The 60,948-nt window shown below is 39.6% G+C and overlaps 7 protein-coding genes and 1 long non-coding RNA gene across 24 annotated transcripts; 3 read left to right on the top strand and 5 right to left on the bottom strand.

Annotated features, from left to right (window-relative positions):
• Nucleotides 1-1,729: 1,729 nt before the first annotated feature.
• LOC107973363 (keratin-associated protein 4-7) lies at nucleotides 1,730-2,494 on the top strand. 2 transcript variants are annotated; one of them, XM_016948103.2, is made up of 2 exons: nucleotides 1,730-2,058; nucleotides 2,179-2,494. In XM_016948103.2, exons 1-2 carry the CDS (start codon nucleotides 1,907-1,909, stop codon nucleotides 2,492-2,494), a joined length of 468 nt encoding a protein of 155 aa, XP_016803592.1. In that variant the 5' UTR covers nucleotides 1,730-1,906. The 2 variants fall into 2 exon arrangements, with proteins under 2 accessions (XP_016803592.1, XP_024206092.1); XM_024350324.1 differs by having other exon boundaries at nucleotides 1,730-2,494.
• Nucleotides 2,495-14,787: 12,293 nt separating this feature from the next.
• Nucleotides 14,788-15,960, bottom strand: LOC744437 (keratin-associated protein 4-8). Of its 3 annotated transcripts, XM_054670492.1 has the most exons (3): nucleotides 15,719-15,921; nucleotides 15,474-15,628; nucleotides 15,334-15,419 (listed from the first exon to the last, which is right to left on the bottom strand). In XM_054670492.1, the coding sequence occupies exons 1-3, from the start codon at nucleotides 15,919-15,921 to the stop codon at nucleotides 15,334-15,336; spliced, it is 444 nt and encodes a 147-aa protein (XP_054526467.1). The 3 variants fall into 3 exon arrangements, with proteins under 3 accessions (XP_001169025.4, XP_054526467.1, XP_054526466.1); XM_054670491.1 differs by having other exon boundaries at nucleotides 15,334-15,583; nucleotides 15,659-15,921; XM_001169025.4 differs by having other exon boundaries at nucleotides 14,788-15,960.
• A 3,374-nt stretch (nucleotides 15,961-19,334) lies between these two features.
• LOC100615515 (putative keratin-associated protein 4-16) lies at nucleotides 19,335-20,052 on the bottom strand. The gene has a single exon (XM_054670642.1). It carries the CDS (start codon nucleotides 20,050-20,052, stop codon nucleotides 19,357-19,359), a length of 696 nt encoding a protein of 231 aa, XP_054526617.1. The 3' UTR covers nucleotides 19,335-19,356.
• Nucleotides 20,053-23,060: 3,008 nt separating this feature from the next.
• Nucleotides 23,061-23,825, top strand: LOC112206034 (keratin-associated protein 4-7). 2 transcript variants are annotated; one of them, XM_054670494.1, is made up of 2 exons: nucleotides 23,061-23,389; nucleotides 23,510-23,825. In XM_054670494.1, the coding sequence occupies exons 1-2, from the start codon at nucleotides 23,238-23,240 to the stop codon at nucleotides 23,823-23,825; spliced, it is 468 nt and encodes a 155-aa protein (XP_054526469.1). In that variant the 5' UTR covers nucleotides 23,061-23,237. The 2 variants fall into 2 exon arrangements, with proteins under 2 accessions (XP_054526469.1, XP_054526468.1); XM_054670493.1 differs by having other exon boundaries at nucleotides 23,061-23,825.
• A 2,272-nt stretch (nucleotides 23,826-26,097) lies between these two features.
• On the top strand, nucleotides 26,098-33,897 carry LOC129137658 (uncharacterized). Its single transcript, XR_008540385.1, has 3 exons — nucleotides 26,098-26,171; nucleotides 27,791-30,186; nucleotides 30,925-33,897. It is a non-coding gene; the product is annotated as an uncharacterized LOC129137658 (long non-coding RNA).
• A 1,602-nt stretch (nucleotides 33,898-35,499) lies between these two features.
• LOC100613382 (keratin-associated protein 4-11) lies at nucleotides 35,500-36,249 on the bottom strand. 10 transcript variants are annotated; one of them, XM_054670487.1, is made up of 3 exons: nucleotides 35,994-36,249; nucleotides 35,784-35,903; nucleotides 35,500-35,633 (listed from the first exon to the last, which is right to left on the bottom strand). In XM_054670487.1, the coding sequence occupies exons 1-3, from the start codon at nucleotides 36,205-36,207 to the stop codon at nucleotides 35,500-35,502; spliced, it is 468 nt and encodes a 155-aa protein (XP_054526462.1). In that variant the 5' UTR covers nucleotides 36,208-36,249. The 10 variants fall into 10 exon arrangements, with proteins under 10 accessions (XP_054526462.1, XP_009430479.4, XP_003315491.5 ...); XM_009432204.4 differs by having other exon boundaries at nucleotides 35,500-35,629; nucleotides 35,720-36,249; XM_003315443.5 differs by having other exon boundaries at nucleotides 35,500-35,749; nucleotides 35,825-36,249.
• Nucleotides 36,250-41,013: 4,764 nt separating this feature from the next.
• Nucleotides 41,014-42,105, bottom strand: LOC129135263 (keratin-associated protein 4-12). 3 transcript variants are annotated; one of them, XM_009432208.2, is made up of 2 exons: nucleotides 41,780-42,045; nucleotides 41,440-41,689 (listed from the first exon to the last, which is right to left on the bottom strand). In XM_009432208.2, exons 1-2 carry the CDS (start codon nucleotides 42,043-42,045, stop codon nucleotides 41,440-41,442), a joined length of 516 nt encoding a protein of 171 aa, XP_009430483.2. The 3 variants fall into 3 exon arrangements, with proteins under 3 accessions (XP_054526464.1, XP_009430483.2, XP_016786563.2); XM_016931074.2 differs by having other exon boundaries at nucleotides 41,440-41,854; nucleotides 41,900-42,045; XM_054670489.1 differs by having other exon boundaries at nucleotides 41,014-42,105.
• A 15,291-nt stretch (nucleotides 42,106-57,396) lies between these two features.
• On the bottom strand, nucleotides 57,397-58,481 carry LOC100615402 (keratin-associated protein 4-12). Of its 2 annotated transcripts, XM_024350320.2 has the most exons (2): nucleotides 58,159-58,424; nucleotides 57,834-58,083 (listed from the first exon to the last, which is right to left on the bottom strand). In XM_024350320.2, exons 1-2 carry the CDS (start codon nucleotides 58,422-58,424, stop codon nucleotides 57,834-57,836), a joined length of 516 nt encoding a protein of 171 aa, XP_024206088.2. The 2 variants fall into 2 exon arrangements, with proteins under 2 accessions (XP_016786559.3, XP_024206088.2); XM_016931070.3 differs by having other exon boundaries at nucleotides 57,397-58,481.
• Nucleotides 58,482-60,948: the final 2,467 nt, after the last annotated feature.

The following is a 60,948-nucleotide window of genomic DNA, read 5'->3' as shown; positions in this document are numbered from 1 at the left end:
TGTTGTTATCACAAGAGTGGGTTCCTTATAAAAGGATGAGTTTGACTCCTTCTTTCTCTGTCTCACCCTCTCTCCCTTCCACAATGGGATAACATGGTATTCCTGGTTATCTATAACCAAGTCTCATTCTATAAACGGAATCCTAATTCCACAAGATTCCACATATGCTATTTATCAGGGGACATGTTGCTTACCACATAAATAATTGTAGTTTTCCTGAAATGAAACTCTGATCTCCTTGTTTGGAATGTTTTCCTCTCTTTTATCCAGAAGTCAAATGATATATACATTTTTAAAGGACCTTACATGATTCTATGTCATCAAAAAGCCTTCATTCATTCAACAAACATTTATTTCCGGTGTTCTCTGTGCTGAGTATCATGGTAACAAAAAGAAACATCATAGCCCATGCCTTCAGGCTATTTACATTGCATATGGGGGAATGAAAGAAGTAAACGTCTATGATACAGTAGAATGTATCACATTATGAGCACAAGGCAGGAAATAATGATAAATGAATGGGGTAGTTTATCAGGAAAGATATTGTTGAGGAGGAAATATTTAACTGGGTTTTGACAAATGAGTAGGAGTTTGCAGAGTGGACAAAAAAAGACGACACATTCCAAGAAGATGAAGCAGTTTCAGCAAGCTTAGCAAATTTTATTCTTTACCACTTTCTTGGCTACACTAAGACATATTAGGCTTACTTTCTCTTTAATCTTGGACAAGCATTTTGTTTGTTTGTTTTAGCTTTTTAATGCTTCTTTTGAGTATTCTGCTAAAAGAGCAATAAGAATGTACATTACTTTATAAGGTTGTAATAAAGAGTGAAAATTAAAAAGATATTTAGCACAATGTCTGGTGCATAGTCAATACTTCACAAGTAATATACATACCCTGAGGATGTATGGAACTTATCCACATACTATACATTTTTATTTTAGTTGTTTAATGAACATAATTGTAATTCTTTTCATTTTTGCCAAATTCTGTTTCTTATGCATGTGTCTTATACAAGTACCTGCAGGAAAAAGAGGAGGGTTTATCTGTTCTATACCCAGAGTACCCAATAGAATGTCTTGGATGCGTATTATTGAAGGCTTAATAATTCTAAATATTGTTGACATATAACAAATGCTTTTGTCAATGAAAATCCATCATGCAGTTTTGATGATCAAAGGTAAATCAAAACTTCCTACTCCAAATACCTATACTGTAAGACATACAGAAAAATGTGTTTTTACTCATTAAAGGCAATGAGTCATGGCTAAGTACTTTCACTTGGAGTGGGGGAATAAGATCTGACACAGAGTTTATAACTTCCTTGAGATCTGACCATCTCCCCAACCATTCAAGAAGCACACATAGAATCAGAGCCATCTTCATTATAGATGGGACATCCTTCTCACGAATGAGTCCTTCCTTCTAATTCCTTTCCAACATTTCATCTGACCAGGACATTATTTGACAATAAAAGACACATTCACATTATAAAAATTGTCCCCCATGATTTGCAGAGAGCAATCTACAGGTAGGAGGGAGAATCACATTTAGAAATAAAGTGTCAGAGTCATGTGACCAATGCTTTGTAAAAGACACTGCAGAGACCAGGGACAAAGGTGACCCCCACTAAGGAAGAAATATGACAAGTGTTTCCAATAGAAACACAGGAGCACAGCAGGAAAAGGAAATGGGTTATTTTCTCTCTTTTGGAGTATTTAAGTAGAAACACACAATTATGTAATTACATGATTAAGTTTTCCACGAGGTAAATAATAAGGAAATAATGACGTGGTGGCAATGGGCCTTCAGCAGGGTATAAAGGAGGCTATGGACCCAGAAGACTTCCAAACCCAAGAACTTCACTCTCTTGGAAACCCACCCAGATCCTCCCCGTTCTGACACCATGGTCAGCTCCTGTTGTGGCTCCGTGTGCTCTGACCAGGGCTGCGGCCAAGACCTCTGTCAGGAGACCTGCTGCCGCCCCAGCTGCTGTGAGACCACCTGCTGCAGGACCACCTGCTGCCGCCCCAGCTGCTGTGTGTCCAGCTGCTGCAGGCCCCAGTGCTGCCAGTCTGTGTGCTGCCAACCCACTTGTTCCCGCCCCAGCTGCTGTCAGACCACCTGTTGCAGGACCACCTGCTACCGCCCCAGCTGTTGTGTGTCCAGCTGCTGCAGGCCCCAGTGCTGCCAGTCTGTGTGCTGCCAACCCACCTGCTGTCGCCCCAGCTGCTGTGAGACGACCTGCTGCCACCCTAGGTGCTGCATCTCCAGCTGCTGCCGCCCCAGCTGCTGTGTGTCCAGCTGCTGCAAGCCCCAGTGCTGCCAGTCTGTGTGCTGCCAGCCCACCTGCTGCCGCCCCAGCTGCTGCCGCCCCTGCTGCTGCCTGCGTCCAGTCTGTGGCCGAGTCTCCTGCCACACCACTTGCTATCGCCCAACCTGTGTCATCTCCACCTGTCCCCGCCCCTTGTGCTGTGCCTCCTCTTGCTGCTGAGCCCACTGCCCTGGCTCACGTCCCCCTTCACCACTGGCCCACAGATGTAGACCCTTCTACTGTGCTGACCATTAGGATACATGAAGTGGGGTTGATGTCATTCAATAGGATGGACCTTATGCTTCCAAAGAGCCCACCACCATTTCAATGACTCTTTGAGAACATTCTGGTTCATTTTAAACTCCCTCCCTTGCTTTCTTTTTCTTCCGGTGGTGGCACCAAATGTGAATTAATTTGTAATACACTAGCTAAGAAATTATTCCAATCTTCTGATTTCCTTATTTTCTTTATCAGTTTAAGGTACAGATTCTCCTTCTCAGTGAGGTAGATATTATCTGCAGGACCAGTTTTGTCACTGATGTTGCACCCTCAGATCCAGCCACCCAATTATATTCTGTGTTTCTCCTAGGGTGAATTTCTTATGCTTTGTTGCATCTCTGCTTTCTAATAAACTTTTCTGCACTTAAGAATTCATTGGTATCATTCTCTATTGCTTTCATAATTATTTTACTGATTCCCTGGCAATTATATTTTACACAAAGACACAGGAGGAGCAACCCGTGTTGAAATCATTTTGAAGATACATTCTATATCAAATATAGATAATTTAAGGTATTGGAATAAAAGTGCTGTGTGTATATGTGTGTGTATGTGCACATGTGTCTTAATATTCTAAATTAAGACAGATTTAATTCATGCCTTAGCTCTTGAAACACATTTTATCATGAACACATTATATCTCACAATACTATTGTCCCTATTTTGACAAAAAACATAAAACCAAATTTCAGAAAAGTAGACACCAATGAAATAAGGGAAATCTTCTATAAAGAATTTAATGTACTCGAGTCATTTCACTCAATAAACAACATTTTGGAATTTATAACCAAAAAGCGGGCTTTATTTCCCAGTGAGTTCTGCTGAGAAAAAAAAGCATGTTGAGCTGTATTTTATCTGGATAGCATGGTATATTTCTGACAGTGGTCTCTATGGGTTTACGTTATAATTTAAACATCTCCACACTTAACATTTTAATATATATAAACCCAGAAAGGCTGAAAATTTCAAGGCTCACTTTTCTTTTTAAGAATTATTTTCTTGTAGATTTGTTTGAGTTCATTGTAGATTCTCGATATTAGCCCTTTGTCAGATGAGTAGATTGCAAAAATTTTCTCCCATTCTGTAGGTTGCCTGTTCACCCTGATGGTAGTTTCTTTTGCTGTGCAGAAGCTCTTTAGTTTAATTAGATCCCATTTGTCAATTTTGGCTTTTGTTGCCATTGCTTTTGGTGTTTTAGACATGAAGTCCATGCCCATGCCTATGTCCTGAATGGTATTGCCTAGGTTTTCTTCTAGGGTTTTTATGGTTTTAGGTCTAATATGTAAGTCTTTAATCCATCCTGAATTAATTTTTGTATAAAGTGTAAGGAAGGGATCCAGTTTCAGCTTTCTACATATGACTAGCCAGTTTTCACAGCACCATTTATTAAATAGGGGATCCTTTCTCCATTTCTTGTTTTTGTCAGGTTTGTCAAAGACCAAAAAACAAACAGCCCCATCAAAAAGTGGGCAAAGGATATGAACAGACACTTCTCAAAAGAAGATATTTATGCAGCCAAAAGACACATGACAAAATGCTCATCATCACTGGCCATCAGAGAAATGCAAATCAAAACCACAATGAGATACCATCTCACACCAGTTAGAAGGGCAATCATTAAAAAGTCAGGAAACAACAGGTGCTGGAGAGGATGTGGAGAAATAGGAACACTTTTACACTGTTGGTGGGACTGTAAACTAGTTCAACCATTGTGGAAGACAGTGTGGCGATTCCTCAGGGATCTTGAACTAGAAATACCATTTGACCCAGCAATCCATTACTGGGTATATACCCAAAGGATTATAAACCATGCTGCTGTAAAGACACATGCACATGTATGTTTATTGCAGCACTATTCACAATAGCAAAGACTTGGAACCAAGCCAAATGTCCAACAATCATAGACTGGATTAAGAAAATGTGGCACATATACACCATGGAATACTATGCAGCCATATAAAATGATGAGTTCATGTCCTTTGTAGGGACATGGATGAAGCTGGAAACCATCATTCTCAGCAAACTATCGCAAGGACAAAAAACCAAACACGGCATGTTCTCACTCATAGGTGGGAATTGAACAATGAGAACACATGGACACAGGAAGGGAAACATCACACACCGGGGCCTGTTGTGGGGGGAGGGGGAGGGGGGAAGGATACCATTAGGAGATATACCTAATGTTAAATGACAAGTTGATGGGTGCAGCACACCAACATGGCACATGTATATATGTAACTAACCTGCATGTTGTGCACATGTACCCTAAAACTTGAAGTATAATATAAATAAATAAATAAATAAATAAATAAATAGAGAAGAAAAAATTTTTTTTTTGAAATTAGTTCATAGCCTTGAGTAGGTCGCAGCTGGGGTGCATATCCTAATTAGAATCTCCAAGAGTAGTGCCTTCATTTGAATCTGAAAGAATATGGTAAGTGATTATAACTTGGCATTCTAGTAGGAGCACCTGCTCTTGATGTTTTTACTTTTACTTGACAATTATCAGCTCTGAAGTGCCCTAAGGTATTGAGCCAATCAAGTTTAAGATGATTTGTTCAGATATCATTGATAAGCTTCACATTTTTTCAGATGCCTTAAGAAAATTGTTGCCCAGATCTTAATCATAGAGTTATGATGCCTTCTTAAACATGAGGCAGGATAAATAAGGTTAGAAGGCTGTGAAAGTAAAATAAATATTGAGGCCCCCAAATCACTAAGCTAAAGGGAAAAGGCAAACTCAGAACTGCTTAGGGAAAATCTGCCTCTCATTCTATTCAAAGTCACCCCTCTGCTCACTGAGATAAATGCATATCTGATTGCCTCCTTGGGAAAGACTAATCAGAAACTCAAAAGAATGCAACCATTTGTCTCTTATATACCTATGATCTGGAAGCCCCCTCCCAGCTTTGAGTTGTCCCGCCTTTGCTTCGAGTTGTCCTGCCTTTTCTGAACCAAATCCGTGTTTATCTTACATATGTTGATTGATGTCTCATATCTCCCTAAAATGTATAAAACAAAAGTGTTATCTGACCACCTTACACACATGTTGTCAGGACTTCCTGAAGCTGTGTCACTGGAGCAGCCTGAAGCTGTGTCGCTGAAGCATCCTCAACCTTGGCAAAATAAACTTTCTAAATTAACTGAAGCCTGTCTCAGATATTCAGGGTTCACATTTTGGTAATTCTGAAGGGATTCTGAGTGGAGATGCACCTGACCTTTGACAAATATCCAGTTGGTACCTGGTAATAGCATGAGCTAACCTTATGGCTCAAACCAAGAGGACAATTTACTGAGTTCTGGAAGCACCCTCCCCAAAGAATCTATGATCTCCCAAAATTTGGTGAAGATCTAAAGTGTATTTTGCTGTACAACCTCCCCATCTATTTTTTTTTTTTGGGAGTTTTACTGGCTTACTTGCCTTCCTTTACAAGGAAGGCAAGATTTATTTTACTTCCTTTACAAGGAAGGCAAGATTTCCTGCTTCCATGGTGATGAAATGCATGTAGAGTTTGAGCTCACTCCCAGCAGGGAACACCAGTTTGAGTTTTTTTCCTGCTTCCAGGATGGTAGAAAGCAGCCTTCAGCCTGAGACCCATCCCTAGGTAAGTAGCTGAACTGGGGCTTTGTCTTGGCTAAAGTTTAACAACCAGCTGGTCTTAATTTCTCCTTATCATTAGAATGCTTGGTAATCATATTGTTGGAGATTTTGTTGTTTGTTTTGGTCTTTCTCCCATCAGACTTGACCAACTCTACCTGACTTGGTCAAATCCAAGTGAGAATTCAAAATTATGGGTAACAAAGCCTCTTTAATTTGGCTAAAATTCATTGCAGCTGCAAAAGAAGAAAACAAACAAAAAGAACCAAAAATCCATGCACTTGGTTTCTGTGTTTGCTTCCTGCCTTAGAAAACAAATTTTCTTTCATTTACTTTTCTTCCACCATATACCTCTTTCCCCCTTTGCCGTCCGCAGTACCAAAAAATCTAGAGAGGGCTTCTAATGACTTGAACCCCCTTAAAGAATCAGAACAAAGGTCGCCACTCACCCCTTTTGGGGTGTTTTGTTTTCTTTGTGGAGTTTCAAGAGTCATGGGTAGATTCTTCTTAACTCTAAACCTCTATTTTCCTGTATTGCAAGACCTGACCTCTTTGGCTTTGACCTTGCTGGGTATAATGGTAGATGACAGCTACAGAGTTAAGGGGTGTCTGAGCACAGTTTACAAAAAGTAGTCTTGGCTGTTGTTTTGTTTTCCTTCCAGGAAGTTGTTGTTTAAAGATCCTAATTCTAGTTCAGAGATGCATTCTAAAGGGTCCTCTCTGTTGCTTTTTCTCCACAAATTAAGCTCGATTCGGCTTGTCTGTGTGCATTTGCATGAGGAACTGAACTGTTGTTTTCAGTGGTGACCCACTGTGGAGTCCTGCCCACAAGTGGCACATATTGATCCACCACAGAAAACCTCTAGGCCTCAGCTCAGTTCCTCTTTTTAAGAAGAAAACTGGGAAACAAATAATCTAAGAATGAGGAGAAAGCAAAGAGAATGATCCCCTTTCAAGCACTCCATAGGTTTTATGGCACCTGTACTTGCCAGAGTTTAAGTAAAATGGAAGTAATATGGTCTTTGTGCATATTTACATTAAGAAAGAAAGGGCCCATGTAAATTAGTTCAACCATTGTGGAAGACAGTATGGTGATTCCTCAAGGATCTAGAATCAGAAATACCATTTGATCCAGCAATCCCATTACTTGTTATATACCCAAAGGAATACAAATCATTCTACTGTAAAGACACAGGCACATGTATGTTTATTGCAGCACTATTTACAAGAGCAAAGACATGGAACTAACCCAAACGCCCATCAATTATAGACTTGATAAAGAAAATGTGGTACATATACACCATGGAATACGATGCAGCCATAAAACGGAGTGAGATCATGTCCTTTGTAGGGACATGGATGAAGCTGGAAACCATCATCCTCAGCAAACTAACACAGAAACAGAATACCAAATACAACATGTTCTCACTCACATATGGGAGTTGAACTTTGAGAACACATGGACACAGAGAGGAGAGCAACACATATCAGGGGCTGTTAGGGGGTGGGGAATGAGAGGAGGGAACTTAGAGGATGGGTCAATAGGTGCAGCAAACCACCAAGGCACACATATACCTCTGTAACAAACCTGCACGTTCTCCTGCATGTATATTTCATTTTTTTTTTTAGAAGAGAAAGAAAAGAAGGAAAGAAAGCAAGAAAGCAAGAAAGAGAAAGAAAGAAAGAAAGAAAGAAAGAAAGAAAGAAAGAAAGAAAGAAAGAAAGAAAGAAAGAAGGAAAGAAAGAAAGAAAGAAAAGAAGAGCCTTAAGGTCGACCTACAAACTACAGAGTTCCTAAGTTCTCTTTTTTCTCTATTTTCTTTTCTGCCTGCTTTAAATCTGCTGTTATTTTTCTATTAAGATCAAAACCACTGTTTGGATACAACAGTTTTTTTGCTTGCAAGCTGGTGAATTTGTATTTATCTCATGGCTAAAGTTCTGAAGTAAAAGCTATAGGATGTGTGTGTGTGTGTGTGTGTGTGTATTTAAAAGGCCTTTATAATTTTTATAATTTTATGTTTATTTGGCAATGAAATCCATTTTAATTTCCCTCTAGCACCACCAGACTTTTTCTCTCCGTACCTTAAGATATAAATTTTGCTCTTTGATTTTTGCCTGAGTTGTTTCCTTTAATATGCAAACTTAAAGCCATTTAGCTGACAACTTCCTAGGGGATTAAAACAGGTTACTGAGAATTTGAAAGTCTAAGATAGTGGAAAAATCTTATGAACCTATAAGATGTACTTCTATCAACATGCCTACTAGGTCTATGTATTTATGTGTTGTGTACACAATGTCTCACTACTGAAAATATATAAAAGAGCTCTAATTAATTGGCTTAAGAAAAAAGCACTTAAATCAAATACTTATTAGGAAAGAAGAAAAGACTAGTTGAATGCTTTCTCAAGTTTATGTAACTTAAGTAAAATCTTTAATAAATAAGCTACTTTTAAAATGATTGGTAAAGTAATATTAGACATGTCTTAAGAATTGCCAGCATGCATTTTGATTGCATTTATTAATCAAGCAATTTCATGTTTATCCCTGTCAAATACTATAAGGTGTCAAAATTTGGCATGGGGTTACAAAACTGTGATAGAATGATCTTTGCTTGTGTAATCTTTAATAAATAAGACATTGATACTGGTTTAATAAAAATAGCCACATCTTGAATTTAGTCAGATTACCATAACTTCTAATCTTGTGGCTTTTAGTGGTCTAGTCCACAGGCAGTAATATTTACTTTGGGAATGAAATATTATAATCTTTGTTTCAAAGGTAAACTATAAACTGTTTTCCTCTCAAAGTCTGTTCAGCCTGTGCTGGTAAGAAAGCTTAAAGAGAAATAATTTCATATGAGAAAGAATCTTGTATGGTAAATTTAGACCTAAAATAAAATGACTGATTGTTTAAGAAAGATGGATGTTCAAAACAAACTAGAAAGTCCAAGCATATCATGAACAGTCTCTATAAGTCATAAGAGGATTTATTTTTAAAAAATACCAAAAAACTTTTATATGATTGAGTTGTCTATAATTAAAGGGAAATTATAATGGTCTTCCTGAAGATTGGGCTTCATGCTAAAAAAAACACTTATAGACTAAATAATTAGTTAGAGCGATGAAATTTTCTTAAGGGATTGATTTACTCTTAATAAATTATAAGAGATTTTAATTTTTTAACCCAAAGTTCAACTATTTACTTGCTGTTTTCTCTCCCCTTCAACTTGTTTTCAGCTCATATAAGTTATTTTCCTTAAGTTCTGTTTGTTGCGGCCTGATGCTAACAATGTTTTCTAAAAGTCTAAAGGAAATGTTTTCTTCCAAAGTAATACTCTGTGCAGTGTAGAAGGTCTTTTCTTTTGCCTTTTGATAATTGACCTAACAGATTTTATGGCTTATTGAAACAATTCCTATGCCATTATTATTAAATTTTGGTTTGCTTAGGAAAAAGAAACTGAGATAATTTTTTTAAAAAATTAACGTTATTACATCCATGTATATTTCTGTGTGCACTTTGAAAGTACCTGTGACATTGAGTTACAGGCCTTTAACTCCTGGATCTAAAAAGGAGACCAAGATCTGCTAAATCTTAAGCACTGACAGCAATTAAAACCTCATCTTCAGGCCTGGTAGAAGATGCCAATCAAAATAAACTGCATTTCTGAGACATAAGCCCATAAATCAAAGCTATTCAACTCTTCAAGGCTCAGGAACTACCACAGAAGAGGTAGACATGTGAGATTATAAGGGCTGATTTTGAGAGATAAAATAAGTTCAGTTTCTCTACAAGTTAATAATTGATGTCAAAGGCACACTGATGCAATACCAGCATATGGGCCCCTGTGTCAGATTAACAAGGTTTTCTTGAAGTGTTAACTGACCCCTTAATAAAGGTTATAAAGGTTATAAAAGGCTTATGGAAGTTGTATCTTATGGTCAAGATTAAAATTTTATAGATTGTTTAAAAAATTTTGAAAAACAAATTTAATTGGCTTTATGCTGTTTTATTTGGGCTTATTGTTTGAAAAATTGACTTATTTTATGATGACCGGTGATATCAAGTGTTTTAAACCTTTGATATTTGACAAACTTTCCAAAATCAAATTACAAGTTGTGTATTTTTCTGACCTAATTAATCCTTTAAGATATTAGTTTCCCTCAAGTCCAAAAATGAAATAATTTGACTTATTTGGTATCAAAATTATACAGGAAGCATTGTCAAATATAAAATGGTGTTTGGTTTTCTTTGGGCTGCATTTGCATAAAAATGTTATTGGTATGTGCACCAAAATTATGGGAAACTCCTATAATTCTGATATGACCTGGTGTACATTATCAGTAATAATTATGATTGTTATATTAAATTATTGTGTGCCATGGTGGTAACAAATTTTCTCGTCAATTGTGTCTTTGACTATGGCTGACCTAAAACTTTTTGTCACCCATGGACAATTTTTGTCTTGTTTTAGTCCTCTTTAGAAGATGGTTTTATAATCAGCTATAAAACTCTAACAGGTATTCTTGAATGCAGGTTTCTAATAACTTTGGAGATTGTGACATCACAATGAAGGAAAAGCTTTCAGGACTCATGGAGACCTGAAATGTTCATGAATATCAAGCAGAACAGGAATTAACTGCATGAACTGAACTAACAGAAGACCGAAGTAACCTTTTTGACTTTTTGCTTAAAACGTTGCTGACCCTTTGTTTTGTTTTTTTCAGTCAAGGAAACTTTTCTTTTGAGCCATTGTCAGCTTTTAACAAGTTAGTATACTCCTGTGAAAAATATTTGGAGCATATTTGTTTCTCTCTACCTGATTTTCCCCAGAATTGGAAACTATCTGTGAGTATTCTTAACTTATGGCAATACAGTTATTTGCGTAAGTGCAATAAGAATCTGGTCTCATTTGTAACAGGACACAATAAATTGATCATTTTACCAAGGCTTTTACTCGAATGGTGTGCTCTTCTTTGAGGAATCAAACTTGACTTATGGAGCCAATGAAATCCCCTTGGGAGAACTGGCCTCACATCTTATCTACACAGTCCCTGTACGGGGTTCCTGACCTGTGGTAAGTAAAGCATGTCACTTTCTAACAGTTCCAGGAGCCCCAAGTTTATCTTGGAACCTCAAGAGGAGAGGAATTCACCCAACTCATAGGTATTTAATGGTACAAATCCATGGCTAGGCTAAGCTTTCCAAAAGTCTTATCCAAAATTCCTTCTATGGAACAAAGTTCTGATAGGGACAGAGGACAGGGAAATTCTAGGCAGAAAAGGATAGGTCCCTGACAAAACCCCACCTTCAAGCTGAAAAGCCTTAAACCACGGCCCAAAGTGAGAACTTATATCCCTGTTTTCCTGGTTGAAAGTTGCCTTTTTCTAAACCACTCATGGCCCCATCCTGTCCCATCCTGTGCCTGTGAAGATCTCAGACTCAGCTGGCAGAGGCAAGAAGCAGCTGGATGTTGGGGACTACAGCTGGACATCAGAGAGAAGCAGCTTGACTGCAGAGGGACAGCTTGATGGTGTAACCTTGGAGAAGAATCCGGCTGGATACAGCCTAACTTTGAGGAAGATTACCTACCCACCCCATCCTTTTTCAGCTCCCCTTTCTGCTAAGAGCCACTTTCATCAGCAACAAAATCCCCCACATTTACCACCGTTTGATTGGTTCATGTGACCTCACTTTTCCTGGACACCAGACAAGAGCTTGTGAACCAGGAGAGCAGATACAAAAGGCTGTCACACTGGCCCTCTGCTCTTGCTGGTGGAGGGCAGCTGCCTCATGCAAAAGGGCAGAGGCCTCACTGAGCTGTTGACACTTAAGCCATCCATGGAAGGCAGAGTTAAAAGAGCACTGTAACGTGACTTCTGGGGCTATGGGAGTCACAGGCACCTCCACCTAGATGCTGCTGTGGGGCCTGCACAGAGTTTGCTCCTGCCAGCACCCAAAAGCACTCACTCTGGCTCCTGCACCCATTCACCTGCACTCTTCCTCCCATGAGCAGGGGACTGCAGCAGGTCCGAGTGAGTGAAGTTTGATCCTGCAGCACTGAAGTGCTGATTCCAGCACTCATGCACTCCAGTTCCTGCCTCATTTGCTTGCATGCTCCCTCCTGCAAGGAGTTGAGAGTGGCAGGCTGAATAAATGAGGCCCTGTCACAAGTCCCACAAAGGGGTCAGGGAAACGTCCTGCTTCACTTCCATCAAAGCGAATTTAAAAGCTTATGCAAAAAAATTATTACTATTACTATGACTGTGCTGTATACAATAATCAGGTCAGGTATAATAAAGCAAATCAGCTCTGCCATGATTTGTCTTTAGTAAAAATGGGAAATGGGAGAGGGAAGAATTGTTTCGAAAAATGATAGTACACCTGTTGTTAGATTCTAGTCTTGCCTAATGTTTTTCCATTTTTATTAATTTTTACAGTTTGGCCTGAATTCTAATTTTTCTTGGCTACAGGTCTTCAAAAGATTGTCTTCAGTTTTTTTCTTCTTCTTCTTTCCCACATTTTTCCTAATTTGGAGTCACCGAAAACTCATCTGTGCTTTTGTAAAGCCCTGTGAACTGAAGCTATAAGATTTAAACTTCAGAAGAAAATATTAGCAACCTTTTCACATACATGAGCCTCTTTCATACCTGCCTACTGATATATGGACTTCCGAGTAATGTGGCCCATATTGATTTTCCAGGATTGTTCTTTTGTTTATTTTTGTTTTTCTCCCTTCCTCTCCCTATTTCCTCTTCATAGGACATGAAACTTCACAACCTGCTAAAAATGAACTTTCCTAATAACTCAGGAATTATCTGTCTAGGAATAAACAATCCTAGCCATGAGATATCAGATGAAACTTGAGACCAAAGACTGACTTGCTTCTAAAATGCTTTCTCAAAAAGATTTTTAAGAAGAAATGGGTGGAAATTTGAAAGGAAAATAAACCTTGGGGCCCTGAAATCACTAAGGTAAAGGGGAAAGTCAAGCTGGGAACGGCTTAGGGCAAACCTGCCTCCCATTCTATTCACAGTCACCCCTCTGCTCACAGAGATAAATGCATATCTGATTGCCTCCTTTGGAAAGGCTAATCAGAAACTCTGAAGAAAGCAACCATTTTTCTCTTATCTACCTATGACCTGGAAGCCCCTCCCTGCTTAGACTTGTCCCGGCCTTTCCGGACAGAACCACTGTTCATCTTACATATGTTGATTGATGTCTCATGTCTCCCTAAAATGTATAAAACCAAGCTGTGCTCTGACCACTTTGGGCACATGTCTTCAGAACCTCCTGAGGCTGTGTCACAGGTGTACATCCCCAACCTTGGCGAAATAAACTTTCTAAATTAACTGAGACCTGTCTCCAATTTTGAGGGTTCACAAGGCTATACTGAATTGTCCCCTGTGTGAAGCCCAGCAGGAGCCTTTCACAGCAGGTTCTTTTCACTTGAACCTTTGTGCATCAGCACCTAACTCTTTTGCAAGATAAGGGGTCCTACGGAATACCAGCAGACCCACCAGAGGGTTACAAGTTCCTGATACCTAGTACAACCTGGGAAAGAGAGCAAAGGCCCTTTATTCCTGATGTAGCTTCCCCAATCTCTAGCCAATTTGCACCAAAAGCCCAAGAAACTCCTAACTACAAATTCCTTCCAGGGGTGGGGTGTGTGGGAGGGTGGGCAGGGACTTCTCTGGGGTCCTGCATGCACAGCTAGGCTCAAGGTTTAGCTTATAGTAAACTTTTCCTCATTTTAATAGTAAAAACAGCCACAACAAGAAAAACACCCCTAGGCGGAGATTTCATATGCTAATGATACATGCAATGGGTGTTACATCATGTGGATCCTGAGCACATGTGCCAACCGCAGGTCTGCCTTTGCATACTTGACCTCACCGGTACTTTTTGATTATGTACGTATAGCTCTCATGAGAGGAATTCCTTTTACAGCACTAGCTGCTGTCTCTCCCATTGAGCAGCCCACTCTGCCTCTCAAAGGGTACTTTTGCTTTGCAACAAACTTCTTCGCTTACTCTTACTTTGGATTTGCTCTCAAATTCTTTCACGCAGCAAATTCAAGAACCTGAACTGGTCCACCAACAACAAAATAACAAAATTCCCTTATATAACATTTGGAGTCTGCCTTAACTGATTTGAATCAAGATGGAATGCAGTAGGAAGAGATGTACTTTTTAAATTTGACACAGAAGAGTGAGGAGTATTACCATGATATCATAAGTTCTAAAATCATGGATGAACTTACAAACCACAATACTGGGGGATTTACCTATCCCAAAGCATTCCGTATATCAAATTGAGACAATGAAAAGCTTCTATTTTATTTTAGTTTATCTGTGACATTACTAGGGGCTTTACGTATCCCAAACCATTCCATATATCAAATTGAAACAATCAAAAGCTTCTATTTTATTTTAGTTTATGTGTGACATTGGAGCAGTTTGGCACTATGAGTTCATCCCTGAAGTCTTACTTTGGAATCATGCTTTGAGAATCCCCTTCTACTGCATTCCCACCTCACCCCCATGAATCAGTAAACTCAGTGAAAATTATCACAAAAAATGCAAAAAACAATAAAAGATTTCTAAATGAAAAGTTTAATACAATATATTTTGTGAACACAATAAAGATAAAGAACTAATAAAATAGAAAAATTCTGGCAAACTTGAACAGAGAGAGAAAGAGAGAGCAGGCAAAAAGCGGGAGAGCACGGGAGGGGTAGCCTCCTACCTTTCCAAGAGAAAAGAATGACTGAAAGGCTGACAGACAAATAGTATGTTTGAAAGGGAGATAATGTGTACCTCACTGGGATGGATATTCTGTAGGCTCAAAATGATTTTTAAAAATGAGGAATTTAGAGGATTGGAATTATTTCTTAGCTAGTGGATTACAAATTAATTCGTATTTGGTGCCATGACGGGAAGAAAAAGAAAGCAAGGGAGGGAGTTTAAAATGAACCAGAATGTTCTCACAGAGTCAGCGGGATGGTGATGGGCTCATTGGAAACACGAAGTCCGCCCTGCTGAATGACATCAATCCCACTCCATGTGCCCTAATATTCAGCACAGAAGAATGGTCTACATTTGTGGACCAGCGGTGAAGGGAGAGATGAGCCAGGGCAGTGGGCTCAGCAGCAAGAGGAGGCACAGCACATGGGGCGGGGGCAGGTGGAGATGACACAGGTTGGGCGATAGCAAGTGGTGTGGCAGGAGACTCGGCCACAGACTGGACGCAGGCAGCAGCAGGGGCGGCAGCAGCTGGATTCACAGCAAGAGGGGCGGCAGCAGCTGGAGATGCTGCAGCTGGGGTGGCAGCAGTTGGGTTGGCAGCACACAGACTGGCAGCACTGGGGCTTGCAGCAGCTGGACACACAGCAGCTGGGGCGACAGCAGCCGGAGATGCAGCAGCTAGGGCGGCAGCAGGTGGGCTGGCAGCACACAGACTGGCAGCACTGGGGCTTGCAGCAGCTGGACACACAGCAGCTGGGGCGACAGCAGCTGGAGATGCAGCATCTGGGGCGGCAGCAGGTGGGCTGGCAGCACACAGACTGGCAGCACTGGGGTCTGCAGCAGCAGGACACACTGTAGCTGGGGCGGTAGCAGGTGGTCCTGCAGCAGGTGGTCTGACAGCAGCTGGGGCAGCAGCAGGTCTCCTGGCAGAGGTCTTGGCCACAGCCTTGGTCAGAGCACACAGAGCCACAACAGGAGTTGACCATGGTGTCAGAGGGTGAAGGATCTATTTGGGTTTCCAAGAGAGTAAAGTTCTTGAGTTTGGCAGTCTCCTGGGTCCATAGCCCCTTTATACCCTCCTGAAGGCCCGTTGCCACCACGTCATTATTTCCTTGTTAATATTTACCTACTGAAAAAATTAATCATGTAATTACATCATTGTGTGTTTCTAGTTAAGTACTCCAAAACAGAGAAAATAACTCATTTCCTTTTCCTGCTGTGCTCCTGTGTTTCCATTGGAAATGCTTGTCATATTTCTTCCTTGGTGGCGGTCACCTTTGTCCCTGGTCTATGCAGTGTCTTTTACAAAGCACTGGTCACAGGACTCTCTGACATTTTGTTTTTAAATATGACTCTCCCTCCTACCTGTAGATTACTGTCTGCAAATCATGGGGGATGATTTTTATAATGTGAATGTATCTTTTGTTGTCAAAGAATGTCCTGGTCAGGTGAAATGTTGGGAAGGAATTAGAAGGAAGGACTCATTTGGGGAAGGATGTCCCATCTGTAATGAGGATGACTCTGATCCCGTGTGTGCATCTCGGATGTTCGGGCAGATGGTCAGACCCCAACAAGTTCTAAACTCTTTGTCAGATCTTATTCCACAGCCTCCAGCAAAAGTACTTACCCATGACTCACTGCCTTTAAAGGGTAAAAACACATTTTGCTGTATTTCTTACAGTATAGGCATTAAGAGTAGGAAGTTTTGATTTATCTTTTTTTTTCTTTTCTGACAGAGTCTCCCTCTGTCACCTGGCTGGAGTACAGTGGCATGATCTCGGCTCACTGCAACTTCCACCTCCTGGGTTCAAGCAGTTCCTCTTCCTCAGCCTTCCGAGTAGCTGGGACTACAGGTGTACGCCACCACACCCAGCTTACTTTTGTATTTTTAGTAGAGACAGGGTTTCACCATGTTGGCCAAGATGGTCTTGATCTCTTGACCTCATGATCCACCTGCCTTTGCTTCCCAAAGTGTTGGGATTGCAGGCATGAGCCACCAACACCCAGCCTGATTAATCCTTGATCATCAAAATTGCGTGATGCATTTTTCATTTACAAAAGCATTTGTTATATATGAAGAATATTTAGAATTATTAAGCCTTCAATAACATGCATCCAAGATGTTCTGTTGGGTACTCTGGGTGTAGAACAGATAAACCCTCATCTTTTTCTTGCAGGTACTTGCATAAGACACATGGATAGGAAACAGTTTGGCAGAAATGAAAAGAATTACAATTATTTTCATTAAACAACTAAAATAAAAAATGTGTAGTATGTGGATAAGTTCCATACACCCTCAGGGTATGTATATTACTTGTGAAGTATTGACTATGTAGCAGGCATTGTACCAAATATCTTACATTTGTTTCATTTTCACACTTTAATACAACCTTATGAACTAGTTTATATTCGTATTAGTCTTTTAGAGGAATACTCAAAAGAAGCATTAAAAAGTTAAAACAAACAAACAACCTGTCCAAGGTTAAAGAGAAAGTAAGCCTAATATGTCTTAGTGTAGCCAAGAAAGCCGTAAAGAATACAATTTGCTAAGCTTGCTGAAACTGCTTCATCTTCTTGGAATGTTTCATCTTTTTTTGTCCACTCTGCAAACTCCTACTCATGTGTCAAGACCCAGTTAAAATATTTCCTCCTCAATAATATCTTTCCTGATAAGCTACCCCATTCATGTATCATGATTTCCTGCCTTGTGCTCATAATTTGTTATATTCTCCTGTATCATAGTCATTTACTTCTGTCATTCCACCACGTGCAATGCAAATACCCTGAAGGCATGGGCTATGGCATTTATTCTTGTTACCATGATACTCAGCACAGAGAACACTGGTGGTAAATGTTTGTTGAGTGAAGGAAGGCTTTTTGATGACATAGAGGCATGTAAGGTCCTTTAAAAATGTATATATCTTTTGACTTCTGGATAAAAGAGAGGAAAACATTCCAAACAAAGAGATCACAATTTCATTTCAGGAAGACTAAACTAATTTACGTGGTAGGTAACATGTCATCTGATAAATAACATATGTGGAAAGTTGTGGAAGTTAAGATTCAATTTATAGAATGAGACTTGTTTATAGATAACCAGGAATACAGTGTTGAACATGCATGCCTATATTTACACAATAAAAAGACAGGAAGGAAGTAAATGCCAAATGGTAGCACTGGTTCTCCTTCACCTCCTGACTTCCTCGTTGTACTCTTGTCGATTGAAATAACTATTATTTCCAGTTTGATATCAGTCAGCCAAAAATGTTTGTTGATCATCTGTTGTCTTAACTTAAATTCTACCCAATGTAAACCTTGAGAAAAATACCTGGGTGCACATAATTTATTTGAGGGATGATCCCAGGAAGCACAAGTGAGGAAATGGCGAAAGTAAGACAGGAAAGGTAGAAAATCCCAACAGTGTTTGTGTTAATGGTAGGACCCCCACTGTGGGCATCTGGGGATGAACCCCGGGGACAGGCCTGAGGCTGGAGGCACTTGGCCACCATGATTGCACACCTACAAAATCCTGGAGAGTCAGCTGGGTATTAGTATGAATCATGAGATCAGATAAAATATGAACTTATACTAATCTATAGACTTTTTATACACTAGCAATAATCCTCTCTAAAATTTAATGGAGAAAAATCACACTGGGGCCTGTCGTGGGGTGGGGGGAGGAGGGAGGGATAGCATTAGGAGAAATACCTAGTGTAAATGACGAGTTAATGGGTGCAGCACACCAACATGGCACATGTATACATATGTAACAAACCTGCACATTGTGCACATGTACCCTAGGACTTTAAGAATAATTTAAAAAAAGAACAACGTGCTCACAGTTCTAAAGAGTAAATAGAAAAATATGTAAATAAATCTGCCAAGCCTATGTGAAGGAAAGTGTTAATATTTCCTGAAGGACATAAAATAACGTTTGAATAAATGTCAGAACAAGAGATGTGCAACGAAAGCCAAGTTTTCAAATAAATACATACATGTGTTATGCATTCATTTAATGAGGATGTATCTCAATTTGTAACATTAGGTATTGAATGGGATTGGCAAAGACCGTGATGGGAAACTTACTTTTGGTTGCATTCTTTTGTATTGTCTAAATGTTTAAAGAGCATATATTTGTGTATAAATGATATAAAAATCCTTAGAAAATAATAAATGTGATTTATATAAAATTCATAATTTTTTCTACAGATTCTGTTAAATATGTTTTCTGCTATTATGTTTACATTCTTATTTCTTTCAGGAACTAAAATATTAAAAGTAAATTTCAGTCAGTCATTTGAGCTCTCAAATTAGCTATCACGAATTTCAAATTGTTTTGGGGGACAGGCTGGGTTCCCCAGGAAGCAGACACTGAGATGGAGAGCAACATACAGGAGGTTTATTGAAGCATGCTCTTGGGATTAACACTGGGGAAATGAGGGGAGGGGAGGGGAAGGGGAAGGGAGAGAAGGGGAAGGGAAGGGGATTAACACTGTGGAAAGGAGGGGAGGGGAAGTGTGGGGAGGGGAGGGGAGGGCAAGAGAAAGGAAGAAAGGGAGGGGAAGGGTTGGGGAAGGGAGGGGAAGGGGTGGGGAAGGGGAGAGGAGGGGAAGGGGAGGGGAGGCACAGCACAAGGGGCGGGGGCAGGTGGAGATGACACAGGTTGGGTGATAGCAAGTGATGTGGCAGGAGACTCGACCACAGACTGGACGCAGGCAGCAGAAGGGGCAGCAGCAGCTTGATTCACAGCAAGAGGGGCAGCAGCTGCTGGAGATGCAGCAGCTGGGGCGGCAGCAGGTGGGGCGGCAGCAGGTGGGCTGGCAGCACACGGAATGGCAGCACTGGGGTCTGCAGCAGCTGGACACACAGCAGCTGGGGTGGCAGCAGGTCATCCTGCAGCAGGTGGTCTGACAGCAGCTGGGGTGACAACAGGTGGGCTGGCAGCACACAGACTGGCAGCACTGGGGTCTGCAGCAGCTGGACACAGAGCAGCTGTGGGGGCAGGAGGTGGTTCTGCAGCAGGTGGTCTGACAAGAGCTGGGGTGACAGCAGTTGGGTGGGCTGGCAGCACACACACTGGAAGCACTGGGGCTGCATGGCATCTTTGAACTGCACATAGTAAAATGCAAGAGGAAAGAAATGATTTAAAGGTGGAATTCATAATTAAAAGGGAAACAGAACATAAAGATGTGGAAAATGTGGAGACTGACCATATAAAGAATGAAAAAGCATGCAAGATTGTGGCCAAGTAATGCTTTGTTACAAGGATTGATATGAATAGAAGGAAGCTAGGTGCTGTTCATCAAATCAATGGGAGAATGGCTCTGAAGGCATTTCAAAGATCTTTGAAGCTGTCCCTCCCATCACAGGCTCCAAATAAGAGAATCTTGAGGTCAGAAAGGGCTTAGTACTCTCCACATTCTAGCACAGTGCCCCTTTGCTGCTCCAGTTGTGGCTCAAGTGGGCTTAGATGAGACTTGTGCTGCTGCTGCAGAGGCCACAAACTGTGAGCCTTGGTGATGTTCATGTAGTACTGACTGTAGATACACAGACTGCAGGAGTTGTGGGGCAATGGTGGTCCACCTAGGTTTGAAAGGATGTTTCTGACAGCCTGCCTTAGGGGTGTAGCCACAGCAGAGAGGTCCTCCTAGGGCCATGCTCAGGAAAATGGGGGGTCAGAGCAGCCACTGAGACCCTAGAACTATAGAACTATCAGCCTGCAATACTAGCTTGAGAGAGCTGCAGCAGAGACTCCAATCAGATAGCTGCTGTATGGGCTGAGCCCAGCAAAGCCATGGGGCAGGGCTATCTGAGGGCATTTGGGGCCTAACACCAAGGCCCCAGGCAGCCCTGCCCCATGTAGGGCACATCCAGGAGACGGCACATGGAGTCGAAGTTTATTCTCCAGTCTTAAGATTTAATGCTGTCTTCCCTGTTGGACTCACCTGGGGCCAGTTACCCTTTTTTCTTTCCTGTTGCTCCCTTTTGGAATGGGCCTGTCTATCCTATGCCTCTCCCACCATTGGATTTTGGAACTAGATAACTTCTTTAATAGGTTCACATATGGAGGAGAATTTGCCTCAGGATAAGTCCTGTGTTGAGTCTTATTCATATCAGAGTCACATGAGACTCTTAGATTTACATTTTGACTTTTAAGTTGGTGCTGGAACAAGTTAATACTCTGGGACTATTGGAATAAAAGGAATATATTTTGTGTACGAGAAGGACATGGATTTGGGGGACCAAGGGTGGAATGCAATGGTTTGAATGTGTCCCTCAAAGTTCATGTGTTGGAAACTTGATCCTCAATGCAGCAGTGTTGGGAGGTGGGGCCTAACAGGAGATGTTTGGGTCATGGTGACACCACCCTCATGAGTGGATTAATGTTGTTATCACAAGAGAGGGTTCCTTATAAAAGGATGAGTTTGAGTCCCTCTTTCTTTGTCTCACCCTCTCTTTTTCCTTCCACAGTGGGAAGACACGGTATTCCTGGTTATCTATAAACAAGTCTCATTCTATAAACAGAATCCTAACTTCCACAACTTTCCACATATGTTATTTATCAGGGGACATGTTACTTACCGTAGAAATAAGTGTAGTTTTCCTGAAATGAAACTCTGATCCCCTTGTTTGGAATGTTTTCCTCTCTTTTATCCAGAAGTCAAAAGATATATACATTTTTAAAGGACCTTACATGCTTCTATGTCATCAAAAAGCCTTCATTCACTCAAGAAACATTTATCACCGGTGTTCTCTGTGCTGAGTATCATGGTAACAAAAAGAAAGATCATAGCCTATGCGTTCAGGGTATTTGCACTGTATACGGAGGAATGAAAGAAGTAAATGTCTATGATACAGTAGAATGTATCAAATTATGAGCACAAGACAGGAAATAATAATAAATGAATGGGGTAGCTTATTAGGAAAGATATTATTGAGAAGGAAATATTTTAACTGGGTTTTGACACATGAGTAGGAGTTCGCAGAGTGGACAAAAAAAGATGAAACATTCCAAGAAGATGAAGCAGTTTCAGCAAGCTTAGTAAATTGTATTCTTTATCGCTTTCTTGGCTACACTAAGACATATTAGGCTTACTTTCTCTTTAATCTTGGACAAGCATTTTGTTTGTTTGTTTTAACTTTTTAATGCTTCTTTTGAGTATTCTGCTAAAAGAGTAATAAGAATCTACAGTACTTTTTAAGGTTGTATTAAAGAGTGAAAATGAAATAAATATAAGATATTTAGCACAATGTTTGGTACATAGTCAATACTTCACAAGTAACATATATATACACTGAGGGTGTGTGGAACTTGTCCACATACTATACATTTTTATTTTAGCTGTTTAATGAACATACTTGTAATTCTTTTCATTTTTGCCAAATTCTGTTTCTTATGCATGTGTCTTATACAAGTACCTGCAGGAAAAAGAGGAGGGTTTATCTGTTCTATACCCAGAGTACCCAATAGAATGTCTTGGATGCGTATTATTGAAGGCTTAATAATTCTAAATATTGTTGACATATAACAAATGCTTTTGTCAATGAAAATCCATCATGCAATTTTGATGATGAAAGATAAATCAAAACTTCCTACTCCAAATGCCTATACTGTAAGACATACAGAAAAATGTGTTTTTACTCATTAAAGGCAATGAGTCATGGCTAAGTACTTTCACTTGGAGTGGTGGAATAAGATCTGACACAGAGTTTATAACTTCCTTGAGATCTGACCATCTCCCCAACCATTCAAGAAGCATACACGGAATCAGTCGTCTTCATTATAGATGGGACATCCTTCTCACGAATGAGTCCTTCCTTCTAATTCCTTTCCAACATTTCATCTGACCAGGACATTATTTGACAATAAAAGACACATTCACATTATAAAAATTGTCCCCCATGATTTGCAGAGAGCAATCTACAGGTAGGAGGGAGAATCACATTTAGAAATAAAGTGTCAGAGTCATGTGACCAGTGCTTTGTAAAAGACACTGCAGAGACCAGGGACAAAGGTGACCCCCACTAAGGAAGAAATATGACAAGTGTTTCCAATAGAAACACAGGAGCACAGCAGGAAAAGGAAATGGGTTATTTTCTCTCTTTTGGAGTATTTAAGTAGAAACACACAATTATGTAATTACATGATTAAGTTTTCCACGAGGTAAATAATAAGGAAATAATGACGTGGTGGCAATGGGCCTTCAGCAGGGTATAAAGGAGGCTATGGACCCAGAAGACTTCCAAACCCAAGAACTTCACTCTCTTGGAAACCCACCCAGATCCTCCCCGTTCTGACACCATGGTCAGCTCCTGTTGTGGCTCCGTGTGCTCTGACCAGGGCTGCGGCCAAGATCTCTGTCAGGAGACCTGCTGCCGCCCCAGCTGCTGTGAGACCACCTGCTGCAGGACCACCTGCTGCCGCCCCAGCTGCTGTGTGTCCAGCTGCTGCAGGCCCCAGTGCTGCCAGTCTGTGTGCTGCCAACCCACTTGCTCCCGCCCCAGCTGCTGTCAGACCACCTGTTGCAGGACCACCTGCTACCGCCCCAGCTGTTGTGTATCCAGCTGCTGCAGGCCCCAGTGCTGCCAGTCTGTGTGCTGCCAACCCACCTGCTGTCGCCCCAGCTGCTGTGAGACGACCTGCTGCCACCCTAGGTGCTGCATCTCCAGCTGCTGCCGCCCCAGCTGCTGTGTGTCCAGCTGCTGCAAGCCCCAGTGCTGCCAGTCTGTGTGCTGCCAGCCCACCTGCTGCCGCCCCAGCTGCTGCCGCCCCTGCTGCTGCCTGCGTCCAGTCTGTGGCCGAGTCTCCTGCCACACCACTTGCTATCGCCCAACCTGTGTCATCTCCACCTGTCCCCGCCCCTTGTGCTGTGCCTCCTCTTGCTGCTGAGCCCACTGCCCTGGCTCACGTCCCCCTTCACCACTGGCCCACAGATGTAGACCCTTCTACTGTGCTGACCATTAGGATACATGAAGTGGGGTTGATGTCATTCAATAGGATGGACCTCATGTTTCCAATGAGCCCATCACCATTTCACTGACTCTTTGAGAACATTGTGATTCATTTTAAATTCCCTCCCTTGCTTTCTTTTTCTTCTGGTGGTGGCACCAAATGTGAATTAATTTGTAATCCACTAGCTAGAAATTATTCCAATCCTCTAATTTCCTCATTTTCTTTATCACTTTGAGGTACAGATCTTCTTCTCAGTGAGGTAGACATTATCTGCAGGACCAGTTTTGTCACTGAGGTTGCACCCTCAGATCCAGCCGCCCAGTTATATTCTGTGTTTCTCCTAGCGTGAATTTCTTATGCTTTGTTATATCTCTGCTTTCTAATAAACTTTTCTGTACATAAGAATTCATTGGTATCATTCTCTATTGCTTTCATAATTATTTTACTGATTCCCTGACAATTATATTTCACACAAAGACACAGGAAAAGCAACTCGTGTTGAAATCACTTTGAAGATACATGCTGTATCGAATATAGATAATTTACGGTATTGGAATAGAAATGCTGTGTGTATATGTGTGTGTGTGTGTGTGTGTCTTAATATCCTAAATTAAGACAGATTTAATTCATACCTTAGCTCTTGAAACACATTTTATCTTTAACACATTATATCTCATAATACTATCGTCCCTATTTTGACAAAAAAGATAAAACCAAATTTCTGAAAATTAGACACCAATGAAAGAAGGGAAATCTTCTATAAAGAATTTCATGTACTGAATTCATTTCACTCAATAACAACATTTTGGAATTTATAATCAAAAAGTGGGCTTTATTTCCCAGTGAGTTCGGCTGAGACAAAAAAGCATATTGAGCTGTATTTCATCTGGATAGCATGGTATATTGCTGACTGTGGTCTCTATGGGTTTACATTATAATGTAAACAACTCCACACTTAACATTTTAATATATATAAACCCAGAAAGGATGAAACTTTCAAGGCTCACTTTTGTTTTTAAGTATTATTTTATTGGAATTAGTTCAGTCTTGAGTAGGTCGCAGCTGGGGTGCATATCCTAATTAGAATTTCCAAGAGAGGTGCCTTCATTTGAATCTGAAAGAATATGGTAAGTGACTATAACTTGGCATTCTAGTAGGAGCACTTGCTCTTGATGTTTTTACTTTTATTTGACTATTATCAGCTCTGAAATGGCCTTAAGCTATTGAGCCAATCAAGTTTAAGATGATTTGTTCAGGTATGTTCAAATATGAAAAATAAGCTTCATATTTTTTCAGATGCCTTAAGAAAAATGTTGCCCAGATCTCAGTCATAGAGTTATGATGCCTTCTTAAACATGAGGCAGGATAAATAAGGTTAGGAGGCTGTGAAAGTAAAATAAATATTGGGGCCCCCAAATCACTAAGCTAAAGGGAAAAGGCAAACTCGGAACTGCTTAGGACAAACTTGCCTCTCATTCTATGCAAAGTCACCCCTCTGCTCACTGAGATAAATGCATATCTGATTGCCTCCTTGGGAAAGGCTAATCAGAAACTCAAAAGAAAGCAACCATTTGTCCCTTATATACCTATGATCCGGAAGCCCCCTCCCAGCTTCGAGTTGTCCCGCCTTTGCTTCGAGTTGTCTTGCCTTTTCTGGACCAAATCCGTGTTCATCTTACATATGTTGATTGATATCTCATGTCTCCCTAAAATGTATAAAACAAAAGTGTTATCTGACCACCTTACACACATGTCATCAGGACTTCCTGAGGCTGTGTCACCGGAGCATCCTCAACCTTGGCAAAATCAACTTTCTCAATTAACTGAGACCTGTCTCAGATTTTCTGGGTTAACATTTTGGTAACTGTGAAAGGATTCTGAGTGGAGATGCCCTTGACCTTTGATGAATATCCTGTTGGTGCCTGGTAATAGCATGAGCTAACTTTATGGCTCAAACCAATAGGACAATTTGCTGAGGTCTGGGAGCACCCTCCCCAAAGAATCCCTGATCTCCCCAAATTTGGTGAAGAACTAAAGTTCATTTTGTTGTACAACTGCCCCATCTATTTTTGTTTTTGGAGTTTTACTTGCTTATTTGCCTTCCTTATAAGGAAGGCAAGATTTACTTTTACTTCCTTTACAAGGAAGGCAAGATTTCCTGTTTCCATGGTGATGAAAGGCATGTAGAGTTTGAGCTCACTCCCAGCAGGGAAGACCAGTTTGAGTTTTTTTCCTGCTTCTAGGGTGGTAGAAAGCAGCCTTCAGCCTGAGACTCATCCCTAGGTAAGTAGCTGAACTGGGGCTTTGTCTGGGCTAAAGTTTAACAACCAGCTAGCTGGTCTTAATTTCTCCTTATCATTAGAGTGCTTGGTAATCCTATGGTTGGAGATTTTGTTGTTTGTTTTGGTCTTTCTCCCATCAGACTTGACCAACTCTACCTGACTTGGTCAAATCCAAGTGAGAATTCAAAATTATGGGTAACAAAACCTCTCTAATTTGGCTAAAATTCCTTGCAGCTGCAAAAGAAGAAAACAAACAAAAAGAACCAAAAACCCATGCACTTGGTTTCTGTGTTTGCTTCCTGTCTTAAAAAACGAATGTTCTTTCGTTTACTTTTCTTGCACCATATACCTCCTCCCCCTTTGCCATTTGCAGTACCAAAAAGTCTAGAGAAGGCTTCTAATGACTTGAACCCCCTTAAAGAATTCAGAACAAAGGTTGCCACTCACCCCTTTTGGGATGTTTTGTTTTCTTTGTGGAGTTTCAAGAGTCATGGGTAGATTCTTCTTAACTCTAAACCTCTATTTTCCTGTATTGCATGACCTGACCTCTTTGGCTTTGACCTTGTTGTGTATAGTGGTAGATGAGAGCTAAAAGTTAAGGGGTGGCTGAGCACGGTTAACAAAAAGTGGTCTTGGCTGTTGTTTTGTTTTCCTTCTAGGAAGTTGTTTAAGGGTCCTAATTCTAGTTCACAAATGCATTCTAAAGGGTCTTCTCTGTTGCTTTTTCTCCCCAAATTAAGCTCAATTCAGCTTGTCTGTGTGCATTTGCAGGATGAACTGAACTGTTGTTTTCAGTGGTGACCCACTGTGGAGTTCGCCCACAAGCAGCACATATTGATCCACCACAGAAAACCTCTAGGCCTCAGCTCAGTTCCTCTTTTTAAGAAGAAAACTGGGAAACAAATAATCTAAGAATGAGGAGAAAGCAAAGAGAATGATCCCCTTTCAAGCACTCCATAGGTTTTATGGCACCTGTACTTGCCAGAGTTTAAGTAAAATGGAAGTAATATGGTCTTTGTGCATATTTACATTAAGAAAGAAAGGGCCCATGTAAATTAGTTCAACCATTGTGGAAGACAGTATGGTGATTCCTCAAAGATCTAGAATCAGAAATACCATTTGATCCAGTAATCCCATTACTTGTTATATACCCAAAGGAATACAAATCATTCTACTATAAAGACACAGGCACATGTATGTTTATTGCAGCACTATTTACAAGAGCAAAGACATGGAACTAACCCAAACGCCCATCAATTATAGACTTGATAAAGAAAATGTGGTACATATACACCATGGAATACGATGCAGCCATAAAACGGAGTGAGATCATGTCCTTTGTAGGGACATGGATGAAGCTGGAAACCATCATCCTCAGCAAACTAACACAGAAACAGAATACCAAATACAACATGTTCGCACTCATATATGGGAGTTGAACTTTGAGAACACATGGACACAGAGAGGAGAGCAACACATATCAGGGGCTGTTGGGGGGTGGGGAATGAGAGGAGGGAATTTAGAGGATGGGTCAATAGGTGCAGCAAACCACCAAGGCACACATATACCTCTGTAACAAACCTGCACGTTCTCCTGCATGTGTATTTCATTTTTTTTTAGAAGAGAAAGAAAAGAAGGAAAGCAAGCAAGCAAGCAAGCAAGCAAGCAAGCAAAAAAGAAAGAAAGAAAGAAAGAAAGAAAGAAAGAAAGAAAGAAAGAAAGAAAGAAAGAAAAGAAGAACCTTAAGGTCGACCTACAAACTACAGAGTTCCTAAGTTCTCTTTTTTCTCTATTTTCTTTTCTGCCTGCTTTAAATCTGCTGTTATTTTTCTATTAAGATCAAAACCACTGTTTGGATACAACAGGCTTTTTGTTTGCAACCTGGTGAATTTGTATTTATCTCATGGCTAAAGTTCTGAAGTAAAAGCTATAGGATTTCTGTGTGTGTGTGTGTGTGTGTGTGTGTGTGTGTGTGTGTATCTATTTAAAAGGCCTTTATAATTTTTATAATTTTATGTTTAATTGGCAATTAAATCCATTTTGATTTCCCTCTAGCATCACCAGACTTTTCTCTCTGTACCTTATGATATAATTTTGCTATTTGATTTTTGCCTGAGTTGTTTCCTTTAACATGCAAACTTAAGGCTATTTAGCTGACAACTCCCTAGGGGAGTAAAACAGGTTATTAAGAATTTGAAAGCCTTAGATAGGGGAAAAAAGCTCCTTAAGTATCTATACGATGTACTTCTATCAGCATGCCTACTATGTCTATATATTTATGTAATGTGTACACAATGTCTTGCTACTGAAAATATATAAAAGAGTTCTAATTAATTGGCTTAAGATAAAAAGCACTTGAATCTAATACTTTCTCAGGAAAAAAGAAAAGACTAGTTGAATGCTTTCTGAAGTTTATGTAACAAGTAAAATCTTTAATAAATAAGCTAGCTTTAAAATTATTGGTAAAGTAATATTAGACATGTCTTAAAAATTGCCAGCATGCATTTTTGTTTGCATTTATTAATCAAGCAATTTCATGCTTATCCCTGTCAAATATCATAAGGTGTCAAAATTTGCCATGGAGTTACAAAACTGTAATAGAATGATCTTTGCTTGTATAATCTTTAATAAACAAGACATTGATATTGGTTTAATAAAAATAGTCACATCTTGAATTTAGCAAGATTACTGTAACTTCTAATTTTGTGGTTTTGGTGGTCTAGTCCACAGGCAGTAAGATTTAGTTTGAGAATGAACTGTTATAATCTTTGTTTCAAAGGTAAACTATAAACTATGTTCCTCTCAACGTCTGTTCAGCCTGTGCCCAGGATTGAACAAGAACAGTTTGGAGGTTAGAAGCAAGATGGAGTCAATTAGGTCAGATCTTTTTCACTGTCTCAGTTACAATTTTGCAATGGCAGTTCCATAACTTTAAATGATGACTATTGCAGTTTTCATAAATAATCTAGGTAAACAATTCCTTTTTAAAAAGGTGAACAATTGTCATCTAATTCAATGCTTATTTAAAGATTATGTATAAGACAAGTTAAAAGGAACCAGGAAATCAGAGAGATGTAAAGAAAGGTATAAAAATAAAGAGGATAAAGAGGGTTCTTTTTGGTAAGGAAGCTTAAAGAGAAATAATTTCATATGAGAAAGGATCTTGTATGGTAAATTTAGACCTAAAATAAAATGATTGTTTAAGAAAGATGGATGTTCAAAACAAACCAGAAAGTCCAAGCATATCATGAACAATCTGTAAAAGTCATAATAAGAGGATTAAAAAAAAACCAACAAACTTTTATATGGTCAAGTTGTCTATAATTAAAGGGAAATTATAATAGTCTTCCTGAAGACTGGGCTTCATGTAAAAAAAAAAAAAAACACTGATAAACAAAATAGTTAGAGCGATGAAATTTTCTTAAGGGATTGATTTACTCTTAATAAATTATAAGAGATTTTAATTTTTTTAACCCAAAGTTCAACTATTTACTCGCTGTTTTCTCTCCCCTTCAACTCGTTTGCAGCTCATATAAGTTATTTTCCTTAAATTCTATTTGTTATGGTCTGATGCTAACAATGTTTTCTAAAAGTCTAAAGAAAATGTTTTCTTCCAAAGTAACATTCTGTGCAGTGTAGAATGTCTTTTCTTTTGCCTTTGGGTAATTGACCTAACAGATTTTATGGCTTATTGAAACAATGCTATGCTGTTATTATTAATTTTTGATTTGCTCAGGAAAAAGTATCTGAGATAATTTTTTAAAATTAAGGTTATTACATCCATGTATATTTCTGTAGGTGCTTTGAAAGTACCTGTGACATTGAGTTACAGGCCTTTGACTCCTGGGTCTAAAAAGGACACCAAGGTCTGCTAAATCTTAAGCACTGACAGCAATTAAAACCTCATCTTCAGGCCTGGTAGAAGATGCCAATCAAAATAAACTGCATTCCTGAGACATAAGGCCAGAAGTAAAAGCTATTCAACTCCTCAAGGCTCAGGAACTACCACAGAAGAGGTAGGCATGTGAGATTGTAAGGGCTGATTTTGAGAGACAAAATAAGTTCAGTTTCTCTACAAGTTAATAATTGATGTCAAAGGCACACTGATGCAATACCAGCATACGGGCCCCTGTGTCAGATTAAAAAGGTTTTCTTGAAGTGTTAACCGACCCCTTAATAAAGGTTATAAAGGTTAAAAAAGGCTTGTGGAAGCTGTATCTTATGGTCAAGATTAAAATTTTAAAGATTGTTTATAAAATTTCAAAAAACAAATTTAATTGGCTGTATGCTGTTTTATTTGGGCTTAATGCTTGAAAAATTGACTTATTTTATGATGACCTGTCATATCAAGTATTTTAAACTTTTGATATTTGGCAAAGTTTCCAGAATCAAATTACAAGTTGTGTATTTTTCTGACCTAATTAATCCTTTAAGATATTAGTTTCCCTAAAGTCCAAAAATGAAATAAATGACTTATTTGGTATAAAAATTATACAGGAAGCATTGTCAAATATAAAATGGTGCTTGGTTTTCTTTGGGCTGTATTTGTATAAAAATGTTATTCGTATGTGCACCAAAATTATGGGAAACTCCTATAATTCTGATATGATATGGTGTACAATATCACTAATAATTATAACTGTTATATAAAATTATCGTGTGCCACAGTGGTAACAAATTTTCTTGTCAATTGTGTCTTCGACTATGGCTGACCTAAAACTTTCTGTCACCCATGGACAATTGTTTTGTTTTAGTCCTTTTTAGAAGATGGTTTTATAATCAGCTATAAAACTCTAACACGCGTTCTTGAAGGCAAGTTTCTAATAACTTTGGAGATTGTGACATCAGAACGGAGGAAAAGCTTTCAGAACTCATGGAGACCTGAAATGTTCATGAATAGCAAGCAGAACAGGAATTAACTGCATGAACTGAACTAATAGAAGAGCAACGTAATCTTTTCGACTTTTTGCTTAAAATGTCGCTGCTCCTTGTTCTCTTTTTTTCAGTCAAGGAAACTTTTATTTGAGCTGTTGTCAGCTTTTAACAAGTTAGTATACTCCTGTGAAAAATATTTGGAGCATATTTGTTTCTCTCTACCTGATTTTCCCCAGAATTGGAAACTATCTGTGAGTATTCTTAACTTATGGCAATACAGTTATTTGCATAAGTGCAATAAGAATCTGTTTTCATGTGTAACAAGACACAATTGGAGAAATTGGTCATTTTACCAAGACTTTTACTCGAATGGTGTGCTCTCCTTTAAGGAATCAAACTTGACTTATGGAGCCAATAAAAGCCCCTTGGGAGAACTGGCCTCATACCTTATCTACACAGTCCCTGTACAGGGTTCCTGACCTGTGGTAAGTAAAGCATGTCACTTTCTAACAGTTCCAGGAGCCCCAAGTTTATCTTGGAACCTCAAGAGGAGAGGAATTCATGCAACTCATAGGTATTTAATGGTACAAATCCATGGCTAGGCTAAGCTTTCCAAAAGTCTTATCCGAAATTCCTTCTATGGAACAAAGTTCTGATAGGGACAGGGGGCTGAGAAATTCTAGGCAGAAAAGGGTAGGTCTCTGACAAAACCCCACCTTCAAGCTGAAAAGCCTTAAACCACGGCCCGAAGTGAGAACTTATATCCCTGTTTTCCTGGTTGAAAGTTGCCTTTTTCTAAACCACTCATGGCCCCATCCTGTCCCATCCTGTGCCTGTGAAGATCTCAGACTCAGCTGGCAGAGGCAAGAAGCAGCTGGATGTTGGGGACTACAGCTGGACATCAGAGAGAAGCAGCTTGACTGCAGAGGGACAGCTTGATGGTGTAACCTTGGAGAAGAATCCGGCTGGATACAGCCTAACTTTGAGGAAGATTACCTACCCACCCCATCCTTTTTCAGCTCCCCTTTCTGCTAAGAGCCACTTTCATCAGCAACAAAATCCCCCACATTTACCATCCTTTGATTGGTTCATGTGACCTCACTTTTCCTGGACACAAGACAAGAGCTTGGGAGCCAGGAGAGCAGATACAAAAGACTGTCACACTGGCCCTCTGCCCTTGCTGGTGGAGGGTAGCTGCCTCACACAAAAAGGCAGAGGCCTCACTGAGCTGTTGACACTTAAGCCATCCATGGAAGGCAGAGTTAAAAGAGCACTGTAACGTGACTTCTGGGGCTATGGGGGTCGCAGGCACCCCCACCTAGGTGCTGCTGTGGGGCCCACACAGAGTTTGCTCCTGCCGGTGGCCAAAAGCACTCACTTTGGCTCCTGCACTGATTCACCTGCATGCTTCCTCCCACAAGCAGGGGACTGCAGCAGGTCCCAGTGAGTGAAGTTTGATCCCACTGTGCTGCAGTGCCGATTCCAGCACACGTGCACTCCAGTTCCTGCCTCATTTGCTTGCATGCTTGCTCCTGCAAGGAGTTGAGAGTGGCAGGCTGAATAAACGAGGCACCCGTCACAAGTCCCACAAAGGGGTCAGGGAAACATCCTGCTTCAGTTCCATCAAAGGCAATTTAAAAGCTTATGCAAAAAAAAGTATTACTATGGCTGAGCTGTATACAAATAATCAGGTCAAGTATAATAAAGAAAATCAGCCCTGCCATGATTTGTATTTAGTAAAAATGGGAAATGGGAGAGAGAAGAATTATGTTTCAAAAAATGATAATACACCTGTTGTTAGATTCTAGTCTTGCCTAATGTTTTTCCATTTCTATTATTTTCTACAGTTTCGACTGAATTCTAATTTTTCTTGGCTACAGGTCTTCAAAAGATTGTTTTCAGTTTTTTTCTTCTTCTTTCCCCCATTTTTCCTAATTTGGAGTCACTGAAAACTCATCTGTGCTTTTGTAAAGCCCTGCGAACTGGAGCTAGAGAATTTAAACTTCAGAAGAAAATACCAGCAACCTGTTTACATACATAAGCCACTTTCATACCTGCCTACTGATGTATGGACTTCAGAGTAATGTGGCCCATATTGATTTTCCAGGATTGTTCTTTTGTTTATTTTTGTTTTTCTCCCTTCCTCCCCCTATTTTCTCTTCATAGGACATGAAACTTCGCAACCTGCTAAAAATGAACTTTCCTAATAACTCAGGAATTATCTGTCTAGGAATAAACAATCCTAGCCATGAGATATCAGATGAAACTTGAGACCAAAGATGGACTTTCTTCAAAAAGTCGTTCCCAAAAGGTTTTTAAGAAAAGGGGGAAATTTGAAAGGAAAATAAACCTTGGGGCCCTGAAATCACTAAGGTAAAGGGGAAAGTCAAGCTGGGAACTGCTTAGGGCAAACCTGCCTCCCATTCTATTCACAGTCACCCCTCTGCTCACTGAATTAAATGCATATCTGATTGCCTCCTTTGGAAAGGCTAATCAGAAACTCTAAAGAAAGCAACCATTTGTCTCTTATCTACCTATGACCTGGAAGCCCCTCCCCACTTAGAGTTGTCCCGCCTTTTCCGGACGGAACCACTGTTCATCTTACATATGTTGATTGATGTCTCATGTCTCCCTAAAATGTATAAAACCAAGCTGTGCTCTGACCACTTTGGGCACATGTCTTCAGAACCTCCTGAGGCTGTGTCACAGGTGTACATCCCCAACCTTGGCAAAATAAACTTTCTAAATTAACTGAGACCTGTCTCCGATTTTGGGGGTTCACAAGGCCATACTGACTTGTCCCCTGTGTGAAGCCCAGCAGGAGCCTTTCACAGCAAGCTCTTTTCAGTTGAACCTCTGTGCGTCAGTGCCTAACTCTTTCACAAGATAAGGGGTCCTACAGAATAGAAGCAGACCCACCAGAGGGTTACAAGTTCCTGATACCTAGTACAACCTCGGAAAGAGAGCAAAAGCCCTTTATTCCTGATGTAGCTTCCCCAATCTCTAGCCAATTTGCACCAAAAGCCCAAGAAACTCCTAACTACAAATTCCTTCCTGGGGTGGGGTGTTTGGGAGGGTGGACAGGGACTTCTCTGGGGTCCTGCATGCACAGCTAGGCTCAAGGTTCAGCTTATAGTAAACTTTTCCTCATTTTAATAGTAAAAACAGCCACAACAAGAAAAACACCCGTAGGCGGAGATTTCATATGCTAATGATACATGCGATGGGTGTTACACCATGGGGATCCTGAGCACGTGTGCCAACCGCAGGTCTGCCTTTGCATACTTGACCTCACCAGTATTTTATGATTATGTATGTATAGCTCCCATAAAAGGAATTCCTCTTACAGCACTAGCTGCTGTCTCTCCCACTGAGCAGCCCACTCTGCCTCTCAAAGAGTACTTTTGCTTTGCAACAAATTTCTTCGCTTACTCTTACTTTGGATTTGCTCTCAAATTCTTTTGCACAGCAAATTCAAGAACCTGAACTGGTCCACCAACAACAAAATAACCAAATTCCCTTATATAACTTTCGGAGTCTGCCTTAACTGATTTGAATCAAGATGGAATGCAGTAGGATGAGATGTGCCATTTAAATTTGACACAGAAGAGTGAGGAGTATTACCATGATATCGTAAGTTCTAAAATCATGGATGAACTTGCAAACAACAATACTGGGGCTTTACCTATCCCAAAGCATTCCATATATCAAATTGAAACAATCAAAAGCTTCTATTTTATTTTAGTTTATGCATGACATTGGAGCAGTTTGGCACTATGAGTTCATCCCTGAAGTCTTACTTTGGAATCATGCTTTGAGAATCCCCTTCTACTGCATTCCCACCTCACCCCCATGAATCAGTAAACTCAGTGAAAATTATCCCAAAAAAATGCAAAAAACAATTAAAGATTTCTAAATGAAAAGTTTAATACAATATATTTTGTGAACACAATAAAGATAAAGAACTAATAAAATAGAAAAATTCTGGCAAACTTGAACAAACAGAGACAAAGAGAGAACAGGGAGAAAGCAGGAGAGCATGGGAGGGGCAGCCTCCTACCTTTCCAAGAGAAAAGAATGACTGAAAGGCTGACAGACAAATAATATGTTTGAAAGGGCGATAATGTGTACCTCACTGGGAAGGATATTCTGTAGGCTCAAAACAATTTAAAAAATGAGGAATTTAGAGGATTGGAATAATTTCTTAGCTAGTGGATTACAAATTATTTCATATTTGGTGCCATGACTGGAAGAGAAAGAAAGCAAGGGAGGGAGTTTAAAATGAACCAGAATGTTCTCACAGTCAGCGGGATGGTGATGGGCTCATTGGAAACATGAAATCCAACCTGCTGAATGACATCAATCCCACTCCATGTGTCCTAATATTCAGCACAGAAGAATGGTCTACAACTGTGGGCCTGCAGTGAAGGGAGAGATGAGCCAGGGCAGTGGGCTCAGCAGCAAGAGGAGGCGCAGCACATGGGGCGGGGGCAGGTGGAGATGACACAGGTTGGGCGATAGCAAGTGGTGTGGCAGGAGACTCGGCCACAGACTGGACGCAGGCAGCAGCAGGGGCGGCAGCAGCTGGATTCACAGCAAGAGGGGCGGCAGCAGCTGGAGATGCTGCAGCTGGGGTGGCAGCAGGTGGGCTGGCAGCACACAGACTGGCAGCACTGGGGTCTGCAGCAGCTGGACACACAGCAGCTGGGGCGACAGCAGCTGGAGATGCAGCAGCTAGGGCGGCAGCAGGTGGGCTGGCAGCACACAGACTGGCAGCACTGGGGCTTGCAGCAGCTGGACACACAGCAGCTGGGGCGACAGCAGCTGGAGATGCAGCATCTGGGGCGGCAGCAGGTGGGCTGGCAGCACACAGACTGGCAGCACTGGGGCTTGAAGCAGCTGGACACACAGCAGCTGGGGCGGCAGCAGGTGGTCCTGCAGCAGGTGGTCTGACAGCAGCTGGGGCGGCAGTAGGTGGGCTGGCAGCACACAGACTGGCAGCACTGGGGCCTGCAGCAGCTGGACACACAGCAGCTGGGGCGACAGCAGGTGGTCCTGCAGCAGGTGGTCTCACAGCAGCTGGGGTGGCAGCAGGTCTCCTGGCAGAGGTCTTGGCCACAGCCTTGGTGAGAGCACACGGAGCCACAACAGGAGTTGACCATGGTGTCAGAGGGTGAAGGATCTAGTTGGGTTTCTAGGAGAGTGAAGTTCTTGTGTTTGGAAGTCTCCTGGGCCTGTAGTCCCTTTATACCCTCCTGAAGGCCCATTGTCACAATGTCATTATTTCCTTGTTATTATTTACCTACTGGAAAATTTAATCATGTAATTACATAATTGTGTTTCCAGTTAAATACTCCAAAACAGAGAAAATAACCCATTTCCTTTTCCTGCTGTGCTCCTGTGTTTCCATTGGAAATGCTTGTCATATTTCTTCATTAGTGGGGGGTCACCTTTGTCCCTGGTCTATGCAGTGTCTTTTACAAAGCACTGGTCACAGGACTCTCTGACATTTTGTTTTTAAATGTGACTCTCCCTCCTACCTGCAGATTGCTGTCTGCAAATCATGGGGGATGAATTTTATAATGTGAATGTATCTTTTGTTGTCAAAGAATGTCCTGGTCAGGTGAAATGTTGGGAAGGAATTAGAAGGAAGGACCCATTTGGGGAAGGATGTCCCATCTGTAATGAGGATGACTCTGATCCCGTGTTTGCATCTTGGATGGTCGGGCAGATAGTCAGATCCCAACAAGTTCTAAACTCTGTCAGATCTTATTCCACAGTCTCCAGCGAAAGTACTTACCCATGACTCACTGCCTTTAAAGGGTAAAAACACATTTTGCTGTATGTCTTACAGTATATGCATTATGAGTAGGATGTTTTGATTTATCTTTTTTTTTTTTTGACAGATTCTCAATCTGTCACCAGGCTGGAGTACAGTGGCATGATCTCTGCTCACTGCAACCTCCACCTCCTGGGTTCAAGCGATTCTTCTGCCTCAGCCTCCCGAGTAGGGAGGTTTGCGCCACCACACCCAGCTTACTTTTGTATTTTTAGTAGAGACAGGGTTTCACCATGTTGGCCAAGACGGTCTCGATCTCTTGACCCCGTGATCCACCTGCCTTGGCTTCCCAAAGTGTTGGGATTGCAGGCATGAGCCACTGCACCCAGCCTGATTAATCTTTGATCATCAAAATTGCATGATGGATTTTTCATTTACAAAAGCATTTGTTATATATAAAGAATATTTAGAATTATTAAGCCTTCAATAACATGCATCCAAGATGTTCCATTAGGTACTCTGGGTGTAGAACAGATAAACCCTCATCTTTTTCTTGCAGGTACGTGCATAAGACACATGGATAGGAAACAGTTTGGCAGAAATGAAAAGAATTACAATTATTTTCATTAAACAACTAAAATAAAAAATGTATAGTATGTGGATAAGTTCCATACACCCTCACGGTATGTATATTACTTGTGAAGTATTGACTAGCAGGCATTGTACCAAATATCTTACATTTGTTTCATTTTCACACTTTAATACAACCTTATGAACTAGTTTATATTCTTATTAGTCTTTTAGGGGAATACTCAAAAGAAGCATTAAAAAGTTAAAACAAACAAACAAACAACTTGTCCAAGGTTAAAGAGAAAGTAAGCCTAATACGTCTTAGTGTAGCCAAGAAAGCCGTAAAGAATACAATTTGCTAAGCTTGCTGAAACTGCTTCATCTTCTTGGAATGTTTCATCTTTTTTTGTCCACTCTGCAAACTCCTACTCATGTGTCAAGACCCAGTTAAAATATTTCCTCCTCAATAATATCTTTCCTGCTAAGCTACCCCATTCACGTATCATGATTTCCTGCCTTGTGCTCATAATTTATACATTCTCCTGTATCATAGTCATTTACTTCTGTCATTCCACCACGTGCAATGCAAATACCCTGAAGGCATGCGCTATGGCATTTATTCTTGTTACCATGATACTCAGCACAGAGAACACTGGTGGTAAATGTTTGTTGAGTGAAGGAAGGCTTTTTGATGACATAGAGGCATGTAAGGTCCTTTAAAAAATGTATATATCTTTTGACTTCTGGATAAAAGAGAGGAAAACATTCCAAACAAAGAAATCATAATTTCATTTCAGGAAGACTAAACTCATTTGTGTGATAGGTAACATGTCACCTGATAAATAACATACGTGGAAACTGCGGAAGTTAAGATTCAATTTATAGAATGAGACTTGTTTATAGATAACCAAGAATACAGTGTAGAACATGCATGCCTATATTCACACAGTAAAAAGACAGGAAGGAAGTAAACGCCAGATGGTAGCACTGGTTCTCCTTCACCTCCTGACTTCCTCGTTTTACTCTTGTTGATTGAAATAACTATTATTTCCAGTTTGGTATCAGTCAGCCAAAAATGTTTGCTGATAATCTGTTGTCTTAGCTTAAATTCTACCCAATGCAAACCTTGAGAAAAAGACCTGAGTGCACATAATTTATTTGGGGGATGATCCCAGGAAGCACAAGTGAGGAAACGGTGAAAGTAAGACAGGAAAGGTAGAAAATCCCAGCAGTGTTTGTGTTAATGGTAAGGCCCCCACTGTGGGCAGCTGGGGACGAACCCCAGGGACAAGCCTGAGGCTGGAGGTACTTGGCCACCATGATTGCACACCTGTAAAATCCTGTAGAGTCAGCTGGGTATTAGTGTGAATCGTGAGATCAGATAAAATATGAACTTATACTAATCTATAGACTTTTTATACACTAGCGATAATTCTCTCTAAAATTTAATGGAGAAAAATCACACACTGGGGCCTGTCGTGGGGTGGGGGGAGGGAGGAGGGATAGCATTAGGAGAAATACCTAATGTAAATGACGAGTTAATGGGTGCAGCACACCAACATGGCACATGTATACATATGTAACAAACCTGCACGTTGTGCACATGTACCCTAGAACTTAAAGTATAATTTAATAAAAAGAAGCATGTTCTCACAGTTCTCAAGAGTAAATAGAAAAATATGTAAATAAATCTGCCAAGGCTATGTGAAGGAAAATGTTAACATTTCCTGAAGGACATAAAATAATGTTTGAATAAATATCAGAACAAGAGATGTGCAACGAAAGCCAAGTTTTCAAATAAATACATACATGTTTTATGCATGCATTTAATGAGGATGTATCTCAATTTGCAACATTAGGTATTGAATGGGATTGGCAAAAACCATGATGGGAAACTTACTTTTGTTCACATTGTCACATTCTTTTGTATTGTCTAAATGTTTAAAGAGCATATATTTGTGTATAAATGATCTAAACATCCTTAGAAAATAATAAATGTGATTTATATAAAATTCATAATTTTTCTACATATTCTGTTAAATATATTTTCTGCTATTATGTTTACATTCTTATTTCTTTCAGGAACTAAAATATTAAAAGTAGATTTCAGTCAGTCATTTGAGCTCTCAAATTAGCTATCACGAATTTCAAATTGTTTTGGGGGACAGGCTGGGTTCCCCAGGAAGCAGACACTGAGATGGAGAGCAACATACAGGAGGTTTATTGAAGCATGCTCTCGGGATTAACACTGGGGAGGGCAGGGGAGGGGAAAGGGAGGGGAGGGGAAAGGGAAAGGGAAGGGGAAGGGGAGGGAAAGAGAAGGGAAGGGAAGGGAAGGGGAGGGAAACAGAAGGGAAGGGAAGGGAAAGGAAGGGAAGGGAAGGGAGGGGAAGGGAAGGGAAGGGAAGGGAAGGGAAAGGAAAGGAAAGTGAAAGGAAGATCAAGTTTGACACTGGGATAAATCAAACTGCAGGGCAATCTCCATGGAAGTCTCAGATGAACCTATAGGGAGTTCTGGAGATGAGATGACCCATTAGAGTCATCCCTGGTTGGAGAGAAATGTGGGTCTTTATAGTTTCATCCTAAAAAGAGGGCATGACTTTGGACGAAAAGAAAAAAAATCAGTCTCCAGCATACCTGTGAGTTTTCACTAGGCCTGCTTCCTTCATTTCCATCACCTGCCTGGCCATGAAGGTGGCCCTCTCTACATGGCAGCATGAACTCCCCATTGAAACTCTGCCAGTCAGAATGAAGCAGATCCACTGTGTTTGTGTTGAGGATTCATTACACATGACTCAGTAGAAAATACATGGACTTTGCTAAACCACCTATTAGCTGCTTTTACTGGAAAAAAAAAGAAATTGAAATACAGTGTTTTAAAATATCACAGCTCTGTGCACAATAGTAAAGACATGGAATCAGTCTAGGTGCCCATCAACAGTGCATTGGATAAAGAACATGTGACATTTTCACACCATGGAATACTACACAGCCATACAAAAGAATGAAATTTTGTCCTTTGCAGCAACATGGATGTGGCTGGAGGACATTATCTTAAGCAAATTATTCCAGGAACAGAAAACCAAATATTGCATGTTGTCACTTACAAATGGGAGCTAAACATTGGATACACATGGACACAAAGATGAGAACAATTGGGAACTCCAAAAAGGGGGAGAGAGGGAGAGAGGAAGGGCTAAAAATGACCCACAGCTCAGTACCTGGTGACAGAATCATTTGTAGCCCAAACCTCAGCATCACACAACATGTAACAAATACGAATATGTACTCTTTGATTCTAAAATAAAAGTTGAAATTATTTTTTAAAAGATAATGAGTTGTGATCAATCTTTCAAAACGTTTCCCCTGTTGTTATATTCATGGATATTTCATGACTTCAGCTTCACTCTTTTTGTCTAAAGACTACAAAATGACTAATTGATTTGCCTAAGCCTGAAAAGACTTTTCTAGAAAAAAACTAGGCAGTGATCGATGTCAGTTGACCTCTGTTAGAAGGTTGACTAATCTGTGCTGTGAGCCCTACAGGTGTAGTTAAATGTAATCACCCAGGACCCAAATATAAAACCCTTTTTAAAAAGAGAATAAGAATCATATTCAATTTTCAGTGCCAATAGAATAGAGGTTTATTTTGGTACATGGAAATAATAAGGTACAAAAATGTTTGCAAAAGACTTTAAGAGAGAGACTTCACTGGACTTCAAGGTTGGAGGCTTTAAGATCTGTGGCCCTACAAATGATAGAGGCAATCTTCAAATTCCTTAGGCATGATGAATAAATGTCCTGAAGTCAAAGAGGCGGGGGGATGTTGGAGGACAATTTGTCAATTTATTAGGAGATTGTCAATGGATTCCTTTGGAAGGAAGGGAGTTTGGACAAAAGGTAGAATGCAAATACAGAATTTCTAAGGATGAGGTTTGCTTATGGGACCCAGATCAATTCTCTTGAACAGTCCGCATGTTTGCAATGAGAGCCTTCATCTGTAGGAAAGGACGTAATAAGGAAGTGGTGTGTTCACAGCAGAGATTTAGCAGCAAGAGGAGGCACAGCACAAGGGGCGGGGGCAGGTGGAGATGACACAGGTTGGGCGATAGCAAGTGGTGTGGCAGGAGACTCGGCCACAGACTGGACGCAGGCAGCAGCAGGGGCGGCAGCAGCTGGATTCACAGCAAGAGGGGCGGCAGCTGCTGGAGATGCAGCAGCTGGGGCAGCAGCAGGTGGGCTGGCAGCACACAGACTGACCGCACTGGGGTCTGCAGCAGCTGGACACACAGCAACTGGGGCGGCAGCAAGTGGTCCTGCAGCAGGTGGTCTGACAGCAGCTGGGGCGGCAGCAGGTGGGCTGGCAGCACACAGACTGGCAGCACTGGGGTCTGCAGCAGCTGGACACACAGCAGCTGGGGCGGCAGCAGGTGGTCCTACAGCAGGTGGTCTGACAGCAGCTGGGGCGGCAGCAGGTGGGCTGACAGCACACAGACTGGCAGCACTGGGGCCTGCAGCAGCTGGACACACAGCAGCTGGGGCGGCAGCAGGTGGTCCTGCAGCAGGTGGTCTGGCAGCAGCTGGGGCGGCAGCAGTTCTCCAGGCCACAGCCCTGGTCAGAGCACACAGAGCCACAACAGGAGTTGACCATGGTGTCAGAGGGTGGAGGTTCTCGGTGGGTTTCCAGGAGAGTGAGTGTTCTGAGTTTGATCTCTCCTTGTTCTCTCTTTTGCTTTTTATACCCTGCTGAGAACCAATATGACCATGTGAATAATCTTGTGGTTTGCACATTACTAATAGAGAATCAGTTGTTTTTTAGTAAATTAGATAGTTGTGCTTATCTGGTAAATATTTCTATAAATAGAAAAGGCAACATTTCCTTTTCCTGTTGTATTCTGAGCTATCCAATTTGGTTAAGCCAAGTGAATCAGCTCTCATTCTGCTTCTTTCATCTGATGTGTCTTCTGATGTGTAGACCCATTACATGACATTGTTTGATTGGATTTCATAAGTTAATTCTTTATTTATTTGACTCCTGGATAATAAGTTGAAAATAGATTTTATGATGACTAAATCTCCTCTGCTCTCAAAGGGGTTAAAAATAAATTGCATGGAATGCTGGTAGGAAAATGTGATGAAAGATTCATCTTTGGGGGGTGATAGGAGGTAACTTGTGTATAATAAGGAACACTGTGATTCCTTTGAATTTTGTGGCTGGTCAGTGAGATATAAAAGATCCCACTGAAATTCCTGCTTCATGTTATTGACTCTATTTAGCTTGAAACAGATATAATGCAATGATTCATTGCTTTAAAAGTAAAAATACATTGGCATGATAGGTCCCTTTATAAATTATTGTTGGCATGTTCTTCAGAGATGTGGATCATAAGTAACATTTTTGTTCTATTTTGTTGGTAAGTCAAGATACCCACTGAATGTGTTTAACTGAAGTGTTATTGAAAGTAGATTTTCTCATACTCGAAAGCTGTTTTTTCTCACAATGTATGTTGGAGATATTTTGCTTGATACATGGAGAAAAGAAACAAAGGATCAAGTTTAATTTCTGTCCTACAGAAGCTTAAACAAGACAAATAAGAAACATGTATAGGAAAGAATTTAGCAACTATTTAGAGAATGGTGTGATTAGTGAACAAAATAACAATTATGTATTTAATCTGTACACTTCCAATGAAAGATGAAACAATACTAATAGTTATAATTTTTTGAGTGCTTACTATGTGTCAGGAATTTTCTGAGTCCTCAATAATTGTTATCTTGTTTATACTTCACAAGGATTCTACTATGTAGACACAATTTTTCTAAATTCTTTACATCCAAGGTACTTGAGGCCCAGATAGATTGAAGTCACACAGTCTGTAATAGGGAAAGGGCGTCTCTCCTAGAGTGTTCAAGGAACGTTTTGTGCATGAACATTTTGCAATTAAATCCCTCCTGATATTTAAAAACAATTATTTATAATTAAAAACATGCAAGATATGTTCTCACTCCTAAGTGGGAGTTGAACAATGAGATCACATGGACACAGGGAGGGGAACATCACACACTGGAGCCTGTCGGGGGTGACAGACAAGGGGAGGGAGAGCATTAGGACAAATACCTGATGCATGTCGGGCTTAAAACCCAGATGACGGATTGATAGGTGCAGCAAACCATCATGGCATATGTATAACTATGTAACAGACCTGCATGTTCTGCACATGTATCCCAAAACTTAAAGTAAAATTTAAAAAAAAAAGATGCATGGTAAGAAACCATCATAAACAAAGTAAAAACACAAATGACTAAATAATAAAAAAGGACTAGCAATTAATATCACGGACAAAGGGTTAATAGTATATAAAAGACTTCTGAGACTGGACACGGTGGCTCACACCTGTAATCCCAGCACTTTGGGATGCCAAGGCAGGCGGATTGTTTGAGGTTAGGAATTTGAGACCAACTTGGTTAACTTGGCAAAACCCCATCTCTACCAAAAAAACACAAAAAAGCAAAAAAAAAAAAAAAAAAAAGGCTAGGTGGCATGCATCTGTGGTCTGTGGTCCCAGCTACTCAGGAAGCTAAGGTGGGAGGATTGCTTGAGCCCAGGAGGCGGAGGTTGCAGTGAGCCAAGATTGCACCACTGCACTCCAGCCTGGGTGACAGAAGAAGAAGAAAAAAAGGCTTCTGGAAATAGATAGAAAACAGACCAACAGCCTAATGGGAAAATAAAATGCAAATATTTTACCACCATATAAATATACTCAATCTCATGCATAGTAAGAGAAATGAAATAATATGGTATGATATTTCTCACCTGTTAGATTATCAAAAATTCAAAATCTGATAGCATTCTCTGGAAGTGAGATGATGTGAAAATGGGCATGCTCGTATTTGTCTTGTGAAGGTTTGGCAATAACTAGCAGCATTATTCTTTGACTCAGCTATCCCAATTCCATAAAATATCTCAAACATACTCAGGTAAATATATGAAAGATATTGCACAAGACGATTCATAACAGTTCTATTTGGGAAAAAAACTAAAAACTACAACAACACTGGATACAACCCAGGTGTCCTTCAATAGGGTACTGGCGTATAAACTGTGGTGCCTTCCCACGATGGAGTACTATGCAGCTGTCAAAAGGAATAAGGAGTGTCTCTATAGGCTACTATAAATTAATCTCCAGTAGATATTGTTAGGAGACGATAAAGCAGTGGAGAAAAATGTGTACAATTGTTCTACAACAATGTTTTAAAAATCCAGGATATAAATATTGAAAGTATATTTGCTTACACTTTAAGAAACGACAGAAGAATAGAGAGAGAGGAGATGAGAAAACAGGAAAGAGGGACTTCTGTCAAAACATCAAATTGTGCATTTTAAGTACATGCAGTTTATTTATTATATGTCAATTGTAATTTAATGTAGCTGAAAACAAAGAAAAAAATAATGGAAGAATCAACCACATTTGGTTTTGTTGTTATTGTTGTTGTTGTTGTTTGAGATGGAGTCTCACTTTGTCACCCAGGCTGGAGTGCAGTGGAGCGATCTTGGCTCACTGCAACCTCCACCTCCTGTGTTCAAGCAATTCTCTGCCTCAGCCTCCTGAGTAACTGGGATTACAGGCGCCCACCACCACGCCCGGTTAATTTTTGTATTTTTAATAGACATGGGGTTTCACCATCTTGGCCAGGCTGGTCTTGAACACCTGACCTCATGATTCACCTGCCTCAGCCTCGCAAAAGTGCTGAGATTACAGGCGTGATCCACCACACCCAGCCCATGTTTGTTTTTTAAAAATTGACCCATAGAGGATGGAGGGAATAGAATAGAGAAGATAGAAACAGACACTAGATTATTTTTGAATGTATCTTTTTCTGTAGCTTGGACTTTGCACCCATGTAAATATTTTACATACTTATAAAAATATTAAATTTTTAAAATCTCTCAAAATCACTAAAACCACCACCACAACAATGGAATCTAACTGTATATCCAGGCATAACTTCAGAGAAAGTAACTATCCCAAGGCCAAAATGTTTTTTTCAAAAACCTGTTAAGTTTGTTTGCAATAACTACACTGTTGTTATTAGTATTGGCAATATTATTCCAAGATTGTTGTGCAAGCATTATGTAATAAAGAAAATGAGTAATTACATCAAGGAATGGTTATTTTTGGCAAGGAATAAAAGAGATTTAGGAAAAAGATATGAGGTTAAGTAAAAATCCTGTAATTATCAGTAGAAACGCTGATGTACTTTATCTTTTAAGCAAATATTTTCTAGTTGTGGACACTGAAAAAGTTGAGAGAAAATAATCAATTTAGTAATACTCATCATTTTTACATTTCAATCTTTCGTCCCAAATGCCATATTCACTACAAGGAACAGGGGTTCCTTGGAGAAATGGCTGAATATAAGTGTGGGTAAGGAAATATACAAATGAACCTGGAATATCTTATTATATATATATAAAAAAATCTACTAGATTCACGTCAAAAGTAGCCAGAGACCAACTTGAAGTTTGTTATTTGAGCACCAATGGGGATATGAACTGGAACCCACAGGTTCATATTGACAGGAGTTAAAAAAAATACTTTGGTCAGCTTTGAATGATGTCCCATTAGCAAGATTAACCAAGAAAAGAGGAGAAAAAATCTAAATAACCTCACTAAGAAATGAAATGGGAGCTATTACAACTGACACCACACAAATACAAAAGATCGTTCAAGGCTACTATGAACACCTTTATGCACATAAACTAGAAACCTAGAAGAGATGGATAAATTCAGGGAAAAATACAACCCTCTTAACTTAAATCGAGAAGAATTAGATACCCTGAACAGACAAATAACAACCAGTGAGATTGAATGGTAATTAAAAAATTACCAACAAAAAAAAGTCCAGGACTAGGCAGATTCACAGCAGAATTCTACTAGACATTCAAAGAAGAATTGGTAACAATCCTTTTGACACTATTCCACAAGATAGACAATTAAGGAATCCTCCCTAATTCATTCTATGAAGTCAGCATCACCCTAATACCAAAACCAGAAAATGACATAACCAAAAAAGAAAACTACAGACCAATATCCTTGATGAATATAGATGCTAAAATCCTTAATAAAATACTAGCTAACTGAATCCAACAACATATCAAAAAGATAATCCACCATAATCAAGTGGGTTTCATACCAGGGATGCAGGGATTGTTTAACATATGCAAGTCAATAACTGTGATACACCACATAAACAAAATTAAAAACAACAATCACATAATCATCTCAATAGATGCAGAAAAAACATTTGACAAAATCCAGCATCCTTTTATTATTAAAACCCTCAGCAAAATCAGCGTACAGGGGACATACCTTAATGTAATAAAAGCCATCTATGACAAACCCACAGCCAACATAATACTGAATGGGGAAATGTTGAAAGCATTACCTCTGAGAACAGGAACAAGACAAGGGTGCCCACTCTGCCACTCTTCTTCAACATAGTACTGGAAGCCCTAGCCAGAGCAATCAGACAAGAGAAAGAAATAAAGGGCATCCAAATCAGTAAAGAGGAAGTCAAACTGTCCCTGTTTGCTGACAGTATGGTTGTTTACCTTGAAAACTCTAAGGATTCCTCCAGAAAGCTCCTAGAACTGATGAAAGAATTCAGCAAAATTTCCAGATATAAGATTAATGTACACAAATCACCAGCTCTTCTATACACCAACAGCGACCAAGCGGAGAATCAAATCAAGAACTCAACCCCTTTAACAATAGCTGCAAAAAAAAAAAAAAAAAAAAAAACTTAGGAATATACTTAACAAAGGAGACAAAAGACCTTTACAAGGAAAACTACAAAACACTGTTGAAAGAAATCATAGACGATAGAAACAAATGGAAACACATCCAATGCTCATGGATGAGTAGAATCAATATTGTGAAAATGATCATACTGCCAAAAGCAGTCTACAAATTCAATGCCATCCCCATCAAAATACCACCATCATTCTTCACAGAGTTGGAAAAAACAATTCTAAAATTCATATGGGACCAAAAAAGAGCCCACATAACCAAAGCAAGACTAAGCAAAACGAACAAATCTGGAGGCATCACACTATCTGATTTCAAACTACATTCTAAGACCATAGTCACCAAAACAGTGTGGTACTGGTATAAAAATAGGCACATGGATCAATGGAACAGAATAGAGAACCCAGAAATAAACTCAAATACTTACAGCCAACTGATCTTCGACAAAGCAAACAAAAACATAAAATAATATTCTTATTAATTTTTCTCCACAGTTTCTCTCATTAATTCCATAGTGGATTAGAGTATTTGATTATTGGCTTGTCTTATTTTTATTCTTATGTTAACTGTAGCTTCTGTATGTGAAGTTTTATCTCTATATTTATGTGTTGATTGTAGCCTTTAGCATAATACTTTTTCCTACTTTGTCTTCTGTAATGCTTTTTGTGTGAGTCTAACTTGTGGGATAGAAGAATTGTGGCCCCTGCTTTCTTCCATTTGCATTTTCATATATGTATCTCTGTCTTTACCTTTTCACTTTTAACCTTCTGATGCTTGTTGATTCACTTGTGTCTCTTTATAGACAGCATAATGCTGAGCTTTCCTTTTCATAAGCCAATCTGAAAATCTTTTTTTAAAGTCAGTTGAGCCTATTATATGTATGGATATAATCAATATGCTTAAATTTAATTATGTCATTTTTATTATACTTATATATAATAATGATATATAATAAGTTATCGTCTATATTTGTTAAATATTTCTCTTGCCTGTCTCTTTATCTTTCTATCTCTCTGTCTTTCACTTTTAAAATTCTAATCTTTCACCTTTTAAATTCTCTCTCTTTCTCAGTATGCCTTTTGGTATTTAGGAATGTTTGTATTTTGTACTAACGGTTACCTTTATATACCTCATGAGCTCTATTTTTTAGCTACTGTCAGTTGATTCTCTGCTTACAGAAATATTGAAATTATCTAGTTACCTCTTTATTCCTCACTCCCTGAGCATGAGATTTGAATTCCTGGTTAATATCTATAAGGCAATCAGCAAACTTCTACTTTATATATTTGCTCTCCTTTTCCTTCCTGTTTTGGTAGTTGTGCTGTATCGACATTGTCAGTACATAGCTGTTATGTATCACACTTCCTCTCTTAGGCTTATCGTTCATTCTGTTCTTAGTTCCAAAGGATATATATCGATCCAGACCTCATGTAGATGTCCTTCCAGTGTCTTTAGTCATCTGATTTTATGAAGTTCACTTGTTAATAAATTCTTCAGGATCCACCCATGGTGGAGAATATTCACTGGGTTTTCTCATGTTTATAATAGTTTGTTTGTGGCCTTTATACCTGAAGTTCAGTTTGGCTGAATTTAAAATCTTTGCCTCACATTTTCTTTCCTTGAGCGTTACTGTATTATCTTCTGACATTTTCATCAAAATGTGTGAAAACAAGCTCGTTTTATTTCCTTCTAGTTGACATGGACATTTTGCCTGGATGTTCAAATGATTACTTTTCTTTAAATAATTATTATGTTTTTCTTTAAAATTCAAGGCTTTTATAACATTATGTCTCAATTTTGACCATTATGAGCTTATTTTTCCAGAAGGGGTAGCTATACTTATAACAGATAAAACAAACTTAAAATCAACAACAGTAAAAACAGAGAAAGGAGGTCATTATATAATAATAAAGGGATCAATTCAGCAAGAAGATATAACAATTCTAAATATACATATTAGTAAGAGAGTGAGCATAGTAAATTTGAAAGTCCCTTTGCTACCTGTCCTTTTTTTGTGCTCTGCTGAAGCAGCTGTGACCATGTCCGGGATCATTTCCTACTTTATTTTCTTATGGAGATGTTGGGGCTCAGAAAACAAAACCCCAAAATATGATTCTTTGGTACCTTGATTGGGGAATTGTGGGGAACAGCAGCTATAAGCAGAGGTTTTCTCTGAGGTTCCCGTATCTGCCTGAAGACATCCAGGAAAGATATATAACAGGAAAAGAGGCTAAATGTTGACATCACCCCAGAGCGGCTTTGCCTGAAAGACTTTACCTACATAGCAAGACAGCCTTTGTTCACCATACATTTCTTTCCCTCACCTTCCCATAGCTTGTGGACACCTCCCCTAAGAATCCCCAAGACCCTATTCTGATGCTATACAAACTTCAATCATTGGCCCTTCTTCAGGTCTTATAGTTTGTGAGGCTCTGCACATGCATGTAATAAATTTGTATGCCTTTTCTCCTGTTGATCAGTCTGCTGTCACTTTTTTCCAGAGACTCAAATTCTCAGATCTAGAGAGTAGAGGGAAGTTTAAAACACACCTATACACTATACACGAAATTAGATCATTACGTTTTTCTGGTTAAATATTTTAAGATGTAGGAAAATATTATTTCCCTTTCCTAGTGTGTTAAGATTTTCCAATCTGGACTTTCTCACAGAATTATCTTGCCTATTTCTTTGTCTACTGTGTCTTCTCAAGATGGCCCATCACATGGATTCAGTCCGGTATGTACCTGTGATCTGTGCATCACGCCATGATCCTGTTTGGGCAAATTGTTCTCATGATGCCAAGATCTCTTTTGATGTCAAAGAGAAGCAGAATTAGAGTAGGGAAATAAAAAGAAACAAGCTCATCTTTCTGAGTTAGTTACCGGTGAGCAATGAGGAAGACATACCCTATTTGTGAGTCATAAATGCTCATTAGATAGTGGACTCTCTAGACTTCTTCAAAGTATGCACCAGGTATCATTTCCTTTATTCAATTTGAAACTGTTAACAATGACTCATTGTTTTAAAATATGAAAAGGCATTTGGAGCTACTGTGAATAAACTCTCACTGGCCTAATATGGGACTTGGGCACCAAAATGAATATTGGCAGTAATAGATTACAACCCATCAAATAAAACTAAGGATTGATGAGTCCATATTGATATGAATTAAATGGAGAAGTTAAAAAAAGGAAGATGAGAAAGTTATCCATGACAGTAGAATGTCAATGAGTAAATGTAGAAGGAATAAAGGAGTTTCAAATCACCATTTACAGCCATTATAATAAAACTTGATCAAGTGAATATCATCAATGAATGCTATAACTATTGGGTGGAAGTTTAATGGGGAGCAGGATATTTGCACACTTCAAAATATTTTCCCAATAACTGTTTATTAATTTCAAAGAGAAAATGTTAACTTTACTGTGAAGAAACTTGAGAACATACCCTTCATCACAGGATCAAAGTTAGCAGCATTAATAATGGTCAAACTAGCATGTGTCTCCTGAAGTCACACACTGAAAGGACACATTACTTATGCAATATTTCTGTTAAAATGCAAAACCTGAATATAAGCATGTGGAAACATCAGATAACCTCAGACTAAGAAATACTCCACATAACGACTGGCCTGCTATCTTCAAAAATATTAGCACCATCTAATATAAAGACAGTCTGAGCAAGTATTTCAGGTCTAAATAAAGTAAGGAGATATGATAGCTAAATGCAATGTATGAACATGGATAAAAATTGCTCTATAGGATATATTGGGAAAATGGCAACATTTGGGTATAGCATGTATATTAGGTAATAATATTGCATCAACATTCAGTTTAATTGATATCTTTACTGTGGTTATATATGAAAATGTCCTTAGTCTTAGGACATAAGTCTATCTCTATCCATGTCATCTCTCTAGAGAGAGAGAGAAATCAAATGTGGCCAAATGTTGAATCTAGGTGAAGACTATATGGCATAAGGAATTCTTTACTCTTATAACTATTCTGTAAGTTTGAAATGTTTTCAAAAATGAAAAAAGTTTAAAAATAAAACGAATTAGGATGGAAAAAGTATTTTTTCTTTGGCGTGTTAAAAGAAAAATTTAGGCAAATTAAATTTAACAGATTTTAATTCATCAAAGAATAATTCATGAATTGGGAAGCTCCCAGACCAGCACAAGTTCGGAGCAACTCCTTGGCTTCCATTTGGTTAAATAACATTTATGGATAGAAAAAGGAAAGTGATTTGAGTAATTGCAACTGAGACCATATGATGTTCTACTAAATATCTGAAGATTAAGATGAAGAATTGAGTTATGATCACATACCTCAATTATTAAAAGTAGCCCTAATCTAAAAAAAAGAAAAAACGAAAAAAAAAAAGGAAAAGGAAAGTGATGTACAGAAAACCAAAGTGAGGGACAGAAATAGCTGGGCTGGTTAGAGCTCAACGTTTGCTTTAGTTAAACATGGTTTAAACAGTCGGCCTCTGTGATTGACCAGAACTGGGCTGCCGTGGACTTGGATACTTGTTGGAAAGGAAGGTTACAGTTTGTTTACATATCCAGTTAGGTTACAGTTTACTATGCATGGAGAAACGTTTATGCCAAGCCTAAAATATGTAAAGAGGCAGCTTTAGGCTAAACTTAATTTAACAATTGTTAGTATAATAAGAGTGAGGAGTTTGGGTCTTTTGGAGGAAATGCTGAAGTATATAATAAAATTTACTTCATAGGAGCATCTACTATAAAAACCCTTTAAAAATATTTCTAACACAGTAAATCTTTCATCTCCTTGGGTCTCTGAAAATAAAGAACTTCTGGCAATGTAGCTGACTGAGTTGATACTGACAGACCCACTTCCTGGTATGAGTAAGTATAAATTCTTCAAAGATTTTTTTAAAAATTCAATCGTAGTTGAACTTGAGAAAAGTAGAGAAAAATTCTCATTTGTCAGAAACTAAGAGGGAACTCAAATGGCAAACACTAGCTGATGTCCTGTGGCCTGTGGGAAGGTTTGGCATCCAGTTAGATGCCCTCAGAACTGGAGGCTGGTGGTTAAAACTCAGGCAGGTACAAGAAATGGGACCTGAAACTATCACCAGGCAGGATCTAGGAAGTAAGACCCTTATATAAAGTTTATATTCTTAAGAACGCTGTTTGGGCAGATTGTTCTCATGATGCCAAGATCCCTTTGATGTCAAAAGAGAAGAATGTAAACTTAAGGTTTACATTCTGAAAGCATTTTTGTGCATAAGATGGAGACAAGAAAACCTTAGTCTGCCTACAGGAATTTTATGTGGTAATAAAGTCATGAACAACTAAACCATGCAATATCACCAAGCTTCTTAATTCACACTGTATGCATAGCGGAGGAACCTCAAGGTGAGAAACTGCTGATACTAAATAGTGCATGTCCTTGAAGTAATCAGAAACAAAAGCAAAAGGAATAGCACACAGAAAGAACACCCCAAAAAGAAAAAAATATAAAAATAAAAAAGCATTAAGCACAAGAAAAAATAAACCTCTAAGAAACCACACACAGATTGCATGGGATCCCCCACAGGGGTCAATTTCTGCATAAGATAAATGCATAGGCAAATATTACAAAATATGTAAGAAAATAATTTATCATGAGTAGTGTAGTAGACACAGGAAAAGGGAATATAACCCCTGGGAATTGAGATAACTGAAAATTCTGAAGGAGACTATATATAAATGGGTTTAAAAGGTAAACAAAAAATGGAAATCGGGGGGTTGGGGGCAAGGGGAGGGAGAGCATTAGGACAAATACCTAATGCATGTGGGGCTTAAAACCTAGATGATGGGCAGGGTGCAGTGGCTCATGCCTGTAATCCCAGCACTTTGGGAGGCTGAGATGGGCAGATCACGAGGTCAGGAGATCGAGATCATCCTGGCAAACATGGTGAAACCCCGTCTGTACCAAAAATACAAAAATTATCTGGGCATGGCTGTGTGCACCTATAGTCCCAGCCACTTGGGAGGCTGAAGCGGGAGAACTGCTTGAACCCAGGAAGTGGAGGTTGCGGTGAGCTGAGATCAGGCCACTGCACTCCAGCCTGGTGATAGAACAAGACTCTGTCTCAAAAAAAAAAAAAAAAAAACACCTAGGCGATGGGTTGATGAGTGCAGCAAACCACCATGGCACGTGTATACCTATGTAACAAACCTGCACGTTCTGCACATGCATCTCAGAACTTAAAGTATATTAAATAAAAATTTAAAAATGAAAATCATAATGAAGAAATGGAATATAGAAAATGACTGATTTGGAAAAGAACAATGTAGAATTACCCTTTGTTGGGACCATCCTTCCTATCACTTTCCTTTTACTTGAAGCCTTTCTTTTGTTTTTTGTTTTTGTTTTTATTTTTATTTTTTGAAACAGAGTCTCGCTCTGTCGCCCAGCCTGGAGTGCAGTAGTGCAATCTCAGCTCACTGCAACCTCTGCCTCCTGGGTTCAAGCAATCCTCCCACCTCAGTCTCCTGAGTAGCTGGGATTACAGGCGCCCGCCACCATGCCCAGCTAAGTTTTGTATTTTTACTAGAGATGGGGTTTCTCCATGTTGGTCAGGCTGGTCTCCAACTCCTGACCTCAAAGTGACCCACCCACCTTGGCCTCCCAAAGTGCTGGGATTACAGACGTTAGCCACAGCTCCTGGCCTAGTCTTTTTCTTTTAGCAAAGTTTTCTGTTAACCTATTCTTTCATTTCTGTTTTCCTGAAAATAACTTAATTTCATTATCTTTTTTGTTTCTCTGGGCATATAATTCTCTATCGGCAGTGTTTCCCTTCACAAGATGTCTCTTCATCGTCTTCTCACTTCCATTATTTCAGTTGAGTTTTAGGCTTCCTGTTCTTTTTGGAAAAGCGTATGTTGTTTTTTCCCCTGTTGCTTTTACTTATTTTATTATTTTATTATAAAATTATATATATATATAATTTAAGGTGTACAATACAATGTTTTGATATACATTGTAAAATGATTACTAAAGGCAAGATAATCAACATATTCATTGCCTCACATAGTTAGTTGCCTTTGTGTGTGTGTGTGTGCGTGTGTGTGTGTGTGAAAACACTTAACATCTACTCTCTTAGCAAGTTTCAAGCATACAGTACAGTGTTATTAACTGTAGTCACCATGCTGTACATTAAATTTTTAGAATTTATTCATTCTACATAACTGGAACCTTGTACCCTTTGACAGATATCTTCTAATTTCCCTCACCTTCCTGCCCCTAATAACCACCATTCTACTCTCTGCTTTTGTGAGTTTCACTTTTTTTAAGGTTCCACCTATAAGTGACATCATGCAGTACTTTTCCTTCCGTGTTTGCCTTATTTCACTTAACATAATATCCTCCAGGCTCATCCATCTTGTCACAAATGGCAGAATTTCCTTTTTTAAAGCTGAATAATATTTCTTTATATGTATGCTTTAACATATATTAATATTATTATATATGATGTGTGTGTATGTATGTGTGTGTCTGTGTGTATATATATGTGTGTGTGTGTGTGTATATATATATATATATATATATATATATATATATATATATATATATCTCCATTCATCCTTTAATGGACACATACTGAATCCATATCCTGGCTATTGAGAATAATGTTGCAGTAAACATGAGAGTGCAGATAACTCCAGGATACTGATTTTTTACCTTCAGATATATACCTAGAAGTGGAATTGCTAGATTTTATATGGCAGACCTATTGTAATTTTCAAAGAAACTTCCATACTGTTTTCTATAATGGCTGTATCCATTTCTTGTTACGTTTATGATTTTCTTTTTATCTTTGGTTTTCAACAACTTTCCTTGATGTGCCTACATGTTGTTTTTCTTTTTATTCACTCTGCTTGGGTTCAGAGATGTTCTAGAATCTGTGACTTGAGGTCTGTCATCAATTGTTTCAAATTGCCATCCAGTATCTCTTTGTTTATAACTTCTCCATTCTCTCTTCTCTCTTTCTGGGACTCCAATTTACATGTATGTTAGACTTTTCACTATGCTCCAAGTGTGTCTTATGCTATTTTCTCCATTTTAAAACTTTTCTTCTCCCTGCATTCCAATGTGAATATTTTCTACTTCCATTTTGCTGTTCCTCTCTCCTGTCTAATCTTCTGTTAAGCTTATTTATTGAATTCTTAATTTCAGTTTTTGAGTTTTTTGGTTCTAGAATTTTTACTGAACTTTTTAAAAATAGATTCTACTTCTTTAATAAAATTTACATTTTAATCTATTATTTCAAACATATTAATTGTAAGTATTCTAAAGTCAGTGTTAGTACCTGTATATAGATCATCCTTGGCTCTGTTTCTATTTTCTTTTTTCTTCTTGATTTTGCTCATTTAGTCATTTTTTTCTGGCATACTTGGTAATTTTTTTAATTGAATGCCAGAAATTCAGGAATTATATATGAAAAACTAGAGGCTGAAGGTGATCTTGTCTTTCAGCTGAAGGAATTTAATTTTTTTCTGAGACCATGGTCTCTCAAATACTGCCTGCATAAGTCAACTCCCAATGCTCATAAACAACTGTTTTCTTAGTTTTGTCTAATTGTCAGAGTCATTCCTACTGAGAGGTTGAATCTTCTATCAGTTACTTTGTCACAACTGGAAGTGGAATTCTGTTTTTTAATTTTTTAAATTATACTTTATGTTCTAGGGTACATGTGCACAACGTGCAAGCTTGTTACATAGGTATACATGTGCCATGTTGGTTTGCTGCACCCATCAACTCATCATTTACATTAGGTATTTCTCCTAATACTATCTCTCCCCCAGCCCCCCACCCCCCAACAGGCCCTGGTGTGTGATGTTCCCCACCCTGTGTGTGATGTTCCCCGCCCTGTGTCCAAGTGTTCTCATTGTTCAATTCCCACCTATGAGTGTCCTTTACTTTTTCAAGTGACCCCTCTTTCCTTCATCGGGATTTCGGACCTTGCACTCTGCTAGTTGTTGTCTTACTTCTCTGGTGATTCCTTTCCAGTCTCCTGTGGTTTCTGTTGCTTTGTTTTCAACTTACAAGTGATGGAATGTCCCACAGCTCAGGGCATAGATGTCTTATTCTCAGACACTTATTCCCTATGACCAGGAAGCCACATTCAGTCCCATGGCATTCAAAGTCCCATTTCATATGCTGAGACCAACTGGAGGTTCATTTAATTTTCACCTACTTTCTCTGACCCATTAGGAGTTGTGTGCTGTAAGTGCTGTGAAGGAATAATGCCACTACACAGTCTAAATTATTGTTTGTTCATGTAGTAGAACCTATGGAAGTTAAAGATTCATGATTCAATACCACTACATTATTTACTGGACCTTTAACTCCTAGAATATGTATTTAGTACAGAACTTTCTAAATGTTTCTCCTGCTTTTACTAGCTTGAATTGACGTAAAATTTATTTTCACCATTTTCCCCCTAGGATGGAGTTTATAGGCCATATTCTGGGTTTAACTAAGAACCAAACTATTCCGTTAGTTGGTTTCTTCTAAGTCCCCATATTTCTCTATGAAAATTCATTTTTGTAGAATTTATTGACCAAGACCATGTGCCCCAAGAGCATGCTGTTAAATACACACCACAGAAAAGTCATTAAGGTAGGAAAAATACTAAAATTTGAGTATTTTACATTTTCTGCAATTCCCCAACTTCTCAGAAGATTGATTTTCCCTAAAGGTAATTATTTTGTTGTTAATGGATGGAGATGAAATTAAAGCAGCTGAGAGTGTGATAAGTTGAATTACACGAGAGATGGATAAACCTTAAAGAGTAGCCTCTGGTTTTACAAGAATGGGATAAAAGAGATAAGGGCAGAACAAGACAGGATCAGGGGCCATGGGTGGAGGAGGGAAATGGAAAAATAAAGCAAATAAGAGAGGAGTGAGATTGTAAGGAAAGATACACTTTCAAAAATATTTAAGAAAATTTAGCTTTGGGATATAACCCTTCTCCATATTCATAAAAAAACTTAACTTAAAATCTTTATTTTTTTCAATACTTTTGGAAACATCCATGTATTGCCTTTTTTTTAAGTCATTACATGTTGCGATTTTCTTGAAGGTGAGAGCAAGAATAGGATTCATTCAGTTGTGTTTTGGGTGGAATTTCTCAGGAACTGAGGACAATCATTACAAAGCAACACAAAAAGAACATTGTATTTCTATGCGACAAAAGTGGAGTTTTATTCAGAAGCAGCAAAAATAAGATACAGAAACATTGCTGTAAAAGGAAATACAGGGTGAAACAATCAGACTTTCAAATCTGAGAGTGAGACATCCTTGCCCCGAGTTACCCTGCAAGAATTTCCATGTTTGGGACAGAAGAACTTGGTATCCATAAATACAAATATAAGGTATAAAATTTGGTAAATTCTATTAATTTCTTTCTGTAAATAATATCTAATTTCACACTTGGGTCAACATGGGGAACATATATTCTAGATGTATAGCCAGGACATATATCCTAGATATATGTCCAGGATATGGACACACAGTTGGTGGGAATGGCCTCTTCTGAGTTGTTTATGAGATGCACAAGGTCTGCTTCTGTGAGGAGTGAGCTGAAGGGGAGGAGATAGTTTCAGGAAAGGAGCTCAGCAGCAAGAGGAGGCACAGCACAAGGGACGGGGGCAGGTGGAAATGACACAGGTTGGGCGATAGCAAGTGGTGTGGCAGGAGACTCGGCCACAGACTGGATGCAGGCAGCAGCACGGGCGGCAGCAGCTGGATTCACAGCAAGAAGGGCGGCAGCAGCTGGAGATGCAGCAGCTGGGACGGCAGCAGGTTGGCTGGCAGCACACAGACTGGTAGCACTGGGGCCTGCAGCAGCTGGACACACAGCAGCTGGGGCGACAGCAGCTGGAGATGCAGCAGCTGGGACGGCAGCAAGTGGGCTGGCAGCACACAGACTGGCAGCACTGGGGTCTGCAGCAGCTGGATACACAGCAGCTAGGGCGGCAGCAGGTGGTCCTGCAGCAGGTGGTCTGACAGCAGCTGGGACGGCAGCAGGTGGGCTGGCAGCACACAGACTGGCAGCACTGGGGTCTGCAGCAGCTGGACACACAGCAGCTGGGGCGGCAGCAGGTGGTCCTGCAGCAGGTGGTCTGACAGCAGCTGGGGCGGCAGCAGGTCTCCAGGCCACAGCCCTGGTCAGAGCAGACGGAACCACAACAGGAGCTGACCATGGTGTCAGAGGGTAAAGGTTCTGGGTGGGTTTCCAGGAGAGTGAGTTTCGTGAGTTTGGGAGTCTCCTTGCTGCATGTCCCCTTTTATACCCAGCTGAGGAGCCTTTGTGATTATGAGAAGATTGTTTCCTTGTTTTTGTTTATATGACACAAATGCAATTACTAAATTATATTGTGTTTTTCTAGTAAAAAATCCCAATATATAGAAAATGATTATTTCCCTTTTCTCACCCTGGTGTTCCCACATGAGTCACCTCTTGTTTTCCTTTCCTTGGTTTCAGTGTCACATGACTTCAGTCTCTGGGTATCATGTGACATGGGAGGGCCACTGTCACTTGTCTGTTTCTCATCATGATATCGTTTTGGGAGAGCTTCTGATTGGGCTAAGATCTCTAGTGGAGAAATGCATGTGTCAATCAGCTGGAATGCTGACAAGAAAAAAGAAAATATGCTCCTGTTTTTGAGTGTGAGAAATGAGGAAGCTTATGATTCACTGTATGTATTCTGGGTGGCCATTGAGCTAACTAAATTCCTAGGTCATTGCAAGCTGTGTTAATTCTCATCACTCTGGTGCACCTTGAAACAGTTAGTAGTGACTCACTGTTTCTAAGGAACAAAGCATCATCTGGGCTTGAGCTGCGTCTGTCTTCAAAAGTGTCCTACAGGCTGAGGTAGAGTAATGTGGATCATAGTTTTTGATCTGCCTTTTGAAATATCAAATGTGTAATGGTTATGCTTTATTGACATTTTGTTAAAATCTTTTTCATACATTTTGAGCTAAAACATCTAGCAGGGTTTTTTTTAGTATCACTTATTTCTAAGATTTTTTAAGAAGCATTGAGAGGAATATAAAAGATATATTCTTTAACTTACAGGTACTTATGTAACTGTGGACCTCAATTTTAAAAATCACCCACTTTCTCTTCCTTTCCTCCCCTCTCACCTCTTCATTCCTTCCCTCTGCACGCTCCCTTCTGGCAAGACTATCTAATATCTTATCTAATTATATTCTTGCTTAAGAAATTCCAGAGGCTAATCTTGAAACAAACCAGACACAGAGCCCTGAGGAATCCTCTCACTTAGGGGGAATCTTGAACAATTAATCCACCACCATTGGGCTGAAGTCAAAATAATGCCTCCCAAACCTCTGGACACCCAAGATAGCCATTGGAACAAGACATGCAGACTCAGCACCCTGCACCACCCCTGCATGTCTCCCATGCCAAGTTTCCCTTTCAAAACTCTATGGCAAATTTTAAAATTTAAGATGGCACTTTAGAATGCTAGTTCACTAGCTAAAGGATGTCAGTGAGATATATCTTGGGGTGAAATGTTTTTATTTCCTTCACTTAGCATTCTTCTAGTTATTCATTACCAGTTAGTTCAAATGCCATTTTTCTCCAATATCTTTCTTGGCCTCACACAAAGCAAGGTTATCCTCTGGTTTACTGGCTCTCCAACTAGAACTAACTTTCCTTTCACCAGCCCTTGCCTCTTATGTGTTGGCTTTCCAGCAGCAAGCAGCTGAACCTGGGTCCAGTTACATTTACACAGAAATTGCATTCATAACAAGTTTTTATTTTATTTATTTATGTATTTATTTTTTGAGATGCAGTTTCACTCTTATTGCCCAGGCTGGAGTGCAGTGGCACCATCTCAGCTCACTGCAACCTCCGCTTTCCAGGTTCAAGTAATTCTTCCACCTCAGCCTCCCAAGTAGCTGGGATTACAGCCATGTGTCACCACGCCCGGCTAATTTTGTATTTTTAGTAGAGATGGGGTTTCACCATGTTGTCCAGGCTGATTTCAAACTCCTGACCTCAGGTGATCCACCCACCTTGGCCTCCCAAAGTGCTGGGATTATAGGAGAGAGCCACTGTGCCCGGCCCATAAAGAGTTTTTAAATAAAATCCTCACATGATTATGGTTCTAAATAAAGGGTCTTCTTTAGTGCCGTGGACATTCAGGGAAAAGCAATTATTCAAGGAAAGAACAAATTACCTTCACGATATTTTCTCTTCCTGGGAATGAAGGGATGTCTCTTGTGAACTTATGTGGGGCCTGAGGAACCTGGAGATCTCTGCCCTAGTGGAGTTTGTATTCTAGAAGGAGCTGATAGACACATGAATTTACAATGGAGAATGAGATGATAGAGCCCATGTGTAAATAAGGCACCACAGAAGTGCAATGGAGGAAGGATTTTCCTCACTGAAAAATCACTGACTTGAGGCGGATTGATTAGTAGGAGAAAAGGCATACACATTTATCTAACAAGTATACCCAAGAGCCTTCAGAATGAAAACTCAACCCCTCAATAAGGTACAGAAGCTTATACAACATCTTGAGGTCCCAGAAAGAATGAGGGCTCAGAGCATGGCCAAAAACAGGAAACAGGTTTTAGTGGCAAGGCAGTTGTATTGGTCCATTCTCATGCTACTAAGAAGAAATACCCAAGACTGGGTAATTAACAAAGGAAAGAGGTTTAATTGACTCACAGTTCACCATGGCTGGGGAAGCCTCAGGA

This window comes from Pan troglodytes, chromosome 19 (genome assembly GCF_028858775.2).
Source record: "Pan troglodytes isolate AG18354 chromosome 19, NHGRI_mPanTro3-v2.0_pri, whole genome shotgun sequence".
In the NCBI taxonomy this organism is placed as follows: domain Eukaryota; kingdom Metazoa; phylum Chordata; class Mammalia; order Primates; family Hominidae; genus Pan; species Pan troglodytes.
The sequence above is the reverse complement of the archived record's forward strand: the minus strand, read 5'-3'. Positions and strand labels throughout refer to the sequence as shown.

What these genes read in the sequence shown, in the direction of transcription:
- LOC744437 (XM_001169025.4), bottom strand. Translation starts at nt 15,921, where the DNA reads ATGGTCAACTCCTGTTGTGGCTCTGTGTGCTCTGACCAAGGCTGTGGC.
- LOC100615402 (XM_016931070.3), bottom strand. Translation starts at nt 58,424, where the DNA reads ATGGTCAGCTCCTGTTGTGGTTCCGTCTGCTCTGACCAGGGCTGTGGC.
- LOC100615515 (XM_054670642.1), bottom strand. Translation starts at nt 20,052, where the DNA reads ATGTGCAGTTCAAAGATGCCATGCAGCCCCAGTGCTTCCAGTGTGTGT.
- LOC112206034 (XM_054670493.1), top strand. Translation starts at nt 23,238, where the DNA reads ATGGTCAGCTCCTGTTGTGGCTCCGTGTGCTCTGACCAGGGCTGCGGC.
- LOC129135263 (XM_054670489.1), bottom strand. Translation starts at nt 42,045, where the DNA reads ATGGTCAACTCCTGTTGTGGCTCTGTGTGCTCTGACCAGGGCTGTGGC.
- LOC107973363 (XM_024350324.1), top strand. Translation starts at nt 1,907, where the DNA reads ATGGTCAGCTCCTGTTGTGGCTCCGTGTGCTCTGACCAGGGCTGCGGC.
- LOC100613382 (XM_054670485.1), bottom strand. Translation starts at nt 36,207, where the DNA reads ATGGTCAACTCCTGTTGTGGCTCCGTGTGCTCTCACCAAGGCTGTGGC.